This window comes from Schistocerca gregaria, chromosome 9, assembly GCF_023897955.1.
Source record: "Schistocerca gregaria isolate iqSchGreg1 chromosome 9, iqSchGreg1.2, whole genome shotgun sequence".
Taxonomy (NCBI): domain Eukaryota; kingdom Metazoa; phylum Arthropoda; class Insecta; order Orthoptera; family Acrididae; genus Schistocerca; species Schistocerca gregaria.
The window spans coordinates 256,427,750-256,488,697 of NC_064928.1; the positions used below are offsets into that span (position 1 = coordinate 256,427,750).

The window sequence follows — 60,948 nt, forward strand, 5'->3', positions numbered from 1 at the left end:
CAGCCTTCAGCCGGGTTAAGTTTTAGGATCTTATTTATCAAGTATTACCTTTTGGAAAATACAGCTGTGGGCTTGCTGCCTGTTAAAAATTTATTGTAGTGTATAATTTTTAAAAGCGTCAGCCTTCATATGGCTTAATTTTTAAGGATCTTACTTATTAAGTATTACCTTTTGGAAGATGAAGCTGTAGGCTTTCTGCCTGTTTAAAATTTATTGTAGTGTATTGTTTTTAAAAGCATCAGCCTTCAGCTGGTTTAAGTTTTAAGAATCTTACTTATCAAGTATTACCTTTTGGAAGATAAAGCTGTAGGATTTAAGCCTGTTGAAAATTTATTGTAGTGTATTGTTTTTAAAACCATCAGATTTCAGCGGCTTTAAGTTTTAAGGATCTTACTTATCAAGTAGTACCTTTGGGAAGATAAAGCTGTAGCCTTCCAGCCAGTTGAAAATTTATTGTAGTGTATTGTTTTTAAAAGATTCAGCCGTCAGGCGCTTTAAGTTCTAAGGATGTTACTTATCACGTATTACCGTTTGGAAGACACAGCTGTAAGCTTTCTGAATATTGAAAATTTATTGTAGTGTATTGTTTTTAGAAGCGTCAGCCTTCAGCCGGTTTATGTTGTAAGTATTTTTTAAATCAAGCATTACCTTTTGGAAGATAAAACTGCAGGCTTTCTGCCTGTTGAAAATTTATTGTGTTGAATTGTTTTTAAAAGCATCAGCCTTCAGCCGCTTCAAGTTCTTAGGATGTTACTTATCAAGTATCACCTTTTGGAAGATACAACTGTGGGCATTCTGCCTGTTGAAAATATTTTGTAGTGTATTGCTTTTAAAAGCATCAGCTTTCAGGCAGTTTAAGTTTTAAGGATCTTACTTACGAAGTACTACCTTTTGGAATATAAAGTTGTAGGCTTTCTGATTGTTGAAAATTTGTTGTAGTGTATTGTTTTTAAAAGCATCAGCCTTCAGCCGCTTTAAGTTCTAAGGATGTTACTTATGAAGTATTACCTTTTGGAAGATACAGCTGTGGGGTTACTGCCCATTGAAGATTTATTGTAGTGTATTGTTTTTAAAAGCATGAGCCTTTACCCACTTTAAGTTCTAAGAACCTTACTTATCAAGTATGACCTTTTGGAAGATAAAGCTGTAGGCTTTCTGCCTCTTGAGAATTTATTGCAGTGTATGGTTTTTAAAAGCATCAGCTGAAGGATGATGCTTTTGAAAACCATGCACTACAATAAATTCTCAAGTTTAAGTTCTAACAATGTTACTTACGAAGCACTACCTTTACGGATATATACCAGTGGGCATTCTGCCTGTTGAAAATTTATTGTAGCGTATCGTTTTTAAAAGCACCATCCTTCAGCCCCTTTAAGTTCTAAGGATGTTACTTATCAAGTATTACCTTTTGGAAGATACAGCTGTGGGCATTCTGCCTGTTGAAAATTTAATGTAGTGTATTGATTTTAAAAGCATCAGCCTTCAGCCGCTTTAACTTCTAAGGATGTTACTTATCAAGTATTATGTTTTGGAAGATACAGCTGTGGGCATTCTGCCTGTTGAAAATTTATTGTAGTGTATAATTTTTAAAAGCATCATCCTTCTGCCGCTTTAAGTTCTAAGGATGTTACTTATCAAGTATTACCTTTTTGACGATACAGCTGTGGGGTTTCTGCCTGTTGAAAATTTATTGTAGTGTATTGATTTTAAAAGCATCAGTCTTCAGCATCTTTAACTTCTAATGATGTTACTTATCAAGTATTACCTCTTGGAAGATACAGTTGTGGCCTTACTGTACACTGAAAATTTAATGTTTTTGAAAGCATCAGCCTTCAGCCACTTTAAGTTTTAAGGATCTTCCTTATCAAGTATTATCTTTTGGAAGAAACAGCTTTGGCCCTTCCACCCTTTGAAAAGTTATTGTAGTGTATTGTTTTTAAAAGCATCCGCCTTCAGCTGGGTTAAGCTTTAGGATCTTACTTATCAAGTATTGCCTTTAAGAAAATACAGCTGTGGCCTTGCTGCCTGTTAAAAATTTATTGTAGTGTATAATTTTTTAAAAGCGTCAGCCTTCATACGGCTTAATTTTTAAGGATCTTACTTATTAAATATTACCTTTTGGAAGATAAAGCTGTAGGCTTTCTGCCTGTTTAAAATTTATTGTAGTATATTGTTTTTAAAAGCATCAGCCTTCAGCCGGTTTAAGTTTTCAGAATCTTAATTATCAAGTATTATTTTTTGGAAGATAAAGCTGTAGGCTTTCTGCCTGTTGAAAATTTATTGTAGTGTATTGTTTTTAAAAGAATCAGCCGTCAGCCGCTTTAAGTTCTAAGGATGTCACTTATCAAGTATTACCTTTTGGAAGACACAGCTGTAAGCTTTCTGCCTATTGAAAATTTATTGTAGTGTATTGTTTTTAAAAGTGTCAGCATTCTTCCACTTTGATTTTTAAGTGTCTTGCAAATCAAGTATTATCTTTTGGAAGAAACAGCTGTGGACCTTCCACCCTTTGAAAAGTTATTGTAGTGTATTGTTTTTAAAAGCATCCGCCATCAGCTGGGTTAAGCTTTAGGATCTTACTTATCAAGTATTACCTTTTGGAAAATACAGCTGTGGGCTTGCTGCCTGTTAAAAATTTATTGTAGTGTATAATTTTTTTAAAGCTTCAGCCTTCATACGGCTTAATTTTTAAGGATCTTACTTATTAAATATTACCTTTTGGAAGATAAAGCTGTAGGCTTTCTGCCTGTTTAAAATTTATTGTAGTGTTTTGCTTTTAAAAGCATCAGCCTTCAGGCAGTTTAAGTTTTAATGATCTTACTTTCCAAGTACTACCTTTTGGAAGATAAAGTTGTAGGCGTTTTGCCAGTTGAAAATTTGTTGTAGTGTATTGTTTTTAAAAGCATCATCAATCAGCCGCTTTAAGTTCTAAGGATGTTACTAATGAAGTATTACCTTTTGGAAGATACAGCTGTGCGGTTTCTGCCCATTGAAAATTTATTGTAGTGTATTGTTTTTAAAAGCATTAGCCATCAGCTGGTTTAAGTTCTAAGGATGTTACTTATCAAGTATTACCTTTCGGAAGATAAAGCTGTGGACTTTCTGCCTGTTGAGAATTTATTGTAGTGTATGGATTTTAAAAACATCAGCTGAAAGATGATGGTTTTAAAAACCATGCACTACAACAAATTCTAAAGTTTAAGTTCTAAATATGTTACTTATGAAGTATTACCTTTTCGAATATATACCTGTGGGCATTCTGCCTGTTGAAAATTTATTGTAGCGTATCATTTTTAAAAGCACCATCCTTCAGCCCCTTTAAGTTCTAAGGATGTTACTTATCGAGTATTACCTTTTCGAAGATATAGCTGTGGCTCTTCCGCCCACTGAAAATTTTTTGTAGCGTATTGTTTTTAAAAGCATCAACCTTCAGCCTCTTTAAGTTCTAAGGATGTTACTTATCAAGGATCACCTTTTGGAACATACAACTGTGGGCTTTCTCCCTGTTGAATATTTATTGTAGTGTATTGCTTTTAAAAGCATCTGCCTTCTTCCACTTAAAGTTTTAAGTATCTTACTTATCAAGTATAACCTTTTATAAGATAAAACTATGGGCTTTCTGCCTGTTGAAAATTTATTATAGTGTATTGTTTTCTAAAGCATCAGCCTTCAGGCAGTTTATGTTTTGAGGATCTTACATACCAAGTACTACCTTTGGAAGATAAAGTTGTAGGCTTTCTGCCTGTTGAAAATTGGTTGTAGTGTATTGTTTTCAAAAGCATAAGCCTTTAGCCGCTTTAAGTTCTAAGGATGTTACTTATGAAGTATTACCTTTTGGAAGTTACAGCTGTGGGGTTTCTGCCCATTGAAAATTTTATTGTTGTGTATTGTTTTTAAAAGCATGAGCCATCAGCTGATTTAAGTTCCTAGGATGTTACTTATCAAGTATAACCTCTTGGAAGATAAAGCTGTGGACTTTCTGCCTGTTGAAAATTTATTGTCGTGTAATGTTTTTAAAAGCATCAGCCTTTACCCGCTTTAAGTTTTAAGGACCTTACATATCAAGTATTACCTTTTTGAACATACAGCTGTAACCCTTCCGACCATTGAAAATTTATTGCAGTGTATTGCTTTTACAAGCATCAGCCTTCAGCCACTTTAAGTTTTAGGGATCCTACTTATCAAGTACAACATTTTGGAAGATAAAGCTGTAGGCTTTCTGACTGTTGAAAATTTATTATAGTGTATTGTTCATAAATGCATCAGCCTTCAGCCACTTTAAGTTTCATGATCTTACTTATCAAATAATACCTTTTCGAAAATAAAGCTGTAGGCTTTCTGCCTGTTGAGAATGTATTGTAGTGTATGGTTTTTAAAAGCATCAGCTGAAGTATGGTGCTTTTAAAAACCATGCACTACAATAAATTCTCAAGTTTAAGTTCTAACGATGTTACTTATGAAGTATTACCTTTTCTAAGATATATCTGTGGGCATTCTGCCTATTGAAAATTTATTGTAGCGTATCGTTTTTAAAAGCACCATCCTTCGGTCCCTTTAAGTTCTAAGGATGTTACTTATCAAGTATTACCTTTTGGCAGATACAGCTGTGGCCCTTCCGCCCACTGAAAATTTATTGTAGCGTATTGTTTTTAAAATCGTCACCCTTCAGCCGCTTTAAGTTCTAAGGATGTTACTTATCAAGTATTACCTTTTCGAACATACAGCTGTGGGCTTTCTGTATTTGAAAATTTATTGTAGTGTATTGTTTTTCAAAGAATCAGTCTTCAGCCGCATTAAGTTTTAAGGATGTTACTTATCAAGTATTACCTTTTGGAAGATAAAGCTGTAGGCTTTTGGCCTATTGAAAATTTATTGTGGTATACTGTTTCTAAAAGCATCAGCCTACAGCTGATATAAGTTCTAAGGATGTTACTTATCACGTATCACCTTTTGGAAGATACAGCTGTGATCTTTCTGCCTGTTGAAAATTTATTGTAATGTATTGTTTTTAAAAGCATCAGCATTTAGCCAGTTTACGTTTTAAGGATCTTACTTACCAAGTATTACCTTTTGTAAGTTAAAACTGTAGGCTTTCTGCCTGGTCAAAATTTATTGTAGTGTATTGTTTTTAAAAGCATCAGCCTTCAAGCAGTTTAAGTTGTAAGTTTCTTTTATATCAAGTATTACCTTTTGGAAGGTGAATCTGTGGGCTTTCTGCCCATTGAAAATTTATTATAGTGTATTGTTTTTAAAAGCATCAGCCTTCAGCCGGTTTAAGTTTTAAGAATTTTACTTATCAAGTATTACCTTTTGGAAGATAAAGCTGTAGGATTTAAGTCTGTTGAAAAATTATTGTAGTGTATTGTTATTAAAACCATCAGATTTTAGCTGCTTTAAGTTTTAAGGGTCTTACTTATCAAGTAGTACCTTCGGGAAGATAAAGCTGTAGCCTCTCAGCCAGTTGAAAATTTATTGTAGTGTATTGTTTTTAAAAGAATCTGCCGTCAGCCGCATTAAGTTCTAAGGATGTTACTTATCAAGTATTACCGTTTGGAAGACACAGCTGTAAGCTTTCTGAATATTGAAAATTTATTGTAGTGTGTTGTTTTTAGAAGCGTCAGCATTCTTCTGCTTTGTGTTTTAAGTATCTTTGCTAATCAAGTATTACCTTTTGGAAGATACAGCTGTGGGCTATCTGCCTGTAGAAAATTTATTGTAGTGTATTGCTTTTAAAAGCATTGACCTTCTTACACTCTAAGTTTTAAGTATCTTACTTATCAAGTATTACCTTTCGGAAGATAAAGCGGTGGGCTTTTTGTCTGTTGAAAATTATTGTAGTGTATTGCTTTTAAAAGCATCAGCCTTCAGCCGGTTTACGTTGTAAGTATTTTATAAATCAAGTATTACCCTTTGGAAGATAAAACTGCAGGCTTTCTGCCTGTTGAAAATTTATTGTGTTGTATTGTTTTTAAAAGCATCAGCCTTCAGCCGCTTCAAGTTCTTAGGATGTAACTTATCAAGTATCACCTTTTGGAAGATACAACTGTGGGCATTCTGCCTGTTGAAAATTTATTGTAGTGTATTGCTTTTAAAAGCATCAGCTTTCAGGCAGTTTAAGTTTTAAGGATCTTACTTACGAAGTACTATGTTTTGGAATATAAAGTTGTAGGCTTTCTGCCTGTTGAAAATTTGTTGTAGTGTATTGTTTTTAAAAGCATCAGCCTTCAGCCGCTTTAAGTTCTAAGGATGTTACTTATGAAGTATTACCTTTTGGAAGATACAGCTGTCGGGTTTCTGGCCATTGAAGATTTATTGTAGTGTATTGTTTTTAAAAGCATGAGCCTTTACCCACTTTAAGTTTTAAGAACCTTATTTATCAAGTATTACCTTTTGGAAGATAAAGCTATAGGCTTTCTGCCTCTTGAGAATTTATTGCAGTGTATGGTTTTTAAAAGCATCAGCTGAAGGATGATGCTTTTGAAAACCATGCACTACAATAAATTCTCAAGTTTCAGTTCTAACGATGTTACTTACGAAGTACTACATTTATGAATATATACCAGTGGGCATTCTGCCTGTTGAAAATTTATTGTAGCGTATCGTTTTTAAAAGCACCATCCTTCAGCTCCTTTAAGTTCTAAGGATGTTACTTATCAAGTATTACCTTTTGGAAGATACAGCTGTGGGCTTTCTGCCTGTTGAAAATTTAATGTAGTGTATTGATTTTAAAAGCATCAGCCTTCAGCCGCTTTAAGTTTTAAGGATCATACTTATCAAGTATTACCTTTCGGAAGAAACAGCTGTGGCCCTTCTGCCCACTGCAAATTTATTGTAGTGTATTGTTTTTAAAAGGATCAGCCTTCAGCCGCTTTAACGTCTAAGGATGTTACTTAACAAGTATTACGTTTTGGAAGATACAGTTGTGGGCATTCTGCCTCTTGAAAATTTATTGTAGTGTATAATTTTTAAAAGCATCATCCTTCTGCCGCTTTAAGTTCTAAGGATGTTACTTATCAAGTATTACCTTTTCGACGATACAGCTGTGGGCTTTCTGCCTGTTGAAAATTTATTGTAGTGTATTGATTTTAAAAGCATCAGTCTTCAGCATCTTTAAGTGCTAAGGATGTTACTTATCAAGTATTACCTCTTGGAAGATACAGTTGTGGCCCTTCCGTCCACTGAAAATTTAATGTAGTCTATTGTTTTTGAAAGCATCAGCCTTCAGCCACTTTAAGTTTTAAGGATCTTCCTTATCAAGTATTATCTTTTGGAAGAAACAGCTTTGGCCCTTCCACCCTTTGAAAAGTTATTGTAGTGTATTGTTTTTAAAAGCATCCGCCTTCAGCTGGGTTAAGCTTTAGGATCTTACTTATCAAGTATTACCTTTTGGAAAATACAGCTGTGGGCTTGCTGCCTGTTAAAAATTTATTGTAGTGTATAATTTTTTAAAAGCGTCAGCCTTCATACGGATTAACTTTTAAGGATCTTACTTATTAAATATTACCTTTTGGAAGATAAAGCTGTAGGCTTACTGCCTGTTTAAAATTTATTGTGGTATATTGTTTTTAAAAGCATCAGCCTTCATACGGATTAATTTTTAAGGATCTCACTTATTAAATATTACCTTTTGGAAGATAAAGCTGTAGGCTTTCTGCCTGTTGAAAATTTATTGTAGTGTATTGTTTTTAAAAGAATCAGCCGTCAGCCGCTTTAAGTTCTAAGGATGTTACTTATCAAGTATTACCTTTTCGAAGACACAGCTGTAAGCTTTATGTCAATTGAAAATTTATTGTAGTGTATTGTTCTTAAAAGCGTAAGCATTCTTCCGCTTTGAGTTTTAAGTTTCTTGCTAATCAAGTATTACCTTTTGGAAGATACAGCTGTGTGCTTTCTGCCAGTTGAAAATTTATTATAGTGTATTGCTTTTAAAAGCATCGACCTTCTTCCACTCTAAGTTTTAAGTATCTTACTTATCAAGTATTACCTTTTGGAAGATAAAGCTGTGGGCTTTTTGCCTGTTGAAAATTATTGTAGTGTATTGTTTTTAAAAGCATCAGCCTTCAGCCGGTTTACGTTGTAAGTATTTTATAAATCAAGTATTACCCTTTGGAAGATAAAACTGCAGGCTTTCTGCATGTTGAAAATTTATTGTGTTGTATTGTTTTTAAAAGCATCAGCCTTCAGCCGCTTCAAGTTCTTAGGATGTTACTTATCAAGTATCACCTTTTGGAAGATACAACTGTGGGCTTTCTGCCTGTTGAAAATTTACTGTAGTGTTTTGCTTTTAAAAGCATCAGCCTTCAGGCAGTTTAAGTTTTTCAAGGATCTTACTTACCAAGTACTACCTTTTGGAAGATAAAGTTGTAGGCTTTCTGCCTGTTGAAAATTTCTTGTAGTGTATTGTTTTTAAAAGCATCATCCATCAGCTGCTTTAAGTTCTAAGGCTGTTACTTATGAAGTACTAACTTTTGGAGAATATAGCTGAGGTGTTTCTGAACATTGAAAATTTATTGTAGTGTATTGTTTTTAAAAGCATTAGCCATCAGCCGGTTTAAGTTCTAAGGATGTTACTTATCAAGTATTACCTTTCGGAAGATAAAGCTGTGGACTTTCTGCCTGTTGTGAATTTGTTGTAGTGTATGGATTTTAAAAACATCAGCTGAATGATGAAGCTTTTAAAAACCATGCACTACAACAAATTCTCAAGTTTAAGCTCTAAAGATGTTACTTATGAAGTATTACCTTTTCGAATATATACCTGTGGGCATTCTGCGTGTTGAAAATTTATTGTAGCGTATCGTTTTTAAAAGCACCATCCTTCAGCCCCTTTAAGTTCTAAGGATGTTACTTATCGAGTATTACCTTTTCGAAGATACAGCTGTGGCTCTTCCGCCCACTGAAAATTTTTTGTAGCGTATTGTTTTTAAAAGCATCAACCTTCAGCCTCTTTAAGTTCTAAGGATGTTACTTATCAAGGATCACCTTTTGGAACATACAACTGTGGGCTTTCTCCCTGTTGAATATTTATTGTAGTGTATTGCTTTTAAAAGCATCTGCCTTCTTCCACTTAAAGTTTTAAGTATCTTACTTATCAAGTATAACCTTTTATAACATAAAACTATGGGCTTTCTGCCTGTTGAAAATTTATTATAGTGTATTGTTTTCTAGAGCATCAGCCTTCAGGCAGTTTATGTTTTGAGGATCTTACATACCAAGTACAACCTTTGGAAGATAAAGTTGTAGGCTTTCTGCCTGTTGAAAATTTGTTGTAGTGTATTGTTTTCAAAAGCATAAGCCTTTAGCCGCTTTAAGTTCTAAGGATGTTACTTATGAAGTATTACCTTTTGGAAGTTACAGCTGTGGGGTTCTGCCCATTGAAAATTTATTGCTGTGTATTGTTTTTAAAAGCATGAGCCATCAGCCGGTTTAAGTTCCTAGAATGTTACATATCAAGTATAACCTCTTGGAAGATAAAGCTGTGGACTTACTGCCTGTTGAAAATTTATTGTAGTGTAATGTTTTTAAAAGCATCAGCCTTAACCCGCTTTAAGTTTTAAGGACCTTATTTATCAAGTTTTACCTTTTTGAACATACAGCTGTAACCCTTCCGACCATTGAAAATTTATTGCAGTGTATTGCTTTTACAAGCATCAGCCTTCAGCCTTATCAAGTACAACATTTTGGAAGATAAAGCTGTAGGCTTTCTGACTGTTGAAAATTTATTATAGTGTATTGTTCATAAAAGCATCAGCCTTCAGCCACTTTAAGTTTCAGGATCTTACTTATCAAATAATACCTTTTCGAAAATAAAGCTGTAGGCTTTCTGCCTGTTGAGAATTTATTGTAGTGTATGGTTTTTAAAAGCATCAGCTGAAGTATGGTGCTTTTAAAAACCATGCACTACAATAAATTCTCAAGTTTAAGTTCTGACGATGTTACTTATGAAGTATTACCTTTTCGAAGATACAGCTGTGGGCTTTCTGTATTTGAAAATTTATTGTAGTGTATTGTTTTTAAAAGAATCAGTCTTCAGCCGCATTAAGTTTTAAGGATGTTACTTATCAAGTATTACCTTTTGGAAGATAAAGCTGTAGGCTTTTGGCCTATTGAAAATTTGTTGTGGTGTACTGTTTTTAAAAGCATCAGCCTACAGCTGGTATAAGTTCTAAGGATGTTCCTTATCACGTATCACCTTTTGGAAGATACAGCAGTGGTCTTTCTGCCTGTTGAAAATTTATTGTAATGTATTGTTTCTAAAAGCATAAGCCTTTAGCCGGTTTAAGTTTTAAGGATCTTACTTACCAAGTATTACCTTTTGTAAGTTAAAACTGTAGGCTTTCTGCCTGGTCAAAATTTATTGTAGTGTATTGTTTTTAAAAGCATCAGCCTTCAGCTGCTTTAAGTTCTAAGGATGTTACTTATCAAGTATTACCTTTTGGAAGATAAAGCTGTGGGCTTTTTGACTGTTGAAAATTATTGTAGTGTATTGTTTTTAAAAGCACCAGCCTTTAACCGGTTTAAGTTGTAAGTATCTTTTTTATCAAGTATTATCTTTTGGAAGGTGAAACTGTGGGCTTTCTGCCCATTGAAAATTTATTGTAGTGTAGTGTTTATAAAAGCATCAGCCTTCAGCCGGTTTAAGTTCTAACGATGTTACTTATCAAGTATTACCTTTTGAAAGATACAGCTGTGGGCTTTCTGCTGTTTGAAAATTTATTGTAGTGTATTGTTTTGAAAAGTATCAGCCTTCAGCCGTTTTAAGTTTTAAGGATGTTACTTACCAAGTATTACCTTTTGGAAGATAAAGTTTTAAGCTTTCTGCCTGTTGAAAATTTGTTGTAGTGTACTGTTTTTAAAAGCATCAGCCTTCAGCCGCATTAAGTTTGAAGGATGTTACTTATCAAGTATTACCTTTTCGAAGATAAAGCTGTAGGCTTTCTGCCGATTGAAAAATTATTCTAGTGTACTGTTTTTAAAAGCATCAGCCTACAGGCGGTTGAAGTTCTAAGGATGTTCTTTATCAAGTATTACCTTTTGGAAGATACAGCTGTGGGCTTTCTGCCTGTTGAAAATTAATTGTAGTGCATTTCTTTTAACAGCATCGACATTCTTCCACATTAAGTTTTAAGTATATTACTTATGATGTATTACCTTTTGGAAGATCTATCTGTGTGCTTTCTGCCTGTTGAAAATTTATTGAAGTGCATTGTTTTTAAAAGCAACAGCCTTCAGCCGGTTTAATTTTATAGGATCTTACTTACCAAGTATTACCTTTTGGAAGATAAAGTTGTAGTCTTTCTGCCTGTTGAAAATTTGTTGTTGTGTATGGTTTTTAAAAGCATCAGTCTTCAGCTGCTTTAAGTTCTAAGGATGTTACGTATCAAGTATTACCTTTTGGAAGATACAGCTGGGGGCTTTCTGCCCATTGAAACTTTATTGTTGTGTACTGTTTTTAAAAGCATCAGCCTCCAGCCGGATTAAGTTCTAAGGATGTTACTTATCAAGTATAACCTTTTGGAAGATACAGCTGTGGGCTTTCTGCCTGTTGAAAATTTATTGTAGTGTATTGTTTTTTAAAGCATCGACCTTCTACATCTACATCTACATCCGTACTCCGCAAGCCACCTGACGGTGTGTGGCGGAGGGTACCCTGAGTACCTCTATCGGTTCTCCTTTCTATTCCAGTCTCGTATTGTACGTGTAAAGAAGGATTGTCGGTATGCTTCTGTGTGGGCTCTAATCTCTCTGATTTTATCCTCATGGTCTCTTCGAGAGATATACATAGGAGGGAGCAATATACTGCTTGACTCTTCGGTGAAGGTATGTTCTCGAAACTTTAACAAAAGCCCGTACCGAGCTACTGAGCGTCTCTCCTGCAGAGTCTTCCACTGGAGTTTATCTATCATCTCCGTAACGCTTTCGCAATTACTAAATGATCCTGTAACGAAGCGCGCTGCTCTCCGTTGGATCTTCTCTATCTCTTCTATCAACCCTACCTGATGCGGATCCCACACTGCTGAGCAGTATTCAAGCATTGGGCGAACAAGCGTACTGTAACCTTCTTCCTTTGTTGTCGGATTGCATTTCCTTAGGATTCTTCCAATGAATCTCAGTCTGGCATCTGCTTTACCGATGATCAACTTTATATGATCATTCCATTTTAAATCACTCCTAATGCGTACTCCCAGATAATTTATGGAATTAACTGCTTCCAGTTGCTGACCTGCTATTTTGTAGCTAAATGATAAGGGACCTATCTTTCTATGTATTCGCATCACATTACACTTCGCTACATTGAGATTCAATTGCCATTCCGTGCACCATGCGTCAATTCGCTGCAGATCCTCCTGCATTTCAGTACAATTTTCCATTGTTGCAACCTCTCGATACACCACAGCATCATCTGCAAAAAGCCTGAGTGAACTTCCGATGTCATCCACCAGGTCATTTATGTATATTGTGAATAGCAACGGTCCTATGACACTCCCCTGCGGCACACCTGAAATCACTCTTACTTCGGAAGACTTCTCTCCATTGAGAATGACATGCTGCGTTCTGTTATCTAGGAACTCCTCAATCCAATCACACAATTGATCTGATAGTCCGTATGCTCTTACTTTGTTCATTAAACGACTGTGGGGAACTGTGTCAAACGCCTTGCGGAAGTCAAGAAACACGGCATCTACCTGTGAACCCGTGTCTAAGGCCCTCTGAGTCTCGTGGGCGAATAGCGCGAGCTGGGTTTCACACGATCGTCTTTTTCGAAACCCATGCTGATTCCTACAGAGTAGATTTCTAGTCTCCAGAAAAGACATTATACTCGAACATAATACGTGTTCCAAAATTCTACAACTGATCGACGTTAGAGGTATAGGTCTATAGTTCTGCACATCTGTTCGACGTCCCTTCTTGAGAACGGGGATGACCTGTGCCCTTTTCCAATCCTTTGGAACGCTTCGCTCTTCTAGAGACCTACGGTACACCGCTGCAAGAAGGGGGGCAAGTTCCTTCGCGTACTCTGTGTAAAATCGAACTGGTATCCCATCAGGACCAGCGGCCTTTCCTCTTTTGAGCGATTTTAATTGTTTCTCTATCCCTCTGTCGTCTACTTCGATATCTACCATTTTGTCAACTGTGCGACAATCTAGAGAAGGAAGCACAGTGCAGTCTTCCTCTGTGAAACAGCTTTGGAAGAAGACATTTAGTATTTCGGCCTTTAGTCTGTCATCCTCTGTTTCAGTACCATTTTGGTCACAGAGTGTCTGGACACTTTGTTTTGATCCACCTACCGCTTTGACATAGGACCAAAATTTCTTAGGGTTTTCTGCCAAGTCAGTACATAGAACTTTACTTTCGAATTCATTGAAAGCCTCTCGCATAGCCCTCCTCACACTACATTTCGCTTCGCGTAATTTTTGTTTGTCTGCAAGGCTATGTTTATGTTTGCTGTGAAGTTCCCTTTGCTTCCGCAGCAGTTTTCTAACTCGGTTGTTGTACCACGGTGGCTCTTTCCCATCTCTTACGATCTTGCTTGGCACATACTCATCTAACGCATATTGTACCATGGTTTTGAACTTTGTCCACTGATCCTCAACACTATCTGCACTTGAGACAAAACTTTTGTGTTGAGCCGTCAGGTACTCTGTAATCTGCTTTTTGTCACTTTTGCTAAACAGAAAAATCTTCCTACCTTTATTAATATTTCTATTTACTGCTGAAATCATCGGTGCAGTAACCGCTTTATGATCGCTGATTCCCTGTTCTGCATTAACTGATTCAAATAGTTCGGGTCTGTTTGTCACCAGAAGGTCTAATATATTATCGCCACGAGTAGGTTTTCTGTTTAACTGCTCAAGGTAGTTTTCAGATAAAGCACTTAAAAATATTTCACTGGATTCTTTGTCCCTGCCACCCGTTATAAACGTTTGAGTCTCCCAGTCTATATCCGGCAAATTAAAATCTCCACCCAGAACTATAACATGGTGGGGAAATCTACTCGAAATATTTTCCAAATTATTCCTCAGGTGCTGAGCCACAACAGCTGCTGAGCCTGGGGCCTATAGAGACATCCAATTACCATGTCTGAGCCTGCTTTAACCGTGACCTTCACCCAAATCATTTCACAATTCGAATCTCCGTCAATTTCCTTCGATACTATTGCACTTCTTATCGCTATAAACACGCCTCCCCCTTCACTGTCCAGCCTATCTCTGCGGTATACATTCCAATCAGAGTTAAGGATTTCATTACTGTTTACGTCTGGTTTCAGCCAACTTTCTGTTCCTAGTACTATATGGGCGTTGTGACCGTTTATTAATGAGAGCAGTTCTGGGACCTTTCTATAGACGCTCCTGCAGTTTACTATTAGCACATTAATATTGTTATTCCTTGTTGCATTTTGCCTACTCCTGCCTTGCCGCGTCTCAGGAGGCGTCTTGTCGGGCCTAGGGAGGGAATTCTCTAACCTAAAAAAACCCCATGTGCACTCCACACGTACTCCGCTACCCTCTTAGCCGTTTCCGGCGTGTAGTGCACGCCTGACCTATTCAGGGGGACCCTACATTTCTCCACCCGATAGCGGAGGTCGAGAAATTTGCACCCCAGCTCTCCGCAGAATCGTCTGAGCCTCTGGTTTAAGCCTTCCACTCGGCTCCAAACCAGAGGACCGCGATCGGTTCTCGGAACGATACTACAAATAGTTAGCTCTGATTCCACCCCGCGAGCGAGGCTTTCCGCCTTCACCAACTCCGCCAACCGCCTGTACGAACTGAGGATGATCTCTGAACCCAGACGGCAGGAGTCATTGGTGCCGACATGAGCAACAATTTGCAGTCGGGTGCACCCAGTGCTCTCTATCGCCGCCGGTAGGGCCTCCTCCACATCTCGGATGAGACCCCCCGGCAAGCAGACAGAGTGAACACTGGCCTTCTTCCCCGACCTTTCCGCTATTTCCCTAAGGGGCTCCATCACCCGCCTAACGTTGGAGCTCCCAATAACTAATAAACCCCTCCCCCCGTGTGCCTGCTCGGACCTTGCTGAAGGACCTTCTTCCGCTTTAAGTTTTAAGTACCTTACTTATCAAGTATTACCTTCTGGAAGATAAAGCTTTGGGCTTTCTTCCTGTTGACAATTTATTATAGTGTATTGTTTTTAATAGCATCACCCTTCAGCCAGTGTAAGTTTTAAGTATCTTAATTATCAAGTATCCCCTTTTGGATTATAAAGCTGCAGGCTTTCTGCCTCTTGACAATTTTTTTGTGTTGTATTGTCTTTAAAAGCATCAGACTTCAGCTGCTTTAAGTTCTAAGGATGTTTCTTCCAAGTATTTCCTTTTGGAAGATCCAGCTGTAGGTTTTCTGCCCATTGAAAATTTATTGTAGTGTATTGTTTTTAAAAGCATCAGCCTTGAGCCACTTTAATTTTTAAGGATCTTACTTACAAAGTATTACCTTTTGGTAGATTCAGCTGTAGGTTTTCGGCCTGTTGAAAATTTATTGTAGTGTATTGTTTTTAAAAGCATCGGCCTTCTTCCGCTTTCAGTTTTAATTATCTTACTTATCAAGTGTAACCTTTTGGAAGATAAAGCTGTGGGCTTTCTTCCTGTTGAAAATTTATTGTAGTGTATTGTTTTTAAAAGCATCAGCCTTCTTCCGCTTTAAGTGTTAAGTATCTTACTTATCAAGTATTATCTTTTGTAAGATAAAGCTGTGTGCTTTCCGCCTGTTGAAAATTTATTGTAGTGTATTCTTTTTAGAAGCGTCAGCTTTTAGCCGGTATAAGTTTTAATGATCTTACTTATCAAGTATTACCTTTTGGAAGATACAGCTGTGGTCTTCTGCCCATTGGAAATTTATTGTAGTGTATTGTTTTTAAAAGCATCAGCCTTGAGCCACTTTAAGTTTTAAGGATCTTACTTACTAAGTATTACCTTTTGGAAGATTCAGCTGTAGGTTTTCGGCCTGTTGAAAATTTATTATAGTGTATTGTTTTTAAAAGCATCGGCCTTCTTCTGCTTTGAGTTTTAATTATCTTACTTATCAAGTATAACCTTTTGGAAGATAAAGCTGTGGACTTTCTTCCTGTTGAAAATTTATTGTAGTGTATTGTTTTTAAAAGCATCAGCCTTCTTCCGCTTTAAGTGTTATGTATCTTACTTATCAAGTATTATCTTTGGTAAGATAAAGCTGTGTGCTTTCCGCCTGTTGAAAATTTATTGTAGTGTATTCTTTTTAGAAGCGTCAGCTTTCATCCGGTATAAGTTTTAACGATCTTACTTATCAAGTATTACCTTTTGGATGGTAAAGCTGTGGTCTTTCTGCCTGTTGAAAATTGATTGTAGTGTATTGTTTTTAAAAGCATCAGCCTTCAGCCGCTTTAAGTTTTAATGATCTTACTTATCAAGTATTACCTTTTGGAAGATACAGCTGTGGTCTTCTGCACATTGAAAATTTATTGTAGTGTATTGTTTTTAAAAGCATCAGCCTTGAGCCACTTTAAGTTTTAAGGATCTTACTTACTAAGTATTACCTTTTGGAAGATTCAGCTGTAGGTTTTCAGCCTGTTGCAAATTTATTGTAGTGTATTGTTTTTAAAAGCATCGGCCTTCTTCCGCTTTCAGTTTTAATTATCTTACTTATCAAGTATAACCTTTTGGAAGATAAAGCTGTGGGCTTTCTTCCTGTTGAAAATTTATTGTAGTGTATTGTTTTTAAAAGCATCAGCATTCTTCCGCCTTAAGTCTTAAGTATCTTACTTATCGAATATTATCTTTTGTAAGATAAAGCTGTGGGCTTTCTGACCATTGAAAATTTATTGTAGTGTATTGTTTTTAAAAGGATCAGCCTTCATCCAGTTTAAGTTTTAAGGATGTTACTTATCAAGTGTTACCTTTTGGAAGATAAAATTGTAGGCTTTTTGTCTGTTGAAAATTTATTGTAGTTTACTGTTTTTACAAAAGCTTCAGCCTGAGCATTGTTTGAAGAATTGTAATCTGAATATTGAGATTTATGAGAAAAGATAACCGATACGAAATTGTACGATTAATACAAAAGATGTGTATTTGACATTTGAGAATTAATGATATTCATCGATCTATTGCGTAGTTGTTAATCAGAAGTGAACTTCCGAAAGACTGTATACGAACCTGCATTTAATAATCCAAGAGCCCCATTACTTCTTCGGAAGGTTAAACTTCATCAAAACCAAATATCCGCCTGATCTGAGGTTTCACGACTGATTATGCAACGCTCCCAAAAATACGAGGCATTTTATTTGTACAGATTAGCAGACTGCCGCAAAGCACGAGCCTGCAGAGAAGAAGAATCATCGCGTGATTTCATTCTAACAAGGAAAATTTCTGAATCATTTTGAGTGACTGAGCTATGACTGTTTCCTATCATGAATGATTCATTGCTCGAACGAACTGAGAACTACATAATTATATAGATAGGAGGAAAAATTATACAGGAAACGTCGGACAGCATGCTGAACATGTCTTGCACAAGTCTTACGATAATTATTAAGCGATGTAATTTTGCTTTTTCTGTGGTTTTTGGTCGCAGGCCAATTAAAAAGCGATGTCATTTTGCTTTTTATGCGGTTTTTGATCACAGGATAATTAAAAACTAACGTCGGTTTGCTTTTTATTTGGCTTTTGCACTCAGGACAACTATAAACCGATTTTACGCACCCTGTGTGGTATGACTTTGCCGTAGTAGGTGGGCTTCCGTAATTAACAGCCACAACCGTTGACCGCCGAACTAGTGGAATCATGCACATTGAACAGTAGGTTGGCGTAATGTGCACCTCAGACTACAGCTGTCGTATTCTGATTCACGTATGATTTTTCGGCAAACCCATTTACGACAAGACGCACACAGTGCCATCTACAGAATTCTGAAACAGGAATTTTAATTATGGACACCCTGTAGACGACACAAGTGAAATAGCCTCATTCTTCGAGAAATATGTAATAATTCCAATTGCAAAAAAAGCAGATGCTGACCCATATGAATCTCGAATTATTTACAAATGGAAAGAAACTTGTAGAAACCGATCTCAAGCAATATCAGTTTGGGTATCAGAGAAACGCAGGGCCAAACGAGACGCAATGCTGACCCTAAGACTTGTGTTACAAGATAGACTGAAGAAAGACGTTTGTAGATTTAGATTTAGAGAAAGTTTTGACATTATTAACTGGAATACAGTATCTGAAATTCTTAAGATAGCAGGGCTAAGATAACAGAGACCGAAAGTTTATCTATAACTTGTGCGGCAACCGGACTGCACTTACAAGACTCTAACGACGTGAAACTGAAGTGAGAGACGATTATAGCCTATGCCCGGTGCTATTCAGTCTGTGCACAGAGCAAGTAGTAAAGGAAACCAGTGGGGAAAATTGGAAACGAAATTAAATTTCACACAGAAGAAATAAAAACTTTACCACGTGGGTTTAGCCGAGCGGTCTGTGGCGCTGCAGTCATGGACTGTGCGGCTGGTCCCGGCGGAGGTTCGAGTCCTCCCTCGGGCATGGGTGTGTGTGTTTGTCCTTAGGATAATTTAGGTTAAGTAGTGCGTAAGCTTAGGAACTGATGACCTTAGCAGTTAAGTCCCAGAAGATTTCACACACAAAATAAAAATTTTGTACTTTGCCGATGACATCGCAATTGTCAGGGCAAAGGACTTGGAAGTGCTGTTGAACGAGATGACTAATGTTTTGAAAACATGTTTAAATATCAATATCACCAAAAGTGAAAGGAGTATAATGGAATTTAGTCGAATTAAATGAGGGATGCTGAGGGAATTAGGTTAGGAAATGAGAGATTAAATGTAGTACATATGTTCTGTCATTTGGGTAGCGAAGTAAATGAAGACAGCCAAAGCAGAGAGGATATAAATTGCATACTGACAATAGGGACAGAAGCATTTCTGAAAATGATAAATTGGTTTGTGTTCAATGTATATTGAGCAGTGCTTCCAAAAGACGTGTTTTAGGATTGGTATGCAGGTTGCCTGTTCGATTAAGACGCGAATACGACACCGGATAGCGTCAAAGCCCAATAGCCGGCAGGAGAGACCGAGTGGTTCTAGGCGCTACAGTCTGGAACCGCGCGCCTGCTACGGTCGCAGGTTCGAAGCCTGCCTTGGGCTTGGATGTCTGTGATGTCCTTAGGTTAGTTAGCTTTAAGTAATTCTAAGTCCTAGTGGACTGATGATCTCAGAAGTTAAGTCCCATAGTGCTCAGAGCCATTTGAACCATTTGAAAACCCAATAGGTTCCCTAAATCGGGTGTTTACAAGACTTATTGCAACGACTGTAACAGTTGCTATATTGTCAGATAAACTGATCTTTTTACATACTTCTTAGAGTACATAACTATTCTCAAAATGAATAGCTTCTGGCTGCCACAACACCAGTGAAAGACATACTGTTTAGGACATTGATCAGGGGCTATAAATACTGTATTACATTGTGCTCCAAACTGAGGAAAACTTGATTTGCTCGAAGTATTAGAGATTTATTCCAGGATGAAGAAGTCCCTGATAAGGTTTTGAATAACGGGAAGAGTTCAGCCAGAATTATTTCTTCAGTATCTTCGATGAAATGTTGCATAAACCTAGTCCCAACAAGGAATCATATAGCGCTCTCAGAAAAAAGTGTTCCGAGACTGTTACCTGAAGTGCTCCTCCATGATACTGACAAGAGGGAGATTGAGTTAATAATTAAATCACTAAAGACCAAGAACTCTCATGGATATGACGGGGTATCTAGCAGAATACTGAAGTATTGTTCTGTGTATGTTAACCCAGTACTTAGACATATCTGTAACTTTTCCTTTAGGAGTGGTCGGTTTCCTGACCGATTAAAGTACTCTGTAGTGAAGCCACTTTATAAAAAGGGAGACAGGGATAATGTTGACAACTTTAGAGCTATTTCCATGCCATCGATGTTTGCTAAAGTTATCGAGAAGGTTGTATATACAACTTACTGGAGCATTTAAACTCACATAATTTGCTGTAAAATGTACAGTTTGGTTTTAGAAATGGTTCAACAACTGAACATGCTATATTCTCTTTTCTTTGTGAGGTTTTGGACGGATTAAATAAAAGGTTGCGAACGCTAGGTGTTTTCTTTGATTTAAAGAAGGTTTTTGACTGTGCTGACCACAAAATATTACTGAAGAAGTTGGACCATTATGGAGTAAGGGGAGTAGCTTACAATTCGTTGGTCTCTTACTTTAAGATCAGAAAGCAGAAGGTAATTCTCCGCAATGTTGAGAGTAGTAGTGATGTTCAGCCCCAATGGGGCACTGTTAAGAGGGGCATTCCCCAAGGGTCGGTTCTGGGGCCACTGCTGTTTCTTATTTATATAAATGATATGCCTTCTAGTATTACAGGTGATTCAAAAATATTTCTGTTTGCTGATGACACCAGCTTGATAGTGAAGGATCTTGTGTGTAATATTGAAACAGTATCAAATAATGTAGTTCGTGAAATAAGTTCGTGGCTTGTGGAAAACAATTTGATTCTAAATCACAGTAAGACTTAGTTTTTACAGTTTCTAAATCACAATTCAACAAGAACCGATATTTGGATAAGACAGAATGGGCATATTATAAGCGAGACGGAACAGTTCAAGTTCCTAGGCGTTCGGATAGATAGTAAGCTGTTGTGGAAAGCCGATGTCCAGGATCTTGTTCAGATACTAAATGCTCCTTTATTTACCATTAGAACAGTATCTGAAATAAGTGACACTTCAACACGAAAAGTAGTCTACTTCGTATATTTCCATACGCTTATGTCGTATGGTATTATTTTTTGGGGTAATTCTTCTGATTCAAAAAGGGTATTTTTGGCTCAAAAACGGGCTGTTCGAGCTATATGTGGTGTAAGTTCGAGAACCTCTCGTCGACCCGTATTCAATAGTCTGGGAATTCTGACATTGCCCTCACAGTATACATTTTCTTTAATGTCGTTTGTTGTTAGCAATTTTAGCCTATTCCCAAGAGTTAGCAGCTTTCACTCAGTTAATAGTGGACAGAAATCAAATATGTATGTGAAATGCACTTGCTTGAAGCTTGTGCAGAAAGGAGTGCAGTATTCTGATGCATCCATTTTCAATAAGCTATCACAAGAACTCAAAAATCTTAGCAGTAGCCCAAAGTCTTTTAAGTCTAAACTGAAGAGTTTCCTCATGGCTCGCTCCTTCTATTCTCTCGAGGAGCTCCTGGAAGAGCTGAAAAATTAAGCAAATTCCAGTGTTACATTGTTGATTTTCTTTATTTAAACTTACGTCTTGTCGCCTGATTATATTTTTATATTTCATTTATCTGTTTCTACTATCGTGTTATAATTTCAGGTATTGACTCGTTCCATGACCATGGAGATTTCTCCTTAATTTGATCCCACGGGACAATAAATAAATAAATAAATAAATAGGGAAATTAGTCGTTACTACTCTGCGACCGGCCATCTTCCGACCTGGGACGTGAAAACACTGACGCCGACTGCCATCTGTCTGCGCCTGCCTGCGGTGCTTCAAATCAAATGGTTCAAATGGCTCTGAGCACTGTGGCACGTCACATCGGAGGTCGTCAGTCCCATAGACTTATAACTACTCAAACCTAACTAACCTAAGGACATCACACACACCCATGCCCGAGGCAGGATTCGAACCTGCGACCGCAGCAACAGCGCTGTTCCGGACTGAAGCGCCTAGAACCGCTCGGACACAGCGGTCGGCTATGGGCAGGCGCAGTTGGCGGTAGGTTAATAGCGCCATACGTGCTACCACAAATATTAATAGGACGTATTATCTGGACTTTCTCATTAAGGTATTGCCTATGTTTCTGGAGGCTGTGCCGTTGCTACAACGAATACAACTGTGGTTCGTGCATTTTGGCGCACCAGCACACTTTAGTACAATGTGCACGGACTGGTAGGGGGGGGGGGGGGGGGGGGGGCTCCTTGACGTGCTCGTTTACCAGGCCTCAAACGCCTTAGACTTCTGGTTATGCGGGCACGTGAAGGAAGTGATCTACACCATATCAATCAACGATGTGCGGACTCTACAGGTTCACGTCTCCGATGCGTGCCATCAGGCACAACGACTTGTGCGTCACTACTTACGCCTGAGGGCGGAGGGGTGCGTTGCCATGAACGGACGCCAGGTTGAACACCTCCTGTAAACACTTGTTCATCGCAGAAAGCATACATTTCAGGATCCAAGTTTATTGGGCTTATTTGCATTGTTTCCATGAGTACTACTGTAAGACGTGTATATGTCTATTGTCTATTGTCAGACCACAATTTATGAAAAATGTTTGTATTTTATTAACAGGATTATGTAGGAATAATTAATATTTGTCACTTTTGGAAATAATTGCGGTAGCAGGGAACGTCTGTACCAAAGTATTGTTGGCGGGAGAGACCGCAAATTGATATAATTTTAAAAAGGGCGGGAGAGATCGCGTATGGATACATTTTAAGAAAAGAGCGGGAAAGACCACGCATTGGTACATTTTGTAATGGTAGCAGGGACTGTCTGCACCAGAAAGCATTGTTGGCGGGAGAGACCGTTCGTAGGAAGCCAGTAGTAAGGGAGATGTGAAGCGAGTCGGTAGCAGGTCTGAAGAGAGAGTTTGAGAGGAGCGGTGTACCTGCCAGCCAGCCGGCTATGATTTACAAGAGATTATAAACCGATGTACAGAGACGTCAGCTAACTATTATCGTAAGAGGAACTAATATTATTGAATCATTCTTTTTGGAGAAACTCGAGACTACTGGAGTTATATTTGCGCAATGCTATTTGTAAGATTATTGGAAAAAGTAAGTCCTATTTGAACGTTTGTAAAATCATTTCATTACCATCAGTAAAAATTTGAAGAATCGTTTTCAGAATATAACTAAATTTTGCCAGCAATATTGCATTACTGATTATAATCCATCCCAAAAAACATCAACGTCAAATTTTGCAAAAGTTTAACAATGAATTACGTAACTTCAGTGAAATTAATTACAGAATAACGTCAGCTTTGCTATTAAAGAATAACGTCAGGTTTGGTAATAAATACAGCAACTTATTATGACAGCCCGCCAGCAGCTAATAGAGTGTAGTAAAACAGAGTAAGTGTATTCATGTCGCAGTTCGATGTAGCAGTCAGATGGCGATCCAGTAGCAGTGAAAAAGGTAGCGAACAGTTTTGGGTTATTGCAAGCCACGACTGAGGGCCACAACGGCTACACATTCTATGTTTCGTCGAAATAATCAGACAATCACTCTTAATAAGCAGCATTTAAATTTGTATGCGAAGATTGCACTTAAAATTATTGAGAAAAAGAATTAATTTCAAAGAGAAGATTTCATTTGTTATTATTAAGCAAGAGATAGAAATCAAATGGCTCTGAGCACTATGGGACTTAACTTCTGAGGTCATCAGTCGCCTAGAACTTAGAGCTACTTAAACCTAACTGACCTAACGACATCACACACATCCATGCCCGAGGCAGGATTCGAACCTGCGACCGTAGCGGTTTTACGGTTCCAGACTGCAGCGCCTACAATCGCTCGGTCACTCCGGCCGGCAGATAGATATCCTAATGGAAGGTTTCATAGGCTATTGTAGAATTGAAGGTTGCGCAACAAAAGAGATATAGAGGAGACGGGAAGGTTTCACTTCCACCTCTCAAAGTATCAAAGTATTCGACACCTTTTTTTTTTTTTTTTTAACACACTTCATAATTAGTTATTGATTGAATCTTCACAAATTCGAGCATTCTCCTATACAGTTTTAAACATGGCTGTTTTTCATCAAACCGTATACAATTTTCAAATACAGGGGTTGTACAGCCAACCACTCGCAAATAACTGTTTGGTAGATTGACCTAGGTTTTGACACCTACTAAGGACGTCTTCATCAGAATGAAATTTTGAGAAACCGTACAATTACTTTGCGAGAAAGCAATGGTCCGAATTTAGAAAGTATTTCTCCTGCATTAATGATTCGTATCAGGTAAGTTGGAAAAATGTCGACTGTTTTTTTTTCTGACACTGCAGATGTTTATTGAAAAGCTAATTACAGATTCAGCAAGACATCATACAGTTCAGAACTGTTTATATACAAATTATATCAAAAATCAAGTATCGTTGAGGTCCGTGGGAACAGCATCTATCCGTTCGTTGAATAAAAAGTGGTGTGGCACCTGAAACAATAGAAGACGGAGTTACTGTTTTTTATTTAGAAGTGAGATGAGAGCTGAAAAATAAAATCAAAATTACAAGACACATTCATAATGTTTTCTCGTGCAACGTATGGGTTGCTGGGTTGAATCAAAGCCTCGTCTTCATGTTTTTAGATAGTTCATGCAACGAAGCAGATGTAGTAATCGGTGTCAGTGGTATCATGATCTTAATACTGCTAGAAAACACAAGTGTCTGTTATTGCATTTGTGAGAGTTAAGTGGTTAGTTGCTTTAGTATTGATTGGTTCTCCCGCTATAATTCCTGCAAAGTAGCAATCGAAAATGCGTGTCGATGTATGTGAGAAAAGATGGAGTATAGGACTGTACACGGCCACCGATAATGTTGCTGCTTCGCATATGTGGCACATGGCAGCAGAACCTGTAATGGGTTGAGAGTACGCTATTGGACATTGATAAGACAACTTGTAAGCAGACAAACGTGGACAACGGTGGACAGTGTGGTTTCTCTGACTGCTTCAGATATCTACAAGAAGTTAGTAGCCATATGTGGCAAAAGAGCACCAGCGCGCATAACCGTATGAGTGTTGCTGGACGGAAGGAACTCTGCTGAAAAACGCTAAAGCACTGCGCTTCCAGGACGTGTACGCAAACCACGCAGTGCCCAGCGTCTCAATGACGTGATGCTGGCTCACAGCCGAATCATGTTTGACGAACTGGAGAAGGCAGCAGGTGCGTCACGGGCGATGCTCCACACCATGCTTCGTGAGGAGTTGAAGGTGTGTGCGGGACTGTCCCCCCACCACTGCGCGAGTGCAGATAACACCAACAGTTGCTGCAACTGCACAGTGGTGATCCAGCCGTGTTCTCTCAGCGTCTCGTCACGGCAGGAGAGTCACGGTTCTTCCATGAGACTCCAGGAAAGAACATCCAGTCTACTGAGCGCAAGCATACCAGGGACCCTGGACCCAAGGTGTCACGGCCGCCACTATTCGTGCAGAAAGAAATGCGACTGCGTTCTGCGATCAGGGAGGCGAGCTGCTGGCGGACTGGTTTCCTCCCAGTACGACCCTCAACAATGACTGGTGGTGCTGTTAGCTGATGCACTCGACAACGTCGCCACAGAATATGGGGCCGTGGCGCTCCGCTCCAGCACGACAATGCTCGACCACAGGCCAGTCTCCATACGACCGCCACCGCGTGTAAACTAGGGTTTACTGCGCAGCCAACTCCTCCATATTCGCCGGATATAGCTCCTAGCCACTGTGCCCTACTCGAAGCGGTGGAACAGGTCATGCGACTCCACTACCAATGACCAACTTCATGTAGTTGTCTGAAAGTGGCGCCGGAATACGGTAGCTGCTAGACCGCTGACAAAAATGCATAGACATTGGTGGGGAGTACCTGTAATATGGTCTTTATACGTTTGTTCGGTAAATGGTTCCTGTGAACGCAAAAATAAAAAATTGTGGCAATCATTGTTGAACGCTCCAAGTATATTCGACTCTAGCAGATTTGTCTTTTTCAGAAACATTTCTCTTGCTACTGTCAGTCTGCATTTTAGTTCTCTCTACCTCAGCCCTCGTCAGTTATTTTACTGTCCAAATAGCAAAATTCACATACTACTTTAAGCGTCTCATTTTCTAATCCAATTCTATCACCATGACCTCCTTCAATCCACGTAGATTCCATTATTGTTGGTTTAGTTTTTTTTTGTATGTTCATGGAAACAGCAGCGACTGGAAAGAATTAGTAAATTTTTTAATTAGAAATCGGTCTTGATCGCATAATTTTTTTAAAGTATCGGTTTCGATCTGTGTAAGATCATTCTCAGGCCAGTTACTGAATGATGGAGACGCTGGCTCGGAGCAGGAACTGCTCTGGGAAGGCTTGAAGGTCAACTGCTCTTGTTCAACTTTGTCGATATTCCTTTGTATAATTCCTTGCCGACGTACTATGCATTCTGTTCAACTGGTTTTTCAGTTCCTTTGCCACCTCTGACAGAATTATAATGTCATCGGAAAAAACTGCAAAGTTTTTATTTGTTTCCCATGATCCGTTTTCAAATTTCTCCTTGATTTCCTTTACTAGGTTGCCCGGTGTACAGAGAGGACAACACGAGACATAGGCTGCAACCCTATCTCACTCCCTTCTCAACTACAGCTTCCTTTTCATTGTCCCCGAGTGTTAAAACTGAACTCTGGTTTCTGTGTTTTACACCTGTTGCCTAATGTTACACCTAATGCCACAGATTCAATCTGCGTATCTCTGCCGTGGCTTTACATCTAATATTTGTGAATTCTTGGAAATGGCGTATTGCCGATACTGCGATACCAGAATAAAAGCTCCTACTCCCGTAACCGGAATAAGACGGTATTTAAACCTACTTGAACAGTTGACCTCCGCTCTCAAGAATCATACCTTTATCTTTAACTTTCCTATCAATTTTTCTAGCAATGACGTCGCGCTGTGGGTAGATAACGAACTCGCATTTCAGGAGCCTGCGGTTGAAATCCCTATTGGTCATTCAGGTTTTAGATTTCTCGTGGTTTCCCTAAATTGCTTAAGGTGAATGCTGAGTTCTTTCTTCCGAAAAAAAAACACCGACCGATTTCCTCCCGTATACTTCACCTATCCGAGTCGCTGACGTCGTTGTCGACGGGATATTGCACCTCAATCGTCGTTTCAAAGTGAAGGGAGGGACCTGAGAGTAGACAGGTGAGTGGGCGTGGTTTCTTTTGGCACTGGACTCACCTGCGACAGTCGCGTCGCCCGTCGCTCTACCCCCATGGGTTCCAGTCCTTCTTGATGGTCAGCGTGATGGGCACTGGAACTGCTGGAACGCTGGAAGCCGCTTTGGCCGCGGCCGCTGCAGCCGCCGCTGATGCAGCTGCCGTACGCTAGCGCAGAGAGCAACGCGTATGTTGTACTCCATCGTGACTCATTAGTACGAGAATGAATGAGGATGAAGAGAAACAGAGGAAAAAATATTGTAGCACAATTTGTATACAAGAACAGGAGTACCTCATGCCAAGCACTATTGAAAAATATTTGAATATCACAAGAATCAATAAAGGCATACACCTCCTCCCTTTTCAAGAAAACTTCCATATACAAAAAGCATTAACACGAAACAAATAGTTTGATCAATGACCAAATACCCACTGAAAACCGGAGATTATATAAAATAATTGAAGAAATCATATAAAAGGAAGGGCTTTTCCATCCTACATTCTGCCTCACTCAACAACCCCTCCCCCGCCCCATATCCCGAATTTCTTTTAACTTTTTGATCCTCTCCCTTTTCCCCAACTCACTCTCCATCGCAATGCAGTGCATTTACTGTCCATTCATCTTTGCTTCTCCCTCCCTCCCCCCCCCTTCACCTACTCACCACACATAATTTAAACTTCATCGCTACTCCTTAAAGTAATTAAATAGAGTAATACACATACAATGAATTACAGAGACGGAGAAAAAACAAGAAAAAGTGGTTGTAATGTTGGCAATACTACAAAACATAATGAAAAAAAAACAGTGAATAGCTGTGCATGAAATTGTGCTATGTTAGACGTGAGAAATGCATAGTTCTGCAAAGCAGCATAAAAGTAGACCACAATTTTCATTTCGTAACGAAGAAAGGAACCAAAAACACTGTAGCAGTCGGCATTTCCTGACGTAGGCGAAAAACCAAGCAAAAATTATCGTAACTAAAAACAAACAACTTCTTAACATACTGTGTTTCGATCTAGAAAACAAATCAAATAGTAAATACCTTTAATTACAGACCACTGATGATGCTTCACTTCAGTATAGCGAAACGCGTCTGGTGAGAAAAGCACGCATTTTATTGTAGTTTTAATGGCGGAACAAAATTACCATCAGGAATTCTAAAGCAGCTACGGAAAACACGGCCAAACAATTGAAGAATTTAAGAACGTATAGGTTTACAGATTTACAGGCCATCTACAGAGTCTCAGTCGCCAATTTTTTAATGGAGGGAAGAGAGGGTGGCAAAAATTGTAGAGGAAGACAAATGCTTGGTTGCAGAAAGCAGACCCAAATGTAAGTAGACTCCACTAATTCTTCAGAGACGGCGACACTTAGGGAAGATAGAGTAGCGTTGAGAGCGGCATCAAACGAGCCTTGTGACTGAAGACTACATGTCTCACTGCGTCCCACTGACTGCTGCTAGACAGCCGCAAGCAAGGGGCGCGCTACATCCCTCTGCCGGATCAGACAATGTTTCATTCACTTGAAATCAGGTAGCACGCCGCAGCTGGACTGGGTCCAGTGAAATAGCCAGCTGTGACTGAATAACACAAGTTAGAAGCGGCAGTGTTAATTAAAACGAGAGAGCTGGACGAAAGTAAGTGAACTGTTCAGTATTTCGTAACTAGTCGCCATAAATGGTTATACATTTATACGGGAGCTGTGAGATAAGACGGTGAGTCATTTCATGGGAAAATTTTTTTGTGGCTGCCTACACAACCATGGTTGTACTTCAGGAACGCAGTTCTTCGTCCGAGGGAAGTGGATGACTACGAATATCTTTCTGCAGATTTCGAACAATGTGGAAGTTTCTTATGGAGTATGTGTAAAGGTGTCCCTGCGAAACTTCTGCAGCGTACATTTTTCCATGAAGGCATTGACAGTCTTGTCTCACAGTGGGATAAATATATGAATAGTTATGGCGACTGCTTTTTAAACAATAAAGAGTATAGCTATTTTTTTCCATCTATATCGTTTTCATCTGACTGTCCCTTGGAATAAGTTGACATTGATGCATGGAAAAGGTGGTTCTTCAGTGGATGGTTGTCGTTCTTCAACTGTACTACACGGGTTTCTCCCACATGGATCACAAACTTTCTGTTCATGTTCGATACAGACCATATTCATGTTTTCGTCTCACATGTGGACTGATATATTAATTTATATGTCACGTCTGATGCGAAGTGATGCCGACAGATGTTCTGTATACTGCCTCATAACAAGTATGCCGTCGAAGTTGCCCAGTGATAAACAAACGGAACAAATTTACAGCCTGTAAAGGACAAGGTTTCAGTTTGAAAATTATATCCAGGCTGTGGACGGATGTACAGACAAGGGTATCATAATGTACTTGTTACCCTTATTACTTTCAAGCAATAAAACATTTTTTTTACAAAGTTAGATCTCACCCTCGTTGACCTCCCAAGTCTCACTCTTTGTTTGGATATGAACATTCTGACAAAACGAATTACGTAATTTATGCTCAGATCACTGATTGAGCCTTTGCTAATTACCCTGATTACATTCGAGAAATTAAATATTTTATTGGGAACCTAGACTTCACTGTGGTCAATTTGACACTCTTTCTGTCTATTTCCCACTCTTTGTTTGGCTACGAAAATTCGGTAAAAAATCGAATTTCTAGGGAGTTTGAGCAAAAGGAAGCTGTAAGGACCGGTCGTGAGTCGTGCTTGGGTAGGTGACATGGTAGAGTACTTACCCACGAAAGGCAAAGGTCCTGAGTTCGTGTCTCGGTCTGGCACACGGTTTAAATCCTCCGGGCATTTTGTTATTTTTTACTATTTTTTTCTGACGTTTAAAAATACCGTTAAAAACTCTTTTCACCTGGATAGTTATTATGATTTTCTATTTCGACATAGCTGTCATCAAACTGTGTGACTGAATGAAATGTTGTTGTTGTGGTGGTTTTCAGTCCCGAGACTGGTTTGTTGCAGCTCTCCATGCTAATCTATCATGTGCAAGGTCCTTCATCTCCCAATACCTACTGCAGCCTACATCCTTCTCAGTCTGCTTAGTGTATTCATCTCTTGGTCTCCCTCTACTATTTTCATCCTCCACGCTGCCCTCCAATACCAAATTGGTGCTTCCTTGATGCCTCAGAACATGTCCTACCAACCGATCTCTTCTTCTAGTCAAATTGTGCCACAAACTCCTCTTCTCTCCAGTTCTGTTTAATACCTCCTCATTAGTTATGTGATCTACCCATCTAATCTTCAGCATTCTTCTGTAGCACCACATTTCGAAAGCTTCTATTCTCTCCTTGTGCAAAGTATTTATCGTCCACGTTTCACTTCCATACATGGCTACACTTTCAGAAACGACTTCTGACACTTACATCTATACTCGATGTTAACAAATTTCTCTTCTTCAGAAACGCTTTCCATGCCATTGCCAGTCTACATTTTATATCCTCTCTACTTCGACCATCATCAGTTATTTTGCTCCCCAAATAGCAAAACTCCTTTTCTACTTTAAGTGTCTCATTTCCTAATCTAATTCCCTCAGCATCACCCGATTTAATTCGACTACATTCCATTATCTTCGTTTTGCTTTTGTTGATGTTCATCTTATATCCTCCTTTCAAGACACTGTCCATTCCGTTCTTCCAAGACCTTTACTGTCTCTGACAGAATTACAATGTCATCGGCGAACCTAAAAGTTTTTATTTCTTCTCCCTGGATTTTAACACCTTCTCCGAACTTTTCTTTTGTTTCCTTCACTGGTTGCTCAATATACAGATTGAATAGCATCGGGGAGAGGCTACAACCCCGTCTCACTCCTCTCCCAACCACTGCTTCCCTTTCACGCCCCTCGACTCTTATAACTGCCAGCTGGTTTCTATACAAATTGTAAATAGTCTTTCGCTCCCTGTATTTTACCCCTGCCACGTTCAGAATTTGAAAGAGAGTATTCCAGTCAGCATAAGGGAACAATTGACAGGAATGGGGGAAAGAAATACAGTAGAAGAAGAATGGGTAGCTTTGAGGGATGAAATAGTGAAGGCAGCAGAGGATCAAACAGGTAAAAAGACGAGGGTTAGTAGAAACCCTTGGGTAACAGAAGAAATATTGAATTTAATTCATGAAAAGAGAAAATATAAAAATGCAGTAAATGAAGCAGGCGAAAAGGAATACAAACATCTCAAAAATGAGATCGACAGGTAGTGCAAAATGGCTAAGCAGGGCTGGCTAGAGGACAAATGTAAGGATGTAGAGGGTTATCTCACTAGGGGTAAGATCGATACAGCCCACAGAAAAATTAAACAGACCTTTGGAGAAAAGAGAACCACTTGTATGAATATCAAGAGCTCAGATGGAAACCCAGTTCTAAGCAAAGAAGGGAAAGCGGAAAGGTGGAAGTAGAGAATATTATGGAAATGGAAGAGGATGTAGATGAAGATGAAATGGGAGACATGATATTGCGTGAAGAGTTTGACAGAGCACTGAAAGACCTGAGTCGAAACAAGGCCCCAGGAGTAGACAACATTCCATTAGAACTACTGAGCCTTGGGAGAGCCTCAAACGTCAAGAAGAAAATAATAATCCCAATCCAAAAGAAAGCAGGTGTTGACAGATGTGAAAATTACCGAACTATCAGTTTAATAAGTCACAGCTGCAAAATAATAACGCGAATTCTTTACAGGCGAATGGAAAAACTGACAGAAGCCGACCTCGGGGAAGGTCAGTTTGGATTCCGTAGAAATGTTGGAACACGTGAGGCAATACTGACCCTACGACTTATCTTAGAAGAAAGATTAAGGAAGGGCAAACCTACGTTTCTAGCATTTGTAGACTTAAAGAAGGCTTTTGACCATGTTGATTGGAATACTCTCTTTCAAATTCTGGAGGTGGCAGAGGTAAAATACAGAGAGCGAAAGGCTATTTACAATTTGTACAGAAACCAGATGGCAGTTATAAGAGTCGAGGGGCATGAAAGGGAAGCAGCGGTTGGGAAGGGAGTGAGACAGGGTTGTAGCCTCTCCCCGATGTTATTCAATCTGTATATTGAGCAACCAGTGAAGGAAACAAAAGAAAAGTTCGGAGAAGGTGTTAAAATCCAGGGAGAAGAAATAAAAACTTTGAGGTTCGCCGATGACATTGTAATTCTGTCAGAGACAGTAAAGGTCTTGGAAGAACGGAATGGACAGTGTCTTGAAAGGAGGATATAAGATGAACATCAACAAAAGCAAAACGAAGATAATGGAATGTAGTCGAATTAAATCGGGTGATGATGAGGGAATTAGATTAGGAAATGAGACACTTAAGGTAGAAAAGGAGTTTTGCTATTTGGGGAGCAAAATAACTGATGATGGTCGAAGTAGAGAGGATATAAAATGTAGACTGGCAATGGCATGGAAAGCGTTTCTGAAGAAGAGAAATTTGTCGACATCGAGTATAGATTTGAGTGTAAGGAAGTCGTTTCTGAAAGTATTTGTATGGAGTGTAGCCATGTATGGCAGAGAAGTATGGTCAATAAATAGTTTGGACAAGAAGTGAATAGAAGCTTTTGAAATGTGGTGCTACAGAAGAATGCTGAAGATTAGATGGGTAGATCACATAACTAATGAGGATGTATTGAATAGAATTGGAGAGAGGAGGAGTTAGTGGCACAACTTTACTAGAAGAATGGATCGGTTGATAGGACATGTTCTGAGGCATCAAGGGATCACCATTTTAATATTGGAGGGCAGCGTGGAGGATAAAAATCGTAGAGGGAGACCAAGAGATGCATACGCTTAACAGATTCAGAAGGACGTAGGCTACAGTAGGTACTGGGAGATGAAGAATCTTGCACAGGATAGAGTAGCATGGAGAGCTGCATCAAACCAGTCTCAGGAGGTAAGAGCACAACAACAACAGCGGCCAAACAATGGCACTACAAACATCAAAAGTTGTTTTGGATCACTCCTCCTGACAAAACTCCTGAAGACAGACGTTGACTGTGGATACTGTATCGGAGACACAGTCCCCTTGACTGTTCAGAGATGTCACTAAACCCGCCTAAAGATGTAAACAAATATGCACGAGCAGCGCCTATTAGACGGAGGGGGTCCGTGAGCCGATCAGTTCCATTCATTCCAGCAGGAAGGAGGCACACGGCTCGTGTTGTCTGTAGTCCAACCACGCCTAGACGGTCAGTATTGCAATTCGATCGCATCCGCATTATTACTTTGTGTCCAGGAGTCGCGGAATCGACAAAAGTGATGTTGTTCGGACATGGAGGTGGTACAGAGAGACAGAAACTGTCGATGACATGCCTCGCTGTAGGGTATGACCGGTATCCACGGATTATGGTTCGGAGAAACCCTGACAGCAACGCCACCATGTTGAACAATGCTTTTCGTGCAGCTACAGATCGTCGTGTTACGACTCAAACTGTGCGAAAAAGCCTGCACGATGCCAACTTCACACCCGACGTCCATGGCAACCACGACACCATGCAGCGCGGTACAGATGGGCCCAACAAGATGCCGGATGGACCGCTCAGGATTGGCATCACGTCCTCTTCACCTATGAGTGTTGCGTATGCATTCAACCAGACAACTGTCGGAGACGTGTTTGGAGGCAACCCGTTCAGGCTGAAAGCCTTGGACACACTGTCCAGCGAGTGCAGCAAGGTGGAGATTGCCTGCTGCGTTGGGGTGGCATTATGTGGGACCGACGTACGCCGCTGGCGATCACGGAAGGCGCCGTAACGGCTGTACGATACGTGAATGCCATCCTCTGACCGAGAGTGCGACCACATCGGCAGCATGTTGGCCAGGCGATCGTCTTCATGGACGACAATTCGCGCACCTATCGTGCACATCTTGCGAATGACTTCCTTCAGGATAACGACATCCTTCGACTACAGTGGGCAGCACGTTCTCCAGACATCAACTCCATCGAACATGTCTCACATAGATTGGAAAGGGCTGTTTATGGATGACGTGACCCACCAACAATTCTGAGGGATCTACGACGAATCGCCGTAGAGGAGTGGGACAATGTGGGCCAACAGTGTGTAAGGGGTTCACCACCCTGCTGGGGCAAATGTAATTTCGATGTATTGTTCACGCGCTGCCCGCGACAGAAAATACCATTGCTGCAACAGAGTCGCAGGTCAGAGCAGTCTCGGCAGCAGTTGCAGTCGCTCGCTGCTGCAGAGCAGTTGTAGTCTGTCGCTGGTGCAGCGCAGCTCATAGCCACGTATTGTAAGGTAAATTATATTATTTTTATTGGCATGCGCGTAGTTAATATCTTAATATGAATCTTTTTATGACTCGCCAGCACCAGTTGACCCGGATTTGTAATATTCAGATCTTGATCAGTAATGTAAAAGACTTTCAGAATAAAAATTAAGCGAGTCCTCTTTGACCACCCAAAACTTCGGACAAACCCCCGACCCTACGGTCGGGCCGTCTCCTTCTGAGTCGTAATTATCATATTTAATGAGAAAGCTCCAAAACTGTATTAATAATTTGCTCTAGACATTTCTTGTTATTCTCTCTGTTATTTAACACTATAGAATAGAGGAGGAGAGGAAGTGGGGAGGCGGAGGCGGCGCGCCCACCTGGACGGCGGCGGCGGCGTGGGCGGCGGCCTGCGCCCTCTGCAGCGCGTCGGCGGCGGCGGCGGCGGCGTCGGCCCGCCGCTGGGCGGCGGCGGCGGCCGCCTCCTTGGCGGCGGCCACTTGGACGCCCTCGGAGGCGGCGTCGCGGGCGGCGGCGGCCTTGGCGCGCGCCGCAGAGGCGGCGTGGGCGGCGTCGCGGGCGGCGGCCAGCGCGGCGCCCAGCTCCGCCGGGCTGGGGCCCACCGGCACTGTGTGGCATGGGGGCCAACTTAACGGCTGCACCGCCGGCCGCGGACAGTCCGCTCGCACGGAACTCAAATTGCGTGCCGCACCGAGGCTCGAACTCGGGCCACTGGGCCAAAGCTGTGAGGACGGGGCGTGGGTCGTGCTTGGGTAGCTCAGTTGGTGGAGCACTTGCCCGCGAAAGGCAACGGTCCCGAGTTCGAGTCTCGGTCCGGCACACAGTCAATCTGCCAGGAAGTTTCAAGAATATCTTTGTTAGTCACATTCATTCCATTCCATTGTGACCGGCTTGTGTAGCATCATTTTTGGATTATTTTAAATTGAAAAAAAAGTCTGGGTTGCAAAGTTATTTCATTTCCATAAGACGTTCTGTCCGTTTTTGGTCAACATCAGATTGTCTACAAAACATTAAAATGCGGCACAACTACATTTATGAGCGCCCCCGCAGAGATAGGTACGCAGAGTGTGGTGCGTATAAATTGGAATGCAGTGACTGCGAAATGGCTTGTATGGTGTGTCTCTCCCGAGAGTCGTCAGGCACCTTTTCTCCGGTGCTGCAGCAGATATATATGAATCTTCGTTTGTGCATTGTGTAGCTGGGCTCAGTCCAAACAAATACCGTTAATCACTTCTCACATGCGGCGTCCAGAAGCAGCGGGGAACATCGGTTCGTTTCCCTTTACAGACAAAATTATATTGAAGAGCGGAATTTTACGTGCCCATTCGACAGAGCACCAGGAGGTTAGTCTAAAGCGACGTTCCTCTTATGGAATCGTATTAACGAGAACGGCAAAACACGGAGAATAATCAGTAGCTACTCAAGCGGCCACTGAGCAGAGTTGCTGCATTGGCGTCTCCAGGAAACGTGGACCAGGGCAGTGTTGTGGCTGCTGGAGCACCCGTTATTGTTGCAGATTTTCTGTCCCTGTTAGTACATATCTCGCGACAGATTTTGAAGAGCTCTATCGTGTTGGCATACAGAATTCAACTTTAAAAAAATCTTTTTCGTTGTGACGGGAAACTAACGTACATTTTCCCCCAGAAAGGGCGTCGCTTGAAAGACGTGATGAACAGTATTGTTTTATGGTTTAATTCAGCTACACAACGGACTATCGAAATTTCAGATACCTGCCGGAACACCAGTGAAAATGCGTCTGATGACTCTCAGGTGGGACATTCTCTCTAGGCCAGACCGCCAGGACGTTTAAGACTACGTTCAGTGAGCATCTTCCAACTGACAAAGGCCAGGTTAAACAGTGTTCCGCTTCTACCGAGCGTCTTGAGTCAAGGGGATACCAGTCTCCCACATTGGGAAACTTGAGAGTGGTACATCTTACTCAGAACGTGGGGGGAAAAACTGCATTCGCTCGAAGGAGCTAGAAATGGCTGAACACCTGTGTGGATAATTCGCTGAACGATCAACTTATTTGTAAAAATATAGTTTATTACTATTCCGTGCTACAGATTTTGACAATGTTGGTGCACTGACACTTTCTGGTTTCCGTTATAAGTCGTCTCACAAGACAGAATAATTAAGTTATTGCCCTTTTGGTTTGAGAGAAGTTACGGCAAGGTTTGCTACTAGAGTTTTTAGGAGACTTTTTATATTGTATGTGACATATCTTCTTTTTTACATTTTTAAATTTTTGTATTTGCTCCTTTTTAATGTCTAAGGATGCGTCTTTTTTATTTTGAAACTCCTGATTCTGGTACCTTGATATTCGGACTTTTTCATTACTGAATAACTGCGCTGTCAAGTCCATTTCAAATTTTACCAGTATTACGTTCTTACATAATCTGTATCATTTCTCATGTTTTGCACATACGCCTTGTAGCCTATTCGTCTTACATTTATATTCGTTCACTCGCCTTATATCTGGTTCCGCACGCCACCTGGCCACTTTTTGGTACACTAGCGCCGTGCGTGCTTTCTAGCCTGCCACAATATTTGTGCGAGCACTAAAGGGACACACTCTGCCGCGCTGAGCGTGATGGCGCATCTGGACTCGAGTACGCGTGCTGCTCCGCTCTGCTGTCTACTGTTGTGCTTAAGGTAAGACGGTTTCTTCAAATATTTCTTGTGGCATATTGTCGTATGTTCTTTCTTTTACTAAGGCCCACCTCTCGTTCTTCACGGCCCTGTGACGGATGGGTTCTACATCCAGCAACTTTTACTTAAGTTTTAATAAATGTTTTAGTTTATTTATTCGCGTCGTCGTTCAAGATAGGACCATGTCCCTTCCTCTAATTGTTCTTACGGATTGTTTTGTTGTTTTGTAGACAGTTCGATGATGTCCCAGAAAGGTGAAACGCGTTACTGAAATTAAATAACTTTGCGACCCAGTCTGCTTTTCTTCCAATTAGAAATCATCTGCCGGCCGTGGTGGCCGAGCGGTTCTAGGCGCTTCAGTCGGGAACCACGCGACTGCTTCGGTCGCAGGTTCGAATCCTGCCTCGAGCATGGATGTGTGTGATGTCCTTAGGCTACTTAGTTCTACGTTCTAGGGGACTGATGACCTCAGTCTAGTGATGTCCTTAGGCTAGTTAGTTCTACGTTCTAGGAGACTGATGACCTCAGATGTTAAGTCCCATAGTGCTCAGAGCCATTTTCTTGAAATAATTTTTGTTCATGGGGTCTGCAAGTTAATTTTAGAATTTGGCAACATTAGAGTGCAGAGAGTGGACGTATGCCCTTAATGTTGCCAACCCTGCCCTACATAGGACGCAATTTGTGTCATTGGTCCCATCCGATTAGGGAAGGATGTTGGCCGTAGCGATTCAAAGGAACCATCCCAGCATTTACGCTGAAGCGATTTAGGGAAATCACAGAAGAATCAGGATGGTAGGAGGCAGGTTTGAACCGTCGCCCTCCCGAATGTGAGTCCAGTGTGCTAACCACTGCGCTACCTCGCTCGGTTCTCTAAACGTGTGCAACAGTTTAACTAACGTCAACTCCGGTCGCTGCCCCAGCTGGCCATACAGGTCTCCTGATCTGACAGCGTGCGTTTGCTGCGCGTGGGGAGCGCCCAAGCCTAAGGTGTATCGGAACAGCCCTCGTAGTCTTAAAGAGTTGCAGCAGAACGTTTCGGATGAAATTGCGGCAATTCCAGCTGTCTAACTTCCGTTCACCTGCAGAAACTTGATGACCAGGGGCCAAAAATGGTGGTCATTTTCAACATTTGCGACAGTAAGGTTAGCACTGTATTTCCTTTCCTCTTTTGTGTTTTTGTACCCTGGTCCTCTGTTCTCCGGGCCACCTTTATTTGCCCCACCCTGCAGGACGTTCTCGCCACTACATCTGCACTACTGGCCATTAAAATTGCAATACCAAGAAGAAATGCAGATGATAAACGGGTATTCCTTGGACAACTATATTGTACTAGAACTGACATGTGATTACATTTTCACGCAATTTGGGTGCATAGATCCTGTGAAATCAGTACCCAGAACAACCACCTCTGGCCATTATAACAGACTTGATACGCTTGAGCATTGAGTCAAACAGAGCTTGGATGGCGTGTACAGGTACAGCTGCCCATGCAGCTTCAACACGATACCACAGTTCATCAAGAGAGACGTTTCCAATTGGTGAGATCTGGAGAATGTGCCGGCCAGGGCAGCAGTCGAACATTTTCTGTATCCAGAAAGGCCCCCACAGGACCTGCAAAATGCGGTCGTGCATTATCCTGCTGAAATGTAGGGTTTCGCGGGGATCGAATGAAGGGTAGAGCCTCGGGTCGTAACACATCTGAAATGTAACATCCACTGTTCAAAGTGCCGTCAGTGCGAACAAGAGGTGACCGAGACGTGTAACCAATGGCACCCCGTACAATCACGCCGGGTGATACGCCAGTATGGCGATGGCGAATACACGCTTCCAATGTGCGTTCACCGCGATGTCGCCAAACACGGATGCGACCACCATGATGCTGTAAACAGAACCTGGATCCATGACGGAAAAAATGACTTTTTGCTATTCGTGCACCCAAGTTCGTAGTTGAGTACACCATCGCAGGCGCTCCTGTCTGTGATGCAGCGTCTAGGGTAACAGCAGCCACGGTCTCTAAGCTGATAGTCCGTGCTGCTGCAAACGTCGTCGAACTGTTCGTGCAGATTGTTGTAGTCTTGCAAACGTCCCCATCTGTTGACTCAGGCATAGAGACGTGGCTGCACGATCCGTTACAGCCACGCGGATAAGATGCCTGTCATCTCGACTGCTAGTGATACGATGCCGTTTGGATCCAGCACGGCGTTCCGTATTACCCTCCTGAACCCACCGACTTCATATTCTGCTAACAGTCATTGGATCTCGACAAACGCGAGCAACAATGTCGTGATACGATAAACCGCAATCGCGATAGGCTACAATCCGACCTTTATCAAAGTCGGAAACGTGATGGTATGCATTTCTCTTCCTTACACGACGCATCACAACAACGTTTCACCAGGCAACGCCGGTCAACTGCTGTTTGTGTATGAGAAATCGGTTGGAAACTTTCCTCATGTCAGCACGTTTGTGGATGCTCTGAAAAGCTAATAATTTGCATATCACAGCATCTTCTTCCTGTCGGTTAAATTTCGCGTCTGTAGCACGTTATCTTCGTGGTCAAACAATTTTAATGGCCAGTAGTTTAGTTATAATAGTGCGATTTCAGTGAGTGTGAATGTATTAGGATATTCATAGCAGCAACCTTAAAAAGTGATATTTTTTTTCACTAATTGCAAATGGCTTAGTTTATCTCGCGGTACAATCGTCGCCATATGTTTGCAGATGTGCAGCTTCATAGTTCGGAGTTTGGCATGAAGGTCAGCCGAACTTTCTTTCATTCTTCTCTAAGCGATAAATCCTAGTGCCGACCTTCTTATTTAATAGTTAATTTGTCTACATGTCATTTCAGAATCATCGCAGCTCGTGGTCTTGCGGTAGCTTTCTCGATTCCCGTGCACAGGGTCCCGGGTTCGATTCCCGGCGGGGTCAGTGATTTTCTCTACCTCGTGATGACTGGGTGTTGTGTGCCTTTCGTCGTCAATGACTCGCAAGTCGCCGAAGTGGCATCAACTAAAAAAGGACTTGCAATACGGCTGCCGAACTTCCCCGCATGGCCAACAATACCATTTCATGTACTTGACTAGCTGCAGAACCGTAACTACTTCGCAGTCTTGTATGTTGTAGGGCAGTGTACGAGGGAAATGAAGGTTCTCAGCGAAACAGAAGTTACCCGCCCCGCTTCCCACACACACGAGAACAAGTGACCACTCTCTCCCCCGCCATCTGACTTAAACGGTACAGGGAAATTACAGAAAACGTAATTGCCAGTATCAGATGTGGATTATGTCTGCAGTCCTTTCTAATACGAAACGAGAATATTACGACACCTCACTGAGTCTTGCGATGCCATCTCAGGTGAGCTGCGGCATTGTATTAGGTTTTACGTAGCGTTGCACAACAAGAACAGCCGGCCAAGAACCTGAAACGCTGGTGTATGTCGCTATTGCTTCTGCCAGCCAGTATCAACAAGCTGTAACGAGTTCACGTACTCTGAGGCCAAGCAATTCGGTGAAGCAGGTGTGCCACCTCTACAATTGACAGAGTGGCAAATACCTACAGCCCTATATCTCAGTAATAGCCACTCCCAAATAAGCACAGTGACGTGTCATATTCCTAGTACCACCACCTAGTGTCAAAAACCAGTACGCAATTTAATAGCACATGTTCCCAGTAGCTCAGTGAATGGGAATGACTGTGTATCTCATACCAATAGCAGCACGCATTATGGGCATGTGCTCACGAGCAGACACACCAACATGTCACGTTGCTGCGATCACCAACTAAAGCGCGCGTCATTTACGATGGCGGCCGAGTTTAGGTTCGTTCTGCGAATCTGACGTCACAAAACACAGTCAGCCAATGAACAGAGAACGATGTTGCCAGAGCTCGACTGCAGTGCATAGCACGGACGAGTGTCTTCAGTTTTGGAAACGTTCAGTCGTAAATAAAGTAATTGAACAAAAGCAATGTCTTGATAGCAAACTTTCTTTTGTAGAAAGTTTGGAAAAAGCATTCTCTATACTAACTGCTTCATATTCTATTAATTAATTAAACCAAACAAGCAATAAGCCTCCCAATTCAGGTTATAGCAAGGAAATTCATTCTCACCAACCGCTTTTTCGCAATAAAGAACAGCGGTAATTGTTTATTCCCTATTGTACTTCGGCGGAAACGTGAGTAATTCATAGTCATACCATCATTGTTTGTCGGTATTTTGCATGATTGTTTAAACTACTCCAGGAATTCTACTGAACGACGAGCTGCCAAATGACAGGTTCCGAGTTCAAATATGGTTCAGCACTTGATATTTTCTTTATTTTAAAACAATATCGAAGTGTCTTACTTCATTCATTTACATTCGTTTGAATAAATTTTTTAAACTTTCTAGTGCCAACTAAAATCGACCATACGGAAAGTATACGCTGTGGACTTTTATCTCTGCAAAATCTTCAAAATTTCGTGCAATAGTTTACTACATTTAATGCTGCACAATAACTGAGTTGAACATCGAAACAAAATTAAATTATTTATGGGGGGAAGGTATCAGTCAAGAAGATGTGTAAAAATCAAATTTTTGTTCCAAATAGTTTTTGTGAAATCGAATGATATGTGAGTCAAAGCAGTCGAAACACCGTGTGTCTGCACAGGCGAGCAGTGCAGTGATGACAAAATCGCGCACAGCGCACAGCGCACGTCTCTGAAGTAGCGGAAGGGTCAATGCGGCCGTGGTGGCTTTACTTCATAAACTGCGCCCTCCCTCCTAAATGTATGTTTGCTAAATACACTATGGCGCTGCTTCTCTTGGCGCGTACAGCTGGCAGCGCAGCAATCTCCCGCGTCTGGGCGGGCATGAGCGAGCCGGCGAGATAAAAGAATTCAGCTATAGAATCAATAGCCAATAACCACTTTAATAGCTCTCTGGCGCTATATCTGAATGAAATAAGGTTACCAATCGTGTTCCCTCAATGTGTAATTAACACTGTCTACGCTGAACCTTAAGAATGGCTAGTTACAAGCAAATTAACTAGCACGTCACGGTATTCTATCAAGTATTATCTACAGCCAGCAACTAGTTTGATGGCACTGGCACTCACCATCTACCTAAAGCAATGGCACCAATTTTATTACCTAAATGTGTATCCCATACGTCTTAAGTTTCCTAGTCACAAGCAAATATGCTGGCGTGGGACATTACTACGAGCACTTGCTCGTGCCCATAGCCAGTAACCCGTCAAACGGAACTTGGACGAACCAGCGCAGACGAGCGTAAGTATCAACCGTATTAGCAGAACTGTAGCCATTATCATGAGCTTATGAACTGCTGTTCAAAAGCAAATATACTGGCATGTCCGTATGGTCAAAAGATGTTATCCACAGCCAGTAATCAATTCCCTGGCATTCAATCGGTGAGCTCAGTGGAGCACGGGTACCAACTATATTGGCATTAGCTTTATACTTCCAGAATGATTAGCTACTAGCCATTACATTGGTTAATCAGCAAATTGAATCAGTGGTAACAACTGCATTGGATGTGTTTACACTCCTTTACTAGAATTTCCTGCTTGAATTAGGGACGCGCTTCGAAAACAGTTCGTTTGCCGTGCAGCAATGAGTGGCATCGGATGCTGGCTGTGGAAAAACTGTAAATGATGAAACTGCCGCTGACAAACTTATTTCAGTATACTGTACTTTTGGTATTGTTAACTGATCCCTCCGTCCCCGTAACACTAGCGAGTTGCGCCTGGGAAGAAGGACTGTCGGTCAGTCTCCTGGTCACTTCGCGAGATGCATGTGCGAGGAAGTAATATGTCTCTGGACCCTTCCTACAAATTCAATAGTGAACCCCTCCGTGATGCATAACGTCTGCCAATGGAGTATGTTGAACATCTCCGTAACGATGTCGCGCCAACTAAACGACCCCGCGATGAAACGCGCCGCTCTTCGTTTGATCTTCTCTATCTCTTCCACCAGACCTGCACGGTAAGGTCCCAGACAGATGAGCAATACTCAAGATCGGCCGAACAAGCGCGTCGTAAGCCATTTATATCGTGAACGAGTTACATTGCCTTAAGGTTCAAATGGCTGTAACCACTATCGGATAGCATCTGAGGTCATCAGTCCCCTACACCATGCCCGAGTCAGGATTCGAACCTGCGACCGTAGCAGCGCCGTCGTTCCGGACTGAAGCTAATGCCTTAAGGTTCTTCGTACGAATATCAATCTGGTATCTACTTTTTGTACTATTTGTTTTATGTGGCCTGTCCGCTTAAGGTCGCTCTGGATAGTTACTGCAAGATATTTCACAGTAGATGCTGTTTCCAGCAGTTTCTGATCAATAGCGTAATTGTACAGTAGTGGCTTTCTTATCCTACCTATGCGCAATATGTTCCATTCATTTATAATGTTAGAGGTTAGTTCGAGAAATGAACTACAAAATGAAGTGATGAAGGAAGAAGTTAAGAGATAAATTCTTACAAGATGGAGAGATAGGCTGAGAATTATTCCAATCTGTAACGTAGCAAAGGACTTCAGAGGAATGGAACTTAGTTCGCAGAAGAATCACAGAGATTATTTGGAGAAATGAAGTAGAAAAAAATGGTAAAAATGTCTCTGAGCACTATGGGACTTTACATCCGTGCTCATCAGTCCGATAGAAATTAGAAATACTAAAACCTAACTAACTTAACGACATCACACACATCCATGCCCGAGGCAGGATACGAACCTGCGACCGTAGCAGTCGATCGACTCCTGACTCTAGCGCCTAGAACCGCACGGCCACACTGACCAGCAATGAAGTAGAGAATGAATCGTGAAATCCATGGACAACTTACAAGAAGAATAAACCATTTGTCAAACATCAGTCTCCATGGAAGCAGATATAATTTCGTGATACAAGATGCTCGAGAGAGGTAATTTACAAATTAAGAATACTATGTAAAAGGAACTGGAAAAATCTGGACCGAAAGAAGCAGAGTACGAAATCAAAATAAAAAATTGGTGGGATAGAAAAAAGAATTGTAATGAGAGATGGTGGAATCTGGAACGAAAGTTTGACTCAGAGCAATAAATTGTCACAGTAGAAAAGGGGAGATACGAGAGAAAATCGTGAAGAGAGAAAACGGGTGAAAATAAAAAGGATATCATAGGAAAAAGACGAGAAAGTACAAAAGAGATGGAAGATTGAAGAAAGAAGGGAGAAGAAGAAAGAGAGAAGATAGACCAGAAATAAGAGAGGAGAAGGGAAGCTTAATTTTGTGTCTAATGTGTTTGAGACACTGTAGTCTGGATGTAGATAGGAATGAGTGAAAATCTGTCTAACGTCGTGACGTACGCAGAGTCGTGTGGCGAGTGAGAGGATGAAGTTCAAAAAGAGTAGAGCGAGGGTGGCGATGAAGAGTAAGTTAGGGAAGCCAGTGGAGAGAGGGAGAGAGAGAGAGAGAGAGAGAGAGAGAGAGGGCGGCCGTGCACTCACCGGCGATGTGGGGCTGCGACTTGGCGAGCAGCTTGCCGACCAGGAAGGGGTCGTCCAGGGGGTATGCGGGGGCGGAGGGGGTGGGCGGGTAGCCCAGGGCCAGCACGCCTCTCTTCGCCAGGTGTCGCTCTCCGGAGGGCAGCGACTCGGCGAGGCAGGCGACGGCCAGGGAGAGCAGCAGCTGCAATCAGAGCCACCAGCTGCCGACAACCAAGTACCTCGCTAACTTTGTCAGTGTAGGTGACTCACGTTCAAACGCAGTAGCTACAGTTCTGGAATACCTGGACAAGTGTTCGAGGGGTAGCCATAAAGTTTTAAATGTTGCTGTTGTTGTTGTTGTTGTTGTTGTTGCGGTCTTCAGTCCTGAGACTCGTTTGATCCAGCTCTCCATGCTACTCTATCCTGTGCAAGCATCTTCATCCCCCCGTACCTACTGCAGACCACATCCTTCTGAATCTGCTTAGAGTATTCATATCTTGGTCTCCCTCTTCGATTTTTACCCTCCACGCTGCCCTCCAATACTAAATTGGTGATCCGTTCATGCCTCAGAACAAGTCCTACAAACCGAACCCTTCTTCTAGTCAAGTTGTGCCACAAACTCCTCTCCTCCCCAATTCTATTCAGTACTTCCTCATTAGTTACCTGATCTACCCATTTAATCTTCAGCATTCTTCTGTAGTTCTGGAATACCTGTACTTGTGTTCGAGGGGTAGCCATAAAGTTTTAAATGTTGTTGTTGTTGTTGTTGTTGTTGTTGTTGTGGTCTTCTGTCCTGAGACTGGTTTGATGCAGCTCTCCATGCTACTCTATCCTGTGCAAGCTTCTTCATCCCCCAGTACCTACTGCAGTCTATATCCTTCTGAATCTGCTAAGTGTATTCATCTCTTGGTCTCCCTCTACGGTCTTTACCCTCCACGCTGCCCTCCAACGCTAAATTTGTGATCCCTTGATGCCTCAGAACATATCCTATCAACCGGTCTCTTCCTTTTGTCAAGTTGTGCCACAAAGTCCCCTTCTCCCCAATTCCATTCAGTAGTACATCATTCGTTATTTCATCTACTCAACCGTTATTTCATCTACCCATCTAATCTTCAGCATTCTTCTGTAGCATTTGGAAAGCTGCTATTCTCTTCTTGTCAAAAATATTTATCGTCCATGTTTCACTTCCATACACGGCTACACTTCACACAAATACTTTCAGAAACGACTTCCTGACACTTAAATCTATACTCGATGTTAACAAATTTCTCTTCTTCAGAAACTCTTTTCTTGCCATTGCCAGTCTACATTTTATATCCTCTCTACTTCGACCATCATCAGTTATTTTGCTCCCCAAATGGCAAAACTCCTTTACTACTTTAAGTGTCTCATTTCCTAATATAATTCCCTCAGCGTCACCCGATTTCACTCGACTACATTCCATTATCCTCGTTTTGGTTTTGTTGATGCTCATCTTATACCCTCCTTTCAAGACACTGTCCATTCCTTTAAGCTGTTTTTCGAAGTCCTTTGCTGTCTCTGACAGAATTACAATGTCATCACCGAACCTCAAAGTTTTTATTTCTTCTTCATGGATTTTAATACCTACTCCGAACTTTTCTTTCGTTTCCTTTACTGCTTACTCAATATACAGATTGAATAGCATCGGGGAGAGCTACAACCCTGTCTCACTCCCTTCCCAACCGCTGCTTCCCTTTCATGCCCCTCGACTCTTGTAAATGCCATCTGGTTTGTGTACAAATTGTAAATAGCTTTTCGCTCCCTGTATTTTACCACTGCCACGTTCAGAATTTGAAAGAGAGTATTCCAGTCAACATTGTCAAAAGCTTTCTCTAAGTCTACAAATACTAGAACGTACGTTTGCCTTTCCTTAATCTTTCCAATACCTTCGGGAAATCTAGAAATGTTGTATCTTTCTGTATCCATAATTGGTAGTGTTTTCTTGTGAGGAAAGGGGCGATGCTTTCTAAGACCATGCCGATTCCACTCTCAAGAAAACGTATTATTTTCGAACTGGGAATGAGTTCGAGAATTCTGTAGCAGACCGATATTAGGAATATTGGTCTGTACTGATAGACAAAGAACCCTGCGCCATACACCGTAAGGGGGCTTGCGGAGCGTGAATGTGGAGATGTATTGTGCAGCTTGACTGAAAAAAGGAATAGGTCGGGAGGACACATCCTGAGTTATCACAGCATAGTTTGTTTGACGACTGAGAGAAGAACAGATAGTGAAAATCTTTGTGCCCTACAGTAAGTTGCTTCGAGTGCATTTCTGCACAGGGCCCACTACTGTGGCGAGCTGTATCAAACGAGTCTTCAGACCGAAGAGCTCAGCAGCAGCATAGATGCCAGTTTCCGCAGTATGTACTACCGACCGTGCTGATTTGTGGGCTTAACCTACTCTGTCTCAAGAAATTTATGACATTCTGAGAACACGTACGGGGATTGTGCAACAGACCGATGTTAGAAATGTTGGTTGTTATTGGTATTTGAAGAACCCTCCGCCACACACCATACTGTGGGTTGAGGAGCATAAATGTGGGAATGTATGGTGCAACTTGACTGAAAAAAGGAGTAGGTCGATGTTGTGTACATAGTTCCGAGTAGTCAGCGCGTACACAACTTTCCCACTAGAGCGCGCCCCGCTAAGCACAAGAGCGCAGGTGCAGCACTCGTCCGTCTCCGCTCTACGAGATGGCGCTGCCATAAAGACGGACCATATTCTGCTTCCGTCGATCCGCGTATTAATATGTAACGCAGCCAATGAGATTGCTGCTAAGGTAGAACCTTTTCTCCTCGCGGATCACACTCGCGCAGTGATACCTGAACGCTCGAGGTATTATAACGAGTGTACAGTCCCCCGATCCGTCAGTCTGCATTAGTCTGTACCAGTCTATAACCAAGTTCCAGTCTGCGCCTAATAAGATTTTCATATTCCTGTAGATAGCCATGAAGATAAATGAATAGACACTTTGTCAAGTATCAGAGTTATGTGAGAATAAGATTAACGTACCAAGGCCAAAGGAACTTCAGATTGTCAATTGTAAATAGCATCCAGTACGAAGTTAAGTAGTTTTTAGGCTTGTTATTATTTTAATAAATTTGTGGAAAAATTAATCAAGTTCTGTTTAAAGTTGGTCACTGTCAATCTGCTACTCTAAGCGTGCAAGTGGCATTTCTATCGTCTGATCTAAAGACAGAAGATAAACACGCCACGATAAGACCACGAACATATTGCTGACAATCGCCTATTTCGTTAGAGCGACAAGTCAAATAATCTGATGGTGTGTGTGCGTGTGTTCCTAAGGTCTTACAGTACGCACAGCAGAGTCGAGAAGACATCTCCTGAGCCATCAAAGAATAGTTGGTTTAGCAACTGAGAAAAGTATATATGGGGAAAATCTCTGTGCTACAGAGTAAGATGCTTCACGTGCATTTGGGCACTGGGCAAACTATAGTGGCGTGCTGTGTCAATCGAGCCTTCAGACACAACACCGTACCCGTCAGTACCTACTACAGAGACGTACCCGTTGTACCTACTACAGAGACGCGCAGTCTACTCACCGCGATGTTCCTCATAGTGGTTCTTGCGAGAGGATGTGGTCTCGTCCTGGTAGGTGGAGGAACTGCTGGTGCCTGTGGTGCGACTGGTGCCAGGTCCACCGTCCAGCCCAATATTTATACTCCGGCGGCGCTTCCTCCAGTTTACCGTTCCAGCGGACCGCTGCCGGCCCGGCTGGGGTCTCCGGGGGTGGGGCCAGCGCTGATGATGATGACTGCAATTACCCGCCGCCTCCGCCTCCGCCTCCGCCTCCCACCGCCGGCCGTCGTGACGGTATTGTTCGCTGCGTCGCCCTTCACTCGACCCGTCAGCGGACGGTCACCCGCGGACGGCGTTCCAGGCCGGCCGGGCCATCAGGCGGATTGGCTTCCTACTTCCAGGTTTCTCCTCTAATACCAGGGCTACGCTGTGTTTACGGCGGGTGGCTACTCCCACTGGACAATCACCTCTCACGACACTCGACACTACTGCTTCTGCATCTGCAAATGTACAGGGTGTTGCAAACAAAAAGGTACGGTCAAACATTCAGCAAACATTCCTCACACACAAAGAAAGAAAATATGTTATGTGCACATGTGTCCGGAAACGCTTACTTTCCATGTTAGAGCTCATTTTATTACGTCTCTTCAAATCACATTAATCGTGGAATGGAAACACACAGCAACAGAACGTACCAGCGTGACTTCAAACACTTTGTTACAGGAAATATTGAAAATGTCCTCTGTTAGCGAGGATACATGCAGCCATCCTCCGTCGCATGGAATCCCTGATGCGCTGATGCAGCCCTGGAGAATGGCGTATTGTATCACAGCCGTCCACAATACGAGCACGAAGAGTCTCTACATTTAGTACCGGGGTTGCGTAGACGAGAGCTTTCAAATGCCCCCATAAATGAAAGTCAAGAGGGTTGAGGTCAGGAGAGCCTGGACGCCATGGAATTGGTCCGCCTCTACCAATCCATCGGTCACCGATTATGTTGTTGAGAAGCGTACGAACACTTCGACTGAAAAGTGCATGAGCTCCATCGTGCATGAACCACATGTTGTGTCGTACTTTTAAAGGCACATGTTCTAGCAGCACAGGTAGAGTATCCCGTATGAAATCATGATAACGTGCTCCACTGAGCGTAGGTGGAAGAACATGGGGACCAATCGAAACATCACCAACAATGCCTGCCCAAACATTCGCAGAAAACTGTGTTGATGACGTGATTGCACAATTGCGTGCGGATTCTCGTCAGCCCACACATGTTGATTGTGAAAATTTACAATTTGATCACGTTGGAACGAGGAAGTACGGTACATACTGACGAAAGTAAAATGAGCTTTAACATGGAAATTAAGCATTTCCGGAGACATATCCACATAACATCTTTTCTTTATTTGTGTGTGAGGAATGTTTCCTGAAAGTTTGCCCGTACTTTTATGTAACACCCTGTGTACTGAGTCGATGGTGGAACCTACGTTGTACGACAATTATAGGTTTAATGCAGACCTGACATGACGTCGTGCTAAATCTGCAACAGCTGCATTATTACTCTAGTATATTTATATATAGAAATATTGGAACACGTGAGGCAATACTGCCTCAATGCAACCTTTCAAAACTTTTTATTGTTTTAATGGCTGTGGCTTGAGCATTGTTTGCGCTGTCATATAAACGTCTTATACGTTTCTAGCATTTGTAGACTTAGAGAAAGCTTTTGACAATGTTGACTGAAATAATCTCTCTCAAATTCTGAAGGTGGCAGGGGTAAAATACAGGGACCGAAAGGCTATTTACAATTTATACAGAAACCAGATGGCAGTCATAAGAGTCGAGGGGCATGAAAGGGAATCAGTGGTTGAGAAGGGAGTAAGACAGGGTTGTAGCCTCTCCCTGATGTTATTCAATCTGTATATTGAGCGAGCAATAAAGGAAACAAAAGAAAATTTCGGAGTAGGTATTAAAATTCATGGAGAAGAAATAAAAACTTTGAGGTTCGCCGATGACATTGTAATTCTGTCAGAGACAGCAAATGACTTGGAAAAGCAGTTGAACGAAATGGACAGTGTCTTGAAAGAAGGGTATAAGATAAACATCAACAAAAGCAAAACGAGGATAATGGAATGTAGTCGAACTAAGTCCGGTGATGCTGAGGAAATTAGATAAGGAAATTAGACACTTAAACTAGTAAAGGAGTTTTGCTATTTGGAGAGCTAAATAACTGATCATAGTCGAAGTAGAGAGGGTATAAAATGTACACTGGCAATGGCAAGGAAAGCGTTTCTGAAGATTAGAAATTTGTTAACATCGTGTATAGATTTAAGTCGTTTCTGAAAGTATTTGTATGGAGTGTAGCCATGTATGGAAGTGAAACATGGACGATAAATAGTTTGGACAAGAAGAGAATAGAAGCTTTCGAAATGTGGCGCTATATAGAAGAATGCTGAAGATTAGATGGGTAGATCACATAACTAATGAGGAAGTATTGAATAGAATTGGGGAGAAGAGGAGTTTGTGGCACAACTTGACTAGAAGAAAGGATCGGTTGGTAGGGCATATTCCGAGGCATCAAGGGATCACCAATTCAGTATTGGAGGGCAGCGTGGAGCGTAAAAATCGTAGAGGGAGACCAAGGAATGAATACACTAAGCAGATGTAGAAGGATGTAGGTTGCAGTAGGTACTGGGAGATGAAGAAGCTTGCACAGAATAGAGTAGCATGGAGAGCTGCATCAAACCAGTCTCAGGACTGAAGACCACAACAACAACATTTATTGCAGCAGATTTAGAATGATTCAGCCTTGCATTACTGGCCTCCAATGTCACTGGACCTGACTGCGTGTGATTATTACTTGTCGAGGTTTATAAAAGACTCTGTTTATGTGCCTCCGTTACCAACAAGGATGAATGAACTGAGACATCGCATGACAATCGCTGCGGAAATTAGCTAGCAGTGTGGCAACAATTTGAATACCATATTGACATATGCTGTGTATCTCAAGGGGGACATATCAAACACGTATGAATAAAACTTTGAGTTTGCAGTTTATCAAAAAACAAAATTCGGTATATGTTTATTAGCTTCAGAAATATAAACGCCCCAAATAGGATGATTCTTTTTGATAAGATGAAAACTGATTTCAAACTTGAGTGATACCACACACCAGAGATTCAATGAATTTTGCGGGGCGCCTTGGAAGAAGAGTTGTGATGACATCATCAGAGCTCGAAGCCGCAAACAGCAGTTTCTGCTGGACAATTTTTGATCGGAAACACCAGATGTGCCATTTACGGGCGTACTGATACTTCAAATTACAATCTGAAGTGTAAAGGAATCATACTTCATTCATAATCTGACTCGTTGAATCGATATTTTCTTTCGTGTACCACGAATTTTGGTTATGATGACTACTTTTACTGTAGCGGTTTATTTTTGTCAGTCAAATTTAAATTTACTATGACTTCAATTCTAAAAGCTCTATGGGTCATCGCTGTGAAAAGGCAGGGTTGGAAACCAACCAATATCGCAAAATATGTTCTCACTATTTTCGGGAAGAGGACATAGACCGAACATCAGTTCGCCTGTCCGTGTTAAGGAAAATGCCAGATTACGGAAGTAGGCTTGTCACGTTACGTACTCTTCTTGTTCTCAATTTGATACATACAGGGTGGTCCATTGATCGTGACCGGATCAAATATCTCACGAAATAAGGAGTCAATCGAAAAAACTACAAAGAATGAAACTTACCTAGCTTGAAGGGGGAAACCAGATGGCGCTATGGTTGGCCCGCCAGATGGCGCTGCCATAGGTCCAGCGGATATCAACTACGTTTTTTTTAAAATAGGAACCCCCATTTTTATTACATATTCGTGTAGTACGTAAAAAAAATGTATGTTTCGGTTGGGTCACTTTTTTCGCTTTGTGATAGATGGCGCTATAATGGTCACAAACATATGGATCACAATTTTAGACGAACAGTTGGTAGCAGGTAGGTTTTTTTAAATTAAAATACAGAACGTAGGTGCGTTTGAACATTTTATTTCGGTTGTTGCAATGTGATACATGTACCTTTGTGATCTTATCATTTCTGATAACGCATGCTGTTACACCGCGATTATCTGCAAATACCACATTAATGCAATAAATGCTCAAAATAATGTCCGTCAACCTCAATGCAGTTGGCAATGTGTGTAACGACATTCCTTTCAACAGCGAGTAGTTCGCCTTCCGTAATGTTAGCACATGCATTGACAATGCGCTGTCGCATGTTGTCAGACGTTGTCGGTGGATCACGATAGCAAATATCCTTCAACTTTCCCCACAGAAGGAAATCCGGGGACATCATATCCGATGACCGTGCGAGCCATGGTATGGTGCTTAGACGACCAATCCACCTGTCATGAAATATGCTATTCAATACCGCTTCAACAGCACGCGAGCTATGTGCCGGAGATCCATCATGTTGGAAGTACATCGCCATTCTGTCATGCAGTGAAACATCTTGTAGTAACATCGGTAGAACATTACGTAGAAAATCAGCATACATTGCACCATTTAGATTGCCAACGATGAAATGGGGGCAAACTATCCTTCCTCCCATAATGCCGCACCATACACTAACCCGCCAAGATCGATGATGTTCCACTTGTCGCAGACATAATGGATTTTCAGTTGCCCAATGGTGCATATTATGCCGGTTTACGTTACCGCAGTTGGTGAATGACGCTTCCTCGCTAAATAGAACGCGTGCAAAAAATGTCATCGTCCCGTAATTTCTGTTGTGCCCAGTGGCAGAACTGTACACGACGTTCAAAGTCGTCGCCATTCAATTCCTGGTGCATAGAAATATGGTACGGGTGCAATCGATGTTGATGTAGCATTCTCAACACCGACGTTTTTGAGATTCCCGATTCTCGCGCAGTTTGTCTGCTTCTGATGTGCGGGTTAACCTCGACAGCATCTAAAACACCTACTTGGCCATCATCATTTGTTGCAGGTCGTGGTTGACGTATCACATGTGGCTGAACACTTCCTGTTTCATTAAATAACGAAACTATCCGGCGAACGGTCCGGACACTTGGATGATGTCGTCCAGGATACCGAGCAGCATACATAGCACACTCCCGTTGGGCATTTTCATCACAATAGCCATACATCAACACGATATCGACATTTTCCGCAGTTGGTAAACGATCCATTTTAACGTGGGTAATGTATCACGAAGCAAATACCATCCGCACTGGCGGAATGTTACGTGATACCACGTACTTACACGTTTGTGACTATTACAGCGCCATCTATCGCAAAGCGAAGAAAGTGGTCCAACTAAAAGATTCATATTTCCTTACGTACTACACGAATATGTAATAAAAATGTGGTTTCCTATTTTAAAAAACACAGTTGATATCCGTTTTTACCTTTGGCAGCACCATCTGGGGGGTCATCCATAGCGCCATCTGGTTTCCCCCTTCAGGCTAGACGAGTTTCGTTCTTTGTAGTTTTTTCGTTTGACGCTTATTTCGTGAGATATTTGGCACGGTCACTATGAATGGACCACCCTGTATACATACTGGCCCGTACAGTACAGATTGTAGACACATGGTTCAAGACATACGGAAGTTTGGGTCTGCCCTGAAGCGTGCTCAGATAGACTAATTTCGTAACGGCTGTAGTCGCCGCATGCGTATCCGACGGAACATTGCACCAAACTTATGAACAACACAAGCACTGCAATATCACGTTTATTTCTGTGTGCATCTCGTTTTCCAACTAACTATTTCTGCCATATCTACGTCGATACGCTGCAAATAACACTTAAGTGCCTGCCAGAGAGTTCATCAAAACACCTGAGTTTTAATTCTCTGTTAATCCGATCTCCAACAGCGCGCGAAAAAAAAACTGACACATTTCTTTCAGTGCGAGCTCTGATTTCCCTTATTTTATTATGATGATCGTTTCTCCCTCTGTTGGTCGGCGTCAACAAAATATTTTCGCATTCGGAGGAGAAAACTGGTGTTCGAAATTGCTTAAGGAGATCCCACAGTAACGAAAAATGCCTTTGCGTTAATCATGTCCACCCCAAGTCCCGTATCATTTCAGTGACGCTGTCTCCCCTGTTTTGTGATGATAAAACCGTGTTGCTCTTCTTTGAATTATTTCGATGTCCACCGTCAGTCCTATCTGGTAAGGATCCCAAACAGCGCAGCAGTATTCTAAAAGAGGACGGACAACCGTCGTGTAGGCAGTCTCCCTAATAGGTCTGTTACATTTTCTAAGTGTCCTGCCAATAAAAAGCAGTCTTGGGTTAGCCTTCCCCACAACATTTTCTATATGTTCCTTCCAATGAAGTTGTTCGTGATTGTAATTCATTGGTTTTAGTTGAACTAGCGGCATTTAAATGTGGCTCATTTATCGTTCGAAGTTTAACGCATTCTTTTTAGCACTCATGCAGACGATTTCACACTTTTCGTTATTTCAGGTCAATTACTAATTTTTGCACCATACAGATATCTTTTTGAAATCGTTTTGACAATTTGTTTTGATCTTCTGATGAGATTACTAGAGGATAAATGACAGCATCATCTGCAAACAACCTAAGAAGGCTGCTCAGATTGTATCCTAAATCGGTTATATAGACAAGGAACAGCACAGGGCCTATAACACTACCTTGGAGAAGGCCGGAAACCACTTCTGTTTTACGCGATAGTTTCCCATCAATTACTACGAATTGCGACCTCTCTGACATGAATATCTACATCTACATGATTACTCTGCAATTGACATTTGGCAGTGCTTGGCAGAGGGTTCATCGAACCACAATCATACTATCTCTCTACCATTCCACTCCACAACAGCGCACGGGAAAAACGAACACCTAAACCTTTCTGTTCGAGCTCTGATTTCTCTTATTTTATTTTGATGATCATTCCTACCTATGTAGGTTGGGCTCAACAAAATATTTTCGCAATCGGAAGAGAAAGTTGGTGAATGAAATTTCGTAAATAGATCTCGCCGCGACGAAAAACGTCTTTGCTTTAATGACTTCCATCCGAACTCGCGTATCATATGTGCCACATTCTCTCCCCTATTACGTGATAATACAGAACGAGCTGCCCCTTTTGCACCCTTTCGATGTCCTCCGTCAATCCCACCTGGTAAGGATCCCACACCGCGCAGCAATATTCTAACAGAGGACGAACGAGTGTAGTGTAAGCTGTCTCTTTAGTGGACTTGTTGCATCTTCTAAGCGTCCTGCCAATGAAACGCAACCTTTGGCTTGCCTTCCCCACAATATTATCTATGTGGTCTTTCCACCTGAAGTTGTTCGTAATTTTAACACCCAGGTACTTAGTTGAGTTGTCAGCCTTGAGAATTGTACTATTTATCGAGTAATCGAATTCCAACGGATTTCTTTTGAAACTCATGTGAATCACCTCACAGTTTTCGTTATTCAGCGTCAACTGCCACCTGCCACACTATACAGCAGTCTTTTGTAAATCGCTTTTCAACTGATACTGGTCTTCGGATGACCTTACTAGACGGTAAATTACAGCATCATCTGCAAACAACCGAAGAGAACTGCTCAGATTGTCACGCAGGTCATTTATATAGATCAGGAACAGCAGAGGTCCCAGGACGCTTCCCTGGGGAACACCTGATATCACTTGTGTTTTATTAGATGATTTGCCGTCTATTACTACGAACTGCGACCTCCCTGACAGGAATCATGAATCAAGTCGCATAACAGACAATACACAAACACGTAATTTCATTACAAGCCGCTTGTGTGGTACAGTGTCAAACAGCCTTCTGAAAATCTAGAAATACGGAATCAATTCGAAATCCCATGCCAATAGCACTCAACACTTCGTGTGTGTAAAGAGCCAGTTGTGTTTCACAAGATCGATGTTTTCTAAATCTGTGCTGACTGCTTGTCAATAATCAGTTCTCTTCCAGGTAGTTCATAATGTTCGAACAGAAAGTATGTTCCACAATCTTGCTGCATATCGACGTTAATGGTATTGGTCTGTAATTTAGTAGATTACTGCTATTACCTTTCTTGAATATTGGTGTGACCGATGCAACTTTCGAGTCTATGGGTATCGATCTTTCGTCGAGCGAACGGCTGTATATGGTAGTTAAGCATGGAGCTATTGGATTAACATACTCTAAAAGTAGTCTTTAAACAAATTACTGTCATTTTTAAACAATTTTATTTTCTGAATAACTAAACTAGATTATAAATGAGCTCCTTACGTTACACTTGATCAAAAAATTACAGTCGAAGCATTCACTGAACAAGAACTCTACACAGTTTTCAAAATTTCCATATTTTTTCAACATCTTCAGATTACGAACTATCTTCACGCGCACTTTGAACTTGTGGAATTCCTGTGCTTCTTATCGTTTGTTCCGCATCCTACAAGTTGCAAGCACTAATTTATGTTTCCGTAGTTCTTGATTTGTTAACCTGTGATGCCTCTGTAGAGAGTGCTGTCCACGGCAAAAGAGTCTCAAACAGCCTCTACTGCCTTCCTCATCCCTTAGCGTCGCCGTGTACGAATCCGATTTCCTACTCAGTTATATTATATTTAATTTCTGTTTCTGTCTGATATCTGTTTCTATTTGATGTCACTTTCGTAATTATAATACTTCTAAAATAGCAACAAAAATAAGTTCAAATGAAATAAAAATAAAGAAATAGAAATTTGTTGTTTTATATATCAGCCCACTATTTTATGTATCGCTTTGCTTTTACAGCATCAGCCATTTTTGATTATTGCTGCGGGGATATTTTGCATTAAGTTTATTAAATTACGTTTTCCCCTTCAACTATCAGAGCCTACTTGTGGCTATTTTTGGACGTTTTGGAGTGATTTGCACTTTTATGTGAGTGTTTAGTATACAAATTGATCTGAGTGCCAGTTGGTGCATATTATTTATGTTTTGAGAGACATTTATTTTTCCAGTTCTTATGTTGTTAAAGTCTGTGCAGTTAGTCACTGCAGTTCTACGTTTAGTGTAGCAACGTATTTCTGTCCATACGGTACAAGTGAATGTATGTTCTCTAGTGTTCTCACTTTGACAGTCTAAACGTTTAAGGGTCTTACATACCTGTAGTTGATATCACATTATTCACAGTTATTTTAGCCTTTTACCTTACTTAACCGATAAATCTGAAACACTGTTCTTCCCCTCACCGGAACTTAATAAGTTAAATACCTGATTTCAAATGGTTGTAGGAAAGATAGTAGTAGGGTTCCGGACATATACAAGGGTGGTTTGGCAAGTCTAGTAAAAAAGCAAGGAAAAATAATGTCCTTTGAGGAATGTACACTTGGTCCAGCGATACTCCAGATTTTTCATCCCGTCGGAAAAATTGACTTTGTCAAACTCTGCAAAATGCTCGTTGTCTTCAACTATCGCTTCCTCATTTGACGACTGTTTCTTCCCAGAGAGCCAAAGTTTCATGTTAGGTAACAAGAAGAAGTCTTCGGGGCTAAGTCTGGTGAACAGCATGGATGAGGAACCAAATGGAAGGCCAGTTCCTGCACTTGGGCTAATGCTATCGCTGATGTGTGCGATCGTTCATTGTTCTGGTGAACAGCCACTTTTTTGTGTGCCAACCTTGGTCTTTTCTCAGCCGACGCAAGCGTAATAGGGTCCAGTTTCGGTTCTGCCTTCTTCCGAGAAATCTATGAGGATTATTTCTTGGGAACCGCAAGAAACAGTGGCCATCACCTTAGCAGCTGACAAAATGGTCATTGCCTTCTCGTGTGCACTGTCACCAGCCTCTGACTATTTTCTTGACTGCCGTTTTGACTCTGCTGTGTAATGGTGGGTCCAGGCTTCATCAACAGTCACAAATCGGCGCAGAAAGTCATTCGGATCGCGATTTACCCCCACCGGACATTGTGTTAAAATGGTGTGCTGCGTGCGCTTTTCGTCGACTGTGCGCGATCGCGACACCTACCTCGCACAGAACTCGTTTATAGCCAATTGTCCGTGCAAGATATTATGTACTCATTCTGATGACATGCCTACAGTATCAGCAGCCTCAGAATTTTTATTCGGCTGTCTTACGTCACCATGTCATGGATTTTGTCAATGGTTTCACCTGTGGTGACTTCGATTAGTCGGATGGAGCGCGCTTCGTCTTCGGTGTTTGTCCGACCACATTTCAGTTCGTCAATTCGAGAGTAAATGGTCTTCAACGACGGCGCACAATCCGTGCGGACTCTATCCAATTCTGTTTTGATTTGGGCAGCAGTCAAACCCTTCGAATAAAAATGTTCAATAACAACACAAAACTCTGTTTTCTTAATTTTCAATCGCAGCTGATGCACTGACCATTTCAGACGGCTATCAGCAATGAACAGTATTTTTGTGCATTGTTGAAATTCTTTATACAGTCCTTGGAATAGTCATGCTAACCAACCATGAACGCACTACAGAAATATTCCAGTCTTTCATGTAAAATTACCAAGCATATCAAACCACCCCAGGTTTATGTCTAGTCAGCCCCTGAAAAATTCTTAGTGGTTTGTAAAGGGAATTCCCTAACACCTTGGCCGGCGTTTGTGACCGAGCGGTTCTAGGCGCTTCAGTCCGGAACCGCGCTGCTGCTACGGTCGCAATTTCGAATCCTGCCTCGGGCATGGACGTGTGTGATGTCCTTAGGTTAGTTAGGTTTAAGTAGGGGACTGATGACCTCAGACGTAAAGTCCCATAGTGCTCAGAGCCATTTGAACCATTTTTGCCCCCTAACACCCTATATTCGTCTTAAAAGTTGTATGAAGCGATGGAGATAAACTCTGGCACTATGCCGAGTGTTTGATTTGCTTCCTCTACCATGAGTTGTGTCGTTTCGTGTGTGACAAGTACAAAGCAAGATAATTTTTTCCCTATTGTTAGCATTACCTGACAAGACATTGGCGTACAGGAAAACTAGTATTGCTCTTAGGACGCTTCCTCGAGGAAGATTACATCCAAAGCTTAATCTCTTTCAGTTTCAAGGGCATTTTTAAATCTGTATATCGTTATTTTTACTGTACTTTGCCTGACAGAAAGTCTGATATTTTTGTCTGTGATTACAGTGTTTGCAATGATCACGAAAGAGAATGTCTTCCTCATCACTAGGAAGCTAGTGTACCGAGAACAATATTGGTCCGAGGATGCTACCCTGAGGAACCTTCCATTCTCCCGCCGTGCAGTCTAACCACAGGGTGCGGCCGCACGGCGGTAGTCGTGAAAGTCGGGATCAGTGGCGGAAGAGGGAAAGGAAGAACTGGAGAGGCCACGGAACGCACTGTGCGCTCCCGATTTACACAGCCCGCGTAAAGTCTGCTACCTGAGTTAAAGCCACTCACACTAACTTGCTTTGTTCCGCCAAGCGAACTGGCGTTAACGGCGAGCCTGCTGTGAGGAACGCGTAAACACATTCTGAGGCACGAATGCGAGAATTAGGAGCATAGGCTGATGAGAGCGATCGTCCAAAAATTTTATTTTCTCTGTGAATGGCAACTGCTTCGCCTTCAGAGACGTACTATTTGTCTGACTTATTTGGCTGTCATTGATTCGTGCTGCGTGTTCTGCAGATTCCACGAACATGAAGAACCTCCATGGGTGTGCGAATAAGGTACACATCAAGAAAAGAAAAGGAAATCATAGAAACAATAAGCTATCACTATGCTGCTTAATTATACTCACGCTTATGCTATCGAAATTTGATAGAGTACATTAGTAACACAGTTGCTATTTTGAAAAACTACTACATCTTCAGTATTACCATATAGCTGCATTTTATCTGATATTTATTTTCAATTACCATGGTATTATTCAAATACACTGAAGAGCCAAGGAATCTGATACACCTGCCTAATATCAAGTAGGGTCCCCGCGAGCACGCAGAAGTGCCGCAAGACGACGAGGCATGGACTCCATTAATGTCTCAAGTAGTGCTGGAGGGAAATGACACCATGAATCCTGAAGGGCTGTCCATAAATCCGCAAGAGTACCAGGGCGTGGGTGTCTCTTCTGAACAGCACGTTGCAAAGCATATGCTCAATAATGTTCATGTCTAGGGAGTTTGGTTGCCAGCGGAAGTGTTTAAACTCAGAAGAGTGTTCCTGGAGCCACTCTGTGGCGATTCCACATGTGTGGGGCGTTTCATTGTCCTCATGGAATTCCCCACTTCAGTCCGAATGCACAATAGACTTGCATGGATGCAGGTGATCAGACAGGATGCTTACGTACGTGTCACCTGGCAGAATCGTATGTAGACGCATCAGGGATCCCACGTCACTCTAACTGCACACACTCACATCATTACAGAGCGTCCACCAGCTTCAACAGTCCCCTGTTGACATGCAGGGTCCATGGATTCATGAGGTTGTCTCCATACCCGTACAAGTCTATCTGCCCGATACAATTTGGAAAGACTCGTCCGACCAGGCAACATGTTTCCAGTCATCAACAGTCCAATGTCGGTGTTGGCGGGCCCGCGCGAGGCTTAAAGCTCTGTGTCGTGCAGTTATCAAGGGTACGCGAGTGGGCCTTCTGCTCCGAAAGCAAATATCGATTATGTTTCGTCGAATGGTTCGCACGCTGATAGTTGCCCCAGCATTGAAATCTGCAGCTGTTTGTGGAAGGGTTGCACTTCTGTCACGTTGAACGATTCTCTTCAGTAGTCTTTGGTCCCGTTCCTGCAGAATGTTTTTCTGCCCGCAGCAGTATCAGAGATTTGATGTTTTACTAGATTCCTGATATTCACAATACGCTCTTGAAATGGTCGTACCGGAAAATCCCTACTTCATCGCTACCTCGGAGATGCTGTGTCCTATGTCCCTAGCACGCCGACTATAACACCACGTTGAAACTGACTTAAATCTCGATAACCTGCCATTGTAGCAGCACTAACCGATCCAACAACAGTGGCAGAGACTTGTTGTCTTATATACGCTGCTTGTTTACATATCTATATTTGAATACCCGTGCATATACAAGCTTCTTTTGCGCTTCTGCGATACGAGTGCTGTTCGGAAAGTCTACATCTACGTGATTACTCTGCTGTTCACAATAAAGTGCCTGGC

The 60,948-nt window shown here is 41.5% G+C and overlaps 1 protein-coding gene across 1 annotated transcript; it reads right to left on the reverse strand.

Moving 5' to 3' along the window:
• Positions 1-24,056: 24,056 nt before the first annotated feature.
• Positions 24,057-47,889, reverse strand: LOC126291546 (uncharacterized). Its single transcript, XM_049985046.1, has 5 exons — positions 47,875-47,889; positions 44,309-44,489; positions 34,542-34,622; positions 26,952-27,097; positions 24,057-24,200 (listed from the first exon to the last, which is right to left on the reverse strand). Exons 1-5 carry the CDS (start codon positions 47,887-47,889, stop codon positions 24,135-24,137), a joined length of 489 nt encoding a protein of 162 aa, XP_049841003.1. The 3' UTR covers positions 24,057-24,134.
• Between the last annotated feature and the right edge of the window lie 13,059 nt (positions 47,890-60,948).

What these genes read in the sequence shown, in the direction of transcription:
- LOC126291546 (XM_049985046.1), bottom strand. An exon ending in GTCGCAGCCCCACATCGCCG is followed by an intron (nt 34,623 to 44,308) that starts GTGAGTGCACGG and finishes GCCGCCGCCCAG; the next exon opens with CGGCGGGCCGACGCCGCCGC. An exon ending in GGGCGACGCGACTGTCGCAG is followed by an intron (nt 24,201 to 26,951) that starts GTGAGTCCAGTG and finishes CTATTGTTTCAG; the next exon opens with GTGCCACACCACTTTTTATT.